The sequence below is a fragment of the Siniperca chuatsi genome, linkage group LG6 (assembly GCF_020085105.1).
Source record: "Siniperca chuatsi isolate FFG_IHB_CAS linkage group LG6, ASM2008510v1, whole genome shotgun sequence".
Classification (NCBI taxonomy): domain Eukaryota; kingdom Metazoa; phylum Chordata; class Actinopteri; order Centrarchiformes; family Sinipercidae; genus Siniperca; species Siniperca chuatsi.
The window spans coordinates 4844984-4917072 of record NC_058047.1 but is presented as its reverse complement, the minus strand read 5'-3'; the positions used below and the strand labels follow the sequence as shown (position 1 = coordinate 4917072).

The following is a 72089-nucleotide window of genomic DNA, read 5'->3' as shown; positions in this document are numbered from 1 at the left end:
CATTTCAGTCTTCTCCATTTTCAGCTCAATAGGCGTAGCCACAAGTAAATATTCAGGGACGAAAAGATGATGATGATGTCTGTACCATTCTCCAGTCCCTTCTCAAATGTTAATAGTCTCATTCTACCAGAATCCCTCTGTCTTCATTATTCCACTGTTGATAACACCATTAAATCAAGCTAGCAGGTCAAGGCGCTTGGCTCTCCAAAGCAGACATTACCGACGCCTTCAAAATCGTTCCCATTCACCTCTCTCAGTGACATCAAGTGGGATTCAGGATTAGCCCATGCATATTCAATTTAGTTTCTGAGGCGCTTTGCCGGATTCTGTTAAACAGTGTCAGGATTCCTTCCGTTCTTCATCTGCTGGACAATTTCCTCCAGATAGATGCCCCACATGACAGCTCAAGCCCCCCTTTCAAACTGAAACATTGTTTTTAGGCACTCGGTGTCCCCCTGTCAGATGAGAAAATATTAAGTTCAGACACGCACCTGGAGTTCCTCAGCATCACACTGGATTCTATCGAAATGAAAGCATCCCTCCCAGTTGATAAACTGAAAACATCACAAAACAACAGTTGCTTTCCTTCCTTGGCCATCTTAACTTAACTGTGTGTCATCCTTCAGGGGCGCTGATTCAACTCCCGATTACTAGACATGGCGTCTTCCATGCCAAATCTGCATGATCTCATCTCTCTAGATGAAGGGTGTCGATCTGACTTGCATTTCTGGTCTCATCTGTTTGATCACTGGAACATTCTTCTATGATGAGCTGGTGCATTCCTCTGATTCCTTGAAGTCTTTCAGGTATGGCACTCTATCTGTGGATTTTGTTGTTTCTTTTCAAGGTCAGTGGTTTGCAAGCCATTGGCCTACCTCCTCCCATCTCAATCAGTCTTCCGCGCTGTATGAGATTTACCCCCTCACTATAGCATGCAATGTCTGGGGCCAGCACTGGAAACGCAAACGCATCTCAGTGCTATGTGATAATAAAGCAATTGTCGGCATCATCAGTAGAGGGTGCTCCTCATCAAAAGACATCATGCCTATCATGAGAAGCATCACATGGTCATCCATCACTCACAACTTCATCATCATGGCCTGGCACGTGCCTGGTCATCACAAAACACTAGCTGATTCACTTTCCCGTTTTAATTTCCCGACCTTCCGGAGCATCTGTCCAGAGGCCAGCCCAGTAGCAATACAATTTCCCCCTTTCCAACTTCTAGTCCTAAATCAATGCTCCATGCATAAATACTTGGAGTCGGATAGGATTTACATCAGGAAGGGTCTAGCAGCTTCCACTTTGAAAACCTATGATTTAGCTTGGAGCACTTTTGCAATGTTATGTTTCTATTTCTATGCCACTTAAACCAATTTCCATAAATGCATGCTTTCCATAAATACTTGCTTTCATTTGCTACTGCATGGATGTTTGACATTTTAAACCTCAGTAAGGGGTTGGTTGCAGGGATTCAGTTCAACATTAGATCTTATGATCCTTCTTTTCCTAGTTTATTTTCTAATCCAGTTATATACTGTTTAAAGGCATCTATAAGGCTTCTTCTCCTGTCCCTGACCTCAGACGGCCTATCACATTTTTTCATCTGCATAGGATGATGTCAGTTCTCAGACATGGTATTTTCTCTCCCTACATTGACACTCTGCTTTACGCCCTATTCCTATTGGCTTTCCATGCATTCATCAGAGCTAGTGAATTTACTACATCCTGTTCATTTTCTGATTTGGTCTCTGAAGCCCTAATACCCCAGTGAGTCATGCTTATAACTGGTGGTGGTATCCTGTTTGTGGTTGTCACAACTGATATTGTGGTTTATTCACCATTGCTGGTCATGGCTGACCAAGCAATTGTATGCACCATCATACACTTTTAGAAGACATATAGGTCATAAAGGTTCCAACATCTATTGGTCATTCTGGCCATATTCAGGTTTAAGGTCAACGTGATCTCATTCACTCACCATGGTCAAACGGACCTCATCGAAAGGTCTTCGTGACCTTACTCATTGCATCACCATGGTCAATATGACCACATTATGTTGGTTTGTTGTTCCTTTCCTGTCTTCTGTTTTTTGGGGGGATATCCTATATTACTCACGGCTTCACTACCCCCTTTAAAATATGATAACATCACAATGGAGTCTAATCGCCAAAGACTGATCACATTTCTCATCTTCATAATGCACATGTCAAAAAAAAAAAAGTTCACTCATAATGAAGTCTGCAGATTGAAATAAAGCTCAGTGTAAGCTCAGGAAGACTATCTTTATGTCTCATTCATTCATTCATTCATTCATTCATTCATATCTCTCTCTCTCTCTTCCTGCTTCTTTTAATCAGCTGATATGGGCGTCTACTCTTTCAGTTAACCAACCATAATTTGCAACGATCTTTCATCAGCCAATCACATTGCTGCTATCAAGCAAACTGTTCTTCTCTCTGCTAGCTGTAAGCTGTCATTTCAGTATGGAATCATTAGTTAATTAATCGATTTAGTAGAGCCACATAAAATGAAAACACAATTTTGATAATTAATCTTTAAGTAATTCAAGGTATGTCAGAGAAAACAAGCAATTTTGGTTCTGTGAAAATGTGTTGGGCAAAATAGCTGAAAGATGAATTGATAATGAAAGTAATTGTCAGTTGTAAACAAAGACCCAAAACAATACACTAAAAGAGGCTGTATTTTGTTCAGAGTTTCCTTCTTTCCAAAGAAGGACTAATAGAACACATACGGTAAATGTCCAGAGTTGCACATAATCGAAAGACCTGTGAGATTTTGATATTACAAAACTGATTAGGTAAGAGGTAATAAAGAGGAAGCAGTTCGGTTTACACAATTAGAGGGAAAGTGTTTATGTTAGCTGATTCATTGGCTCTTAATGACATCATACACTGACTGGTGGCAACAACACACATGCACAAATAACAGCCTGGAAAGATAAAGAGGCCATAGATTGCTGTCCCTTCCTGTCCTGTCCTCCCTCAGCCTTGGGCCTGAGCGATGGCTCTCAGTAACTTATGTGACGGTGAAGTTATCGCCATGATTGATGGAGCCCCAAAGGAATCAATAGGATGCATGTCTTCGATGCAGGAAAATGCCTAGATATTTCATCGCCATTAACTGACCACAGTTACCATACTCAGGGCAATGTTTCTCAATTTGACCTGCCTCTTCATATCAGGAGGTAGGTTAGATATGAAAAATCAAAGAGTCAGATACAGAATGGAAAGGTGCATGTGTACTGTTTCTGCTCTCTGCTGAAAGCATTGGGGGCTGAGCAGGAGGGCTGCTGGTCTGTTTCTGGGGTCAAAGGAGATTTGTTAACAGCGTCTGCTAGATCTCTACTATCCCTTTTAAGTGATAGTGTTTACAGGCAGGCTAGATGATTTATGACCTTGCCTCCCACAATCGTATATCGCTCTCCATTTCTGAGATACCACATGTAAAGTCAATTAAATGATTGGGTGGCATGGTGTTTTATCAGAGGGGGCAACGTTGCAAATGGAAGCACTACCTTCGTCAGTCATTTGACCTTTAATTATCTTCCCTCAAAACTGGATTAGATAAAGCTTTGCACCCAATGGAAACATGTTGTTATCTATCCTTTTAATTACCCCAGTCCCTTGACGAAGGGGAAGAGGGATTACATTTGAAAGGTGGGAAAGAAAAGGCTAAAGCATGTTATTTTAAATGCAGTGATTATCTCATGTTTTGTCTCTAACTGATGTTTTCTGTATCCTAAAGTGCTTAATTTAATTGTCATGTTGTGTCCATTCTGTCAAAACAGTCTGTTTTAGGCCTTTACTTGCAGTCTCTGGATGTTCATATTCATGTAAAATTGTGCATTCTAACAGTTTCTTTTTTCTCTTTTTTTAACAACGTATTATATATCAATTTTGCTTCAATTCGTTTGTTACATCTAGTTGTTTCGTCAAGTGGCTCTTCGCTTCTCCTCATAGGTATAAATGTTTTCTTGCTGACTGTTGATTGCATAATGTGTCCTTTAACAAGGCTATGAGTCTATAGCCATGCTAGTGGCTCTGTGCAGCTGTACTTTGGCACAGCTGTGCTTTGAGATGTCAGCATGCTAACAATAACAATGTTAACATGTTTAGCAGGTATAATGTTTACCTTGGTCACCATCTTAGTTTAGCATGTTAGCATGGTAACATTTGCAAGTAGTTGTACTAAACACAGTACAGCTGAGGCTGATGGGAATGTCAATAGTTTTGCAAATATTTGGTCACAAGCCAAAGTACTGGACGAATTTTCTGCACCATCCTTTACCTCCATCATCTGAACCAGATGCTAAAGGAAGTGCAGGGATCACCAAAGTTATTACAGTTCATCCTGAGGGGGACATTAATCTAATCATCGAATAGTTGTTACTCAAAACCATAAAAGTCAATCTCATTGGTGATCCTCTGACTTTTCATCTAGCACCACAAAGTCTTTCATTCAGATTTCAGAAGGTTCATCCTCTGGGGACCACAAATGTCTGTTCAGAATTTTGTGCCAATCCATTTAGTAAATGATGAGATATTTCACACGATTAGTGAAACCGGAAGGTGGCAGTAGGCGATATGAAGGGGGATGCCACCCCAGTTGTTAGCAAAATGACCAAAATCTGTCCTCGTTAAACTGCTCAAAAGATGCTCTGTGCTTGGTGTTGTAGTGGTTGATATAAGAGTCTGTCCATTCTTGATTAAAAGCTCTTTTTCTGCTGTCTACTTTTCTCTTTTAAGAGCCCGCCATGTGAAATGATTTCTTAGACTCGTCTCTACTGTCCGAGTGTGTGTGTGTGTGTGTGTAATAGAGTTTAATAATTCTCAACAATTGATCGATATTCTCTACAGCAGATGGGGGAAAGAGAAAGTAGCAGCAGCATGACAGAGGCTGGGTCAGAAATTAACAGAGCTTGGAGCAAAAGTGCCCTTGAATGTTCATATTTTTTTTTTTTTTGCTGTTCTTATTTGTGCGGCAAATTGAGTGTTTACTACTGACTCCACTCAAGTGGTGGACTGAACAACTGACATGCCACCCCTAGAGCCATGTTGCTAGCGTGGCTAAAAATATGAGAATTAACTAATGTCATATGCTCTGATATGGAAACACATCAGCACATTTATCAGTTCATAAGTTATAAATGAAATTATCAAAATGATTGAGAAATAAGTTTTTTTCCAAATATACAACAGCAAAACAAACATCAGTGTTTTATGTTACTCTAAAATGCAAAGCTGTTGAAAATTGAGGCTTACAAATAGTTTGCGTGTTGTTTAAGGCACTTGTAAGTAAATAATATCACTTTAGACACTACTTTTATAGATTATCAGATCATTAGATTATTATTTGAAAAGTATTATATGACCAACAGCAGAGAATAAATACAGAAACTTGACACTAAGAAGTCTGAAATTTCCTGTCAAGAGAATAACTAACTAATTGGATTTCATTTGATAAAATTATTGATGAATCAGTGTTGAGTGAAAACTATCCACTTGTGTGGAAGCACTAACTTCCTTTCAGTTCTGACAGGACACGGATGCCCCAAGAGCCATGATACTGAAATTAATCACAGCATTTTTTGGAAAGCAATGGCTCCATAAACAAAATTAACAAAGCAGATGAGAGGGCCAATACGGTCATGTCCCATTGACACCAAAGCATTATTGTCACAATAGACACGTACAGAGCAGAATATTTCCTCCTTGGCATTTTATGTCTTTCTGAGGCCCAAGCAGCTGGGGTTCTATTAATTAACTTGGCATTAGCAACGTTTGGTTTTTGTTCAGCACCAAGTGCACAAGGGTGTTTTAGGACTGTAAAATTAGGGCTCGGGAACAGGGGAATGCTTGCACCAGATTCAGGGAAAATTACAGCCAGTAAAACCGCAAGGGAAGAAGCCTCTTCTGGAAGCTCTCTGTAATTTAACATGGCTGTCAATCACTGTTTCTAAAGGGCCCCTAAATCCCTTGTCTGACGTGGAGATAAAACAACAATGCCAGGGATTGGCGACAGCTCTATTTCTCAGTAAATATTCTCCAAACCCCGGAAAAACAGATGTCCAATATTCAAACTCTAAATAAATGTTGATGGGTGAAAGTTTGTCTTTAAAGCAAGCCAAATCACCACTGTTCAGTGTACCAACAAATACACATTTATGTGTGCAATGGAAATATCCCAATTATGATTTTAGGCAGGAGGTTATATTATGAAACTGACTTTGAGTTTGGACTTAATAGTTCAATGGTGCAATAAATGCTTCTGGCAATGACCTTTACTTATTTTCAGGTTGATGACCATGTAATTTTGAAATATTCTATTTTAGGTTCTAAGTACTCTGAGGATTTAATTGATAGTCAGTTCATTAAACTCTATGCATGTGAATGTTAAATCTTTCAGCAGCTGTAATAGTTATTCTTTCCAGTACAAGTGAGCATAACTGTAATATTTTCAGTGACTTTGACTACAGATTTTGTTTGTTGAAAATAAATTACTTGATTTATTGAGACACGTCATTATTATTTGCTTTAGGATGAGGCCCCCTGTATTACTGTTCACCCTCATTTAAAGTGGCTACAATCAATATTTTCATAAAAACAATATATAAATGATTACGGACCCCCGGATTGGCCATAGAGAGAAAAAATAATAATTTGTTCCGATGTTTTGATTAATTCGTGCGCACGAGATAAATGTATATCCCAGACGGTCCTCACCAGAAAAATGTCCATATAGGTCATCTGTGCAAGCAGCTTAGTATGACCCATGTTTACGTTTATTGTAGGAAGCAACCTCTAGTGGTTGTGATAATTATGATGGGAGCAAAAGAAGAAAGTCAGGAAACATAGTATAAAGTCTGCTTCAAACAAACATAGGACTTTCACCCAGGAGACCAGGGTTCGTGTCACGTGTGAAACCAAAAGTCAATGTTGACTTATTTAAAGTTTTAAATTATATAACAATATGTACGTGACTTACGTAACTTACATAACATACTTATGTTAATCACATCACTTATATAACGTAATTACTTTAACCCAATCCATGATCTTTTCCTAAGCCTAAGAAAGTAGTTTTGTTGCCTAAACCTAACCAAACTGTGACACTTTCACAATATTAACCATGTGTTTAACGTGATTTACGTAACGTATGCTTACAGTCCGTCCTCTACTGCCACTGGTAGGGGCGCTAATTTAGGAAACCCTCCTGTTGGTCGTATTAGAGGATAGGAACCAACAACCTATGTGGTCGTATGGGTTGGAGAACTTGTTGGTATATACAGAGAGCGAGCACAACAGACCAGCCTTGTTTATCAGAGTGTTGAGTAATGGGAAACGTTAATTTTGAAGGACTATGAGTTAACAGTTTGAGTCAAGCATAGAGGCTGTATTATATACAGTGGTGTGAAAAAGTGTTAGCCACCGTCCTGATTTCTTATTTTTTGCATGTTTGTCACACTTAAATGTTTCAGATCGTCAAACAAATTTAAATATTAGTCAAAGATAACACAAGTAAACATAAAATGCAGCTTTTAAATGAAGGTTGTTGTTGTTATTATTAAGGGAAAACAAAATCCAAACCTACATGGCCCTGTGTGAAAAAGTGATTGCCCCACCTGTTAAAACATACCTTAACTGTGGTTTATTAATTCAATTCAATTTTATTTATATAGCGCCAATACATAACAGAAGTTATCTTGTTGCACTTTTCCTATAGAGCGGGTCCAGACTGTATCTTTATGATATTAATTACAGAGACCCAACAAATCCCACCATGAGCAAGCATTTGGCGACAGTGGCAAGAAAAAACTTTGTTTAAGAGGCAGAAACCTTGGACAGAACCAGACTCAATGGTGGGCTGCCATGTTAGGTTTTGAGAGAGAGAGAGAAAGACAGAGAGAACGGGGGGGGGGGGACACAATGCAAATACCACGTAGATTATTTTTTTTTTAATCACACCTGAGTTCAATTTCTTTAGCCACACCCAGGCCTGTTTACTGCCACACCTGTCCTCAATCAAGAAATCACTTAAATAGGACCTGCCTGACAAAGCTAGACATCATGCCGAGATCCAAAGAAATTCAGGAACAAATGAGAAAAAAAGTCATTGAGATCTATCAGTCTGGAAAAGGTTATAAAGCCATTTCTAAAGCTTTGGGACTCCAGCGAACCACAGTGAGATCCATCATCCACAAATGGTGAAAACATGGAACAGTGGTGAACCTTCCTAGGAGTGGCCGGCCGACCAAAATTACCCCAAGAGTGCAGCAACGACTCATCCAAGAGGTCACAAAAGACCCCACAACAACATCCAAAGAACTGCAGGCCTCACTTGCCTCAGTTAAGGTCAGTGTTCATGACTCCACCATAAGAAAGAGACTGGGCAAAAATGGCAGAGTTCCAAGACGAAAACCACTGCTGAGCAAAATGAACATTAAGTCTCATCTCATTTTTGCCAGAAAACATCTTGATGATCCCCAAGACTTTTGGGGAAATACTCTGTGGACAAAAGTTGAACTTTTTGGAAGGCGTGTGTCCCATTACATCTGGTGTAAAAGTAACACCGCAATTTCAGAAAAAGAACATCATACCAACAGTAAAATATGGTGGTGGTAGTGTCATGGTCTGGGGCTGTTTTGCTGCTTCAGGACCTGGAAGACTTGCTGTGATAAATAGAACCATGCATTCTGCTGTCTACCAAAAACTCCTGAAGAAGAATGTCCGGCCATCTGTTCGTGACCTCAAGCTGAAGCGAACTTGGGTTCTGCAGCACGACAATGATCCAAAACACACCAGCAAGTCCACCTCTGAATGGCTGAAGAAGAACAAAATGAAGACTTTGGAGTGGCTTAGTCAAAGTCCTGCCCTGAATCCTATTGAGATGCTGTGGCATAATCCTTAAAAAGGCAGTTCATGCTCGAAAACCCTCCAATGCGGCTGAATTACAACAATTCTGCAAAGATGAGTGGGCCAAAATTTCTCCACAGCTCTGTAAAAGACTCAATGCAAGTTATCGCAAACGCTTGATTGCAGTTGTTGCTGCTAAGGGTGACCCAACCAGTTATTAGGTTTAGGGGGCGATCACTATTTCACACAGGATCATTTAGGTTTGGATTTTGTTTGTTTCCCTTAATAATAACAACCTTCATTTAAAAACGGCATTTTGTGTTTACTTGTGTTATCTTTGACTAATATTTAAATTTGTTTGATGATCTGAAATATTTAAGTGTGACAAACATGCAAAAAAATAAGAACTCAGGAAGGGGGCAAACACTTTTTCACACCACTGTCGATATTTACTGTCATTGTGCTCTATTGTTATTATTTGTAGCTCTGGTTGTGTCTGTGTTTTGTAAAATAAACAGCCAGCGGCTGTGCACTGTACCCACTGTACACTACTTGCTCAGCACCAAACAGCAGACAGACATGGTTAGTGACTTGCTATTAGACATAGTGGAAAAGCTAAAGAGGGATATTTCCCTCAGGAGTTAGTGGAGACCAAAAAGAGAAGTGAGAGTGAATGTTAGATTTACATTTGCCAGGTGGCCAGAAACACAACTCCAAATGAATGATAATGTTGTTAAGTAACTGCTGGATGTGTATATAAGCAGCTGGTTGCTAACAAGTTCACCATATCAACTTAAAAGATGACAATATGTCAATGTTGTGTTCACAACTTAAAAAATACGTTATTGCAGGTTTAAATAAATATTTAGAAAACCAACTTTATTCCAATATTCAGTCAGGGAGAATTATATGAATTTCAATGGAAAGGAAAGTAACTCTAAAGTCAGATAGAAACAGACATTCTCTTTTCTGAAAAAAATCTGTATCCAAATGGGATAAATTTATATCTTATTCTTTTTTGGATTCATGACATCGCTCCTTATCTGTGTGCATATTCTACCAATCAAATAGCCATTCGCTGTCCTATAATTGGCTGATGGTGACACAACACAAAAAGAGTGTTGTGTTATGGGAACTTGTGTGCCATAAATGCTACATGTGTAATGCACTTACAGAATTATGTTGCAAGGCAACCAGAATATTGTGATTGTTGAATGTTCAGGAGATGATCAGGTTAATATTGGACACAGTGTATTCATTTGACTACAGAGAACAATGCAGCAGGAGATGTTTGGAGAATTTTATGGTATGACTTGACTGTTAAGTGTACCTACAGTACACATGTCATTGATGTCCATACTGAAAATATTGAGCTAGCTTCTTCTTATAGCTAGCTGAAGACCCATAGGTGGTGGTGTGTGATGTAGTGCCATAAAGCGTTACGCACTTCGCACGGGAGATCGTGCCTGCTCAACCAAAGTTACATAGTTCAAGAACAGGCGTTCGGGGCCGGAGTGAGAATGAAAGAGGTGCCATTCTCCCTATTACAAGTCAGTGTACCATCAAAATAATTTTGAAACTGTTTTTTTAAGGTAAAATAGTTGCATAATATTGCTTTAATGAGATAAAAGACTAAAAATAAGCTTTAAAGCACAGTAAACCCTAATTGTGGAAGTGGTGTTTTTGTCATCAGGTATCAATGAGTGAATGATAGTCAATATAGGAGTGACTGGCTTTTGCACTACGGACAAAAAATGCTAATTCATTCTGCTAAGCTCCACTGTAATTCAAGTAATTAATTTGAGCAGATATAAGGGTATTATGGTATTGCTAAAAAAAAATCTATTTCTCTGCATAATATTGGAAGCGCTGGTTTTAGTAATACTTCAATGGGAAAAGCCAGGTTTTAGTTCTGCTTTTAATTTGTGTGTTTAATCAGGGTTCATAGTCCACAGAAGAAATTCATCAGTTCTATTCATAGTTTTGTGCACACATTGAGATCACGCAGCCTCCTGTGGGCCCTTCAGGTTTTGGATATTTAAAACATTCACTTTTCTAGAATAATAAATGCTCTTTATCGCAAAGTGGTATAACTCAGGAATAATTCAGTTCATACTTAGACCTAGTGTCCAGCAGAGACCCAGTCTCACTCAGCCTTTTCCAGAGAGAAATCATCTGCACATGTTGGTACCTGCCACACTGACAAATTAAAACCCCGCCTTAACCATAACTGTTGACGCTGTTACGACTTCACACAGAAACAATAAGTACCTAACAAGCAGCGGTACATTATGATATTGATTATTCAAATCAGTACACATATAAATATCTTATATGACATGCATTAGCAAGCACGTTCATGGGATCGTCTCCTTTAGCTTTACTGATAAAGTGAAAGCACGGGATTTTGACATCTTTAATGACGAGGAAGATTCAACAGCGGACTGGGCAGACAGTGCACCAGCCAACTCATCCTTGATAAATTAACTGTGGACAACACAGTGCCAAACCCATCACTGCTTCGACAGCTTAAGTAGTGGTAGGTGTAATAAATGATTCAGTAGTCCCGAGAAGTAGGGTGTCAATTTGTAATGTCCTCCAAATGCCCAACCACCTCTGCCTACAGCCACAGAGCTTACAGATTTGTCTGAAACCAGCTGTAAATTTAATTTTAATGGTGCGACACCTTTCGCTGAGTCATGCACTTTCCCCCCTTCTCTGCCTTTCCCCACTCCTCTCTGCCTTTCCCAATGCTGTCACAAAACAGTCTTTCTCTCTGCCTTGTATTATCTCTGTCAGCAGAGGGCCCATGGATCTATCAGGCCAAGCTGGAAAATACAGATAGTGACAGGGGTAATGTGGACTGGGTCACTTCACATGCCTTAACTTGTCCCTTCTTCCATCGTCTGCAAACCACAGGTTGAGAATTTATCTCTACGACTTCCACTCAGCTTTGTGTCATTTGTTTACTATCTTTCAGCCGAAGCAAAAGGTTGGATAAGAAGAATACACAGTGAAAAAAAAGACAAGAATACCATTCAATTTTCGAACACTACTCTTTGCAGTAAGAAAGCTTTTTCATGTAAAAACCCACCTCCCCAACCTAAATCATAAAGTGGTTCTGCGATAAGGTGCCATAGATTTATTTTATTTGCCAAATGACATTCTGATGTCAGTTATGGTCACAAGCCCTCAGAAACTGACAAAACAGAAACATGAGATCTTATTCTTCTATTATTTCCAAGGCTGGCCCAAGGCTTTTTTGGAGACCTAAGCAGAACTAGATCCCAACAATCCAAACACTAAAAGTAGGGATGTCTGGGCAAGTAAAAACATTGATAACTGAGCAGCTAATGGTAATGAAAAGCTCTAATCCCTGGTACATGAGGTTTGGTCATGGATTCCAACAAAGAAGTCAGAAGTCTTCAAAGGTGGGAAGCCAGTGAGGGATCCTGTCCTTATTGCTGCAAAAATGACTTCTAATGTTTGGACACAGCATTTAATTGCACAAAGGATGGTTCAATCTGGAGGCATAGTATGCATTTCTGCATTACTAATACCTGATGAAGCCTCTTGCTAGCAAGTGAAAAGAACCATATGTATCAAAGCAGGCATGTTTACACCCCAACTCTGTCTTAAATTGTTTATACTAATATGTTTTCCCAATTGCTGTATGTAGTGATGATAAACACAATTGCTGCCTGGATAATGTTTACAAGCAATGTTTTTTTCACGTAAAGGAAGTGCTGCATTTGTGTACTTCATAGGGAGTTGGTCAGGGTGGATGTGTAGGGTGGACTTTGATACCAGGGACCGGTGTTTGCATTCTGAGTACTGCGTGCGGTTAGGCAACAACTTAAGTTTAGTTTAGAAGTAAACACGTCCTGTCCATATGGAATTACAAAACATGCTATTGACTGTTGTGTCCAAACTTCAGGGACACTCCTCCCCCCGGGCAGAGGAGCCTGACCCTGAAGACTGGATAAATAACTGATGCTTCTTTCCCTCTGTACTCATTCAGAGCAGATTATACTGATGTATGTTTTGCTGCTGTAAGTCTGTCTGCAGACATTTGAAGTAAACCTACAGAAAGACAAGTGGTTGCCTTGAGTGTTTCTTTATTCCGCAGAATTACCACTACAATTGGAAACCCTTAAATGAGACATGTGACATAGGCTATATTTCCTTAATGCATAGGCATTAACAAAATATTTAAACATATATAAATTGGCTCATTAACTGTGATGCAGGCATTATGCAATACAAGCTGTGCTACAATATGCGAGAAAATGTAAACATTGTGCTGACCTCTATCAGCAGACACTCAATATTACAGAACTTAAGTCAGGACTGTGGGCTAAAAACTTGATTGGAACATCCCTACATAATAGGCATGTTATTGCCAGGATGTTATGCAAAGTTATTGCTGAGGGAAAAATTATCATCTCTTTGGTAAACCGTGTTTATAGACTGACTTAGGTTGATAATGTGGCAGTTTACTGATGGCACTGATTCCTCGGCACTAAAGTACTCATAATAAAGTCTGTCCTGTGCTGCTGGTGCCACAAGTGCAAAGTTAAACACTGCTTGGGACAGATTTTCTTAGTCTCGGGGCCATCAAACATTTACATTAAAACACAAAATACAGGTTCAGCTGTAGTCTATTTATTACCGTCAATGTGAAATAAAACCAGGTGCTATTTGAACAAGTGAGTACAGGCTAGTGAAGACACACATCAGCTGCACGCTGTGAGAATAGCCTTTTGACTTCACCTTCAAGCACTGATGTCGAGGAGGGGGACTTTCCATCCCATGTCTGGAGACAAATTGTGTGTTTGTTCTTTTCTGTCAGTGCACACACACCACCCCCAAGTAATAGTGTTGATATGAGTTCCCTTGTACAGAGACAAGCTCTGGCTGTTGTATTGAAAAGAGGGGGCTGTGTATGCTGGGATGGCCATGGGGGAGTTTTCGCTTTCATCAACGAGGTCAGCCTCTCAGCAAGAGCTTGTTGCTGCCTAGTAGTTTATCTGCAATACATCATCGGTGATGGATGGGTAATGGAGAAGCCATAGCCTTCTCATTCACAGCACTATATCATTTCTGATAAATCTCCAAGCTATCTGTTCATTGGGTTTCAATGATAGGCTTCCTCTATAGCACCATACTCTAGGAATAAAGGCGCACTGGTCTATCCATATCTGGCCTCTCAATTCCCAACTTTCTTCTGGAAGAGAACTAACTGATAATGTGTCACTACAAAGACAGATACCAGCTGTGCTGCAGATCATAATTATTTTTTTTTAAATAATTTTAATGTTTTAAACGTTTATACTAAGCATGTTTAAAAAAGAATACATTAGAGCAACAACAAGAAAATGGTTGCAGTGGGAATTCTTTGTCAAATGTTTATTACAGCTCTGTTTTGTTCGCCAATGAACATCTTAACAGGGGTAGTTGTAAGTTCAGTGCCTAACCTAAGGGCACTTTGACTGTAGTTGATGTTCAACTATTTCTTCTTCTTTTTTTTTTGAGCTTGTCCAGGGATTTGTGCTAACAACTTTTTTTTGTCATGAGTTTACATCTCTAACCGCAGAAAGAAAATACAATTTGCATTTCCAGTTATAACTCAAAACTTTACTAAAGCACTCTAACACCGCAGTTCTTATGGCATCATATGAACGGGTGAATGTTTGTTCAGAAGAATAGCACATTGTGAATGTGATCTGTGTTTACTGAAGGGTAGACAAAGCAGCTTACCTTCCTCATCCCCCTCCACAGTTTTATCAATCCTACAATCCCATTGAATTAGCGGCCACACTGTTAAGCACTGAAGCTGCCATACCGTGATAAATATCTTGAATTGAAACACTGATTACTATCGCAGTATTACTGTTGTTGCTTCTAGCTGAAAACAAGGTTATCTCACCTTTATAACACAGCCTCTGGTATCAACTTAATTCCTCTTCTCATCAGGGTCATCATTAAGCCTCGTATTGGCTATTACACAAAGTGTTGTTTGTGGTTATAATAAGTACAACAGTAGAGTGCATTTGGGAACTGCTTATGATATTATGAGAAGTTCGGGTAGATTAAAACATTAACCCTGAATAGTCTCATTAAGTCTTTTTCAGCACCCACAAAGGAGAAGTGCCAATGGGGTTGTTATTGAGATTTTGCTGTGTTCAATAAGGGGTAAATAATGATGATTGCTATTCAGCTTCTTAAAAAGTCATAAGGGGCAGCAGCAGAATTTGTTTTGTGATGAGACAAAAAGTTGAATATTCCATCTGAGCAGTTAAAAAGTTCCTTATGTTCATGGACCTTTTGTCCTGGGTATGCAGTGATAAGCATATACCATAATAAACAGGGTATGATACTGCTGGCACTGCCTTATATTCTAATACTGAATCTGTAGTGCAGCAATAGATAGAAGGTAACACAAGATAGCATGAGGTAATCTGTATGAAGTATGAGGTATATTCATCCCCTGCACCAAATAATCCTAGCTGTTTTAAATATAGAATAGATAACTGCTGGTCTGATGGTATTCTGGGGAAGTGATAGACGGTGAAATGGAGCCAAAATGAATGGGCCCTTAGTTGAACAGACCTAAATTCATTTCACAGGCCCAGTGGAATGGAGTTATCTGAATCAACTGTCCTCCATGGCTGCCTGAGGGATATTAGAGACGGCTAAGGTCAAATTATAAGGAGGTTCAGCTTGTGTGTGACTGTGGAGGAATTGCCTTTGGAATTCACAGGAGCTTGACAGTCAACCAGTCTATCTACTAAGACGGACCACAGAATGGGGAGAAAACACAAATCCTGTTGTGTATTAAAGTTGCTATTGTCAAAAATGTAAAATCAAACAAGCATGCAAGCGAAACCAAACAGCCCCCCAAAAAAGGTTATATCTCTGATCCAGGAATGACTCATCGCTGACATGGACGTGAACTCCTTTTTGAACAGAACGCTGGCATTAGAAAATGAAGAATGACAGTGAAAAAGGCCAACTATTACACGTGACACCCCTCTCCCTATTGGAGGAAGATTTTCTGCACCCGTCCAGACAGTCGCAGAGCTAAAACCAATGTGATGCTCTCCAGACACTCCCAGGTCCTCTAATGAGACTGTGCTTAAGGTGTAAATTAGTTACACAGCCTTGCTCATCACAGACACTGGAGCAGCAAATCCACTGGGTTGCTCCAGTTCCACTAGACATGATGGAGATCCTTTTCATGAACATCACTCATTAATATGGTAATGGAGGTCATTAATGGTTGATAGCGAATTTAATGGAATTACAGTACTTAGCGGGTCATGGCCAAAAAGAAAGTGACATTGTTTCCAACAAAGAGCCATTTTGAGAAAAAAACCCCAACATGTAGTTGTGGTGAAATGTTAAGTGTTTTTGTCATACAAAACACCAATCACATGAAGTGGTTATTAATTATTATGTTTTGTTTGCTGTTATGTAAGGAGAGCACTCTTGGTAAGGATTTGCTAATATAAATACGCTGAATCACTCATCCAATCAAGAATTTAAGTAGTTTTTAATCTAAAAGTTAAACTTTGATGATCCCACAGGCTCCAAACAGTGTGAAGCTGGTTATTCAGCACCATGGACAGCGCCACATCCATAAGCTTATCATCAACAACAACAACCACAGAACTGGAAAGGTCTAATATGAATGATAAATGGACTGGGATGGGAACAACACTGTCATTTTTCTAATATAGCACACAGATGGATGGATACACTTAAGGAAATGGTTAAATTAATGACATTTTTCTAACAAGTTGTCACTTTTTGAGGCACCATCCTGATCAGAATTGACATTTAGGAATATAAAACAGAGTCTGTGTCACACCGAATCTGGCACAAATCTCTACTGGGACACGACATAAATCAACCTCAGAACCACGGACAGCTACAGCACAGCACAGCATACTAAATGGACACGGAAACACATGGGGAACTGGGTTAATTAGCACCACATTGAGGCTGCTGTGCCTGTAGAATTCCAAGACCTGATTGCTTTCACAGATTAATTTCTGCTGTTTCTGGGTAGATTTAGTTTCTGTTCTTTAGCCCTAGCAGAATCATGAGTTAACAAATGACCCAATGACACCACCCGCACTGGATTGTATATGATACAGCGTGTCTCAGTGTTTATCAGGATTGATAACATGCTCATGTCACATTAAAACACTAATTGTATCTTGCATTTCAATATTTGACATTTACTGTTCATAAAATTTAGAATTCACTAAAGCCATCATGGCCATCAAACCTATTTACCCAGTAGAGTGTCCACATCACTGAGTGATTCATATTGTATTTCAGACTTAAGTCAGACAAAATACCCTCTTTTTCTCACTGCATATTAATTATTCCTGCAGAGCAGCAATAGCCAATAAAAGAAATAATCTGCCTTCCTGACCAGTTCAAATCCTACACGCTCTGGCGCTGGTTTTGATCAGTGCAATCTGAAATGAAATCAGGTGCCTGGGCATACAGTTTAACAGCGCTGATCCCTGTTGCTATAATGTGTGCTGTCATAGTCATTATGAAAATGCCAGCATCTATTCTTCACTCAGTGGCTATAGTCTCTGCTGCATGGTGATTTTAGCAGAGCTGCCTTTGCAGTGCCACTTAATGACTCATGGTTCATGCATAGGCATGCTCCACAAGACAAAACCAAAGAGGATTAGACATTATGCTACAACACCTTCGCTCTCCTCTGACTAATGTGACAGCTCAGACAGATAAGGACTTAAATGTTGACGTCCTCTCTGGAGGCGCTTTTTGGAGTGGACCTGCCAAGCAGTTATGGGGGATATTCAATTACTTCCATTGCCCCATGTCTTAATAAATAACTGCAGCATTAAAATAACTATTTTAGGGCATAACGTTAATGACAAGAGTGTCATTTCGTTTAGTGCACAGTGAGAAGGAGACTGTTAACAAAACGCTTGTTATAATTCTCGCCACGTCGCTTACCTTATTCTACCCTCCTTTGGCAGCTATTACAGAGGGCTACTTGTGTCTTAAACATGTGACTAAGGGAGAGAGGGGGACAGGGGAGAGCTGAGGCGCCCATGCCTGTTATCTGCTGCTGGGCGCCAACCTACAGTTTCAACAGGATCTGGCTCCTCCGCTCCAGCACACAGCGATGCGGAGTAGGCGGGTCAAGTAGAAAAAACGGCACTGGGGTGGAATTCACAACGGGATATTTAACCATCTTCGTGGGCCGGTTGTCCGCGTCCCGGTAGCCGCATTCCGTCGCATCTGTCCGACGCTGGACCCCGCCGATTTCTGGCTGAAACAAATGCGCAAACGCGTCTTTTTAATCTTCTAATCGACAGCCCCTTTGCGCTCCTGGAGTCTCTTTCCTCCTCCTCCTCTCTCCTCTCTCTCCTCTATTCGTCTCTCCTCTTGACTACATCTCCAGCTGGATGATTTCATTTTGTAAAGTCATTATCCCCAGAAAGGTCAAAGCCTCTGCTTCTAAACGTTGAATTACACTGGGATAAGCCGACTTTTCGCCCTCAAAGTTTCTCACTGAACCGTGCGACGGATTGGTCCGGAGCAGCCTTCCTCGCCGATCACTTTTACCTCTTTTCGGATCCCTGAGTGTGTACTAGTGTTTTTTGAGTGCTGTTTTTCTCCGTGGAGTTGCTATTGAACCCTGGCAAACTGTGAAATGAGTTTCTCTACAATTTCGGCAGATGAGAGCCACCGAGATTCAGCAAGAGAATGGGAAATACTGAGTTAAACTTTATCGGCTGTTCCAAACCGCGGTGAGTTCTTGTAATTATGCATTTCTTGTCGAATTTGGATGTGTGAATATAGAGTACAAATTCCAAACATCTAAACAAACCGACCTGTGGACATTTTAAAAATAACTACATACCAGCAGTGTACTTGACCAGGATAGCACTCTAAAATCTGCTGTGCTGGGACATGTGTGAAATGCTTTCTGAGGCTTGACCACAATGCAAGCAGAAACAGCCACAAAAAACATACACACACACACACACACACACACACACACATCTGCACATGCATACAAACACACTCACAAACTATCTACTGCTACTTTCAGGAAAGCATACACACAATATTGCTTTACATGCTTTGTCAGTATACACATGAGCACAATCAGACTCATCTCCTACCTTTCTCACTGCCTGCCTCCTTTCCACCTCCCCCTTATCCACACTGCCACCCTCTATCTGCCTTTCCAACAAGCATCTCTAATCTATATTCTTTAGGGTGTATTGGCATTCTCGCCTGTAGAGGATCAGATCTCTAACACTGATGTGTGCACAGAGCATGGTTTGCCAGGCACCAGCGAGGCAGAAAACCCAGCTCGCTCTCAGCCCGGGAAAAAAAAAATAGAAAAAGAAAAAAAAAAAAAGTCCCTCTGATTTCATAATTATACATTTCACCCTCAAGCGTCACCCTCAAAGGATGCACATGAGTCAGGGCAGCCTTATGGGATCGTCAGTGGAGGCTGTGATAATGAGCCAAATGCCCTCGAAGAACACAAATAACATTTTAAATGCAATCATACTGGCCCAAGGGCAGACTGGCATAGGTGTTATTTGTAGTATTTTAAATTTAACTTTATATTATCTTAGAGTGATTAACCCACTCCAGTGGCAGGAAGCTAGTTTTGTAGATGAGCTTTATGGGGGAAAAGCAGTGAATCACTGCTGTAATTCTCATTGCCACTTGCCAGTGTTGGGCAGAAGTGTCAAAGCCTCAGACTTTTTATAGGGCCACAACAGGGCCACTGTTCAGCGGTGTTCTCATCTATCCTGGGAGACTTGTGAACCCGACCGTGTCAAGGCCAGAACGCCACACTGTCTCTTCTTATGAAAAGAGAGATTTCCCTCCTTGTATCGTTCACCTGCCCCACAAAAAGAATGAAGTTAACAGCTCAACACATTTCTACATTTTTTCACTGTTAGGATGTCCAGCCAGGCTAAATGTTTGTGTCTACTTTTATGCTTGTGAGTGTGGATTAGCTTGTTTGTCAAGATGCTGATGGTAAGACCAGCTGCCTGTGATGGACATATACTTGAGAGGAGACAAATTGAGCTTGAAAAACACTTTTACATGGCGACTGTGACTGAGCAGGGAGCCATCTACAGGCTTCTAGACTAATGCCAACAGGAGGAATTACATGCCTGAGAGGGCGCCTTGTTCTTACAGTTTAGCGTTGGGTGCCTGATAGGACTGGATGAGGCATCATTCGTAGGTGTGATGGCTGAGGAGAGAATGGGAGAGGAGGGAGGAAACGAACCCTGCCACCCCCCTCCCACAGCTACTGTAAACACACCACTAGGGAATGAAAAGACTGGAGTAAATGCAGTTTTAGTTTGATGCAAAATTGTTCTCTACCGCTTAGCTTTCAGTGGGGGGGGGGGTAGAATGCTAACAAGTGTTCGGCTTAATGAACGAGGGCCCTTGCTGTGTGAAATACCACTGCGGTATATTTGATCATAACAGCTATTTGCTGGGAAGTGGGAGTTGGAAGAGGGATGTAAAAATGTCTGAACGTCTGAAATAAGAAGATAAGGGATAGAAAGCACGGAAGGAAGAAGGAAAAAGGAATAAGAATGAAAAGAAGAAAAAGATTGACTGTGCAGGTTTTGGTGGTATTTTGGGGTCAAGTTTTGCCAGCCACAGCCCATTATTTTATGATAATGAGCAAATCTTCAAGTTTGACTTCAATCTAAAATGATGGAGAAGAGCGGTTGGAGGGACAGAAGGGAAAAGAAGAGGAAATGAGAAGATGAGAATAAAGCAAAATACGAGAAAATCATAAGAGGAAAAAAATGTCTCATTGAGGGATTTGAGACTGACTAGGGCGTTAAAATAGAATCTCACAGATTAAGTGCGACTGGGGCATTAAACCAAAATCTCCCTTTGAGGCAACTGGTAATTGAATGTTGAGTCTGAATATATTCTGTAAAAGCACACACATAGTAACGGACAGACACGAGACTGCGCTTACAGCAAATTTGCAGTCAGTCACAAAAAGCAATGTGCTCAATTGCATGACCATACACCAAGCATGACAAAAATGACTAACCATATAGTTATACATCAAGTAACTCATCCCTAATATTAACCAAAATATAGTTACAACAAATTATAATTAAAGCTGCCTTCAAAAGGAACTTGTGAGGTTCTATTTTCGACATGGGATATTGAGGATCAAGTGGTTTAAGTTGCGAGAACACGCTTGCTATGTGACTGATAATAAAAACAGATGAGTCCTGGTTCCCTTTCAAAAAATTGTTTAGAATTTTGTGTTTTGTGTTTTTAAGGAACATGCCAAGAAGAAGAGAAGGATAATGAATTGGAAAAAAAAAAAACTCCACAGGCTTAAATAAAAAAAAAAAAACCATCAGCACAGTCACAGCTCCTGAACTCTGATCTTTTAGAAAATTTCTGCTGATGAAGTTGTAAATATTACATCTGTAGATCAGGTTCAGATGGCGTCTTCTCATGAACAAGGTATACACAGCTCCACTTAAAGGCATCATAAGTTACAGACAATTTGAAAATTGGTGTACAAGACCACTGTATTATATCCCACAAAAACTGCTAAAAGTTGAGCTTCAAACAAGGTGACATGAAAACTACTGTTTGAATACATTGCATGCTTTCTACATTTCCTACCTCTTCTATATTGGAAGGAAGTGAAGTGAGTTGAAAATAATTTGTTCCATTTGTGGGTATTCAAGAAGCCAGTTTAGCAGTAGAAGACACAAACCAAATAAAGAAAGAAAAAGCCAGAGAAAAAAGTCCCTTTAATTTAAGAGCAACCTTTGTCCCTGTTTGTACAAGGCCACCAGCAGAAGAGGTCCATTTGTGTTTTACTGAGATTTATAGAAGCTTCACTCTGTATGTTCTTGGCCACTCAGTGATATGCAGCCATATAAAAGCGTGCAAGTGAGAAGTTTACAGTCTGGGTAGCTCTCATTAAGGTGACTTTTCCCCTGTTTGCTTTCAACTTGAGTTTTTTATGTACAATAGCTTCAAATGATTTACTACTACAACCTTGCAGATTAAAAATTGCACACTTAGCTTTAACTTGCTAAAAGCTACACATGTACACACATATAGACACTGATAGAGACCACCAGCTGAGTAATGGATTGAATCTGCCTAAATAATTAATCCCCTATTGCTGCCACAGACATCAAGGAGAACATACACACACACACACACACACACACACACACACACACACACACACATTGCATACAGTCTGACAAACCACACACACACTCCCTGCCTGTACTAGGATAGTTATATTGATTGTCAACACTCAAAAATCAAGGTTTGTTTAGAATTGATTTGGATGAGCATGAACAGACAAGAAGCAACTTTTTGGAAAATTTTTTTCATCTTTGCATAATGACGTGATTTTTTGATGGCAGTGTTTGAGGTGACTGGGCTCATTGCTATCAATCTTCCATAATGAATTGTCACTGTATTAAAAAAAGGAGGGTTTGCTGTGTTTGTTATCAGTTTATTGCTTCATCCAGCCAAATTTCCATCTTGCTTTTGTGAGAGGAAGGATTTGTTGGCCTGATCTGTTTCTGTGCTGGCCTAGAAGATGTCTGCTGTAGAGTTTCTCCGCCTTAATAAGCTACTGTCTTATTTTGTAAATGGTGGTAGCAAGATTAAATGGGATTTTATAAAGACAAAGTTTCTGATGTGATATATGCTAATGCTTGTTAAATAAAACTACAGTGCATTTGTGGCAGTAATTCTGGCCAGTTTATTGGTTTATCTGCTATCTGGCTCCCCTGTTGATCAGCTGGTTTCACCTCATATGGAGAAAACAGACATTTTGGACTGTTTGGAATTCTGTCCAACAGTAACAACCAAACGTAGAGCAATTTTATGAGAATTACTTATTCACATGATTTTAACATGATTTGGATGACTGACGACGTGTTTCAGAAGTCAGCTACAGTAAATAACTCCTGCTGGGGGTCTCAGACCCTCCAGCTGTAAAACAAGGTTAAATACAAGAGAATTCCATATGCTCTATATCTGTGATTGATGTTGACAGTACTTTTTACGCAGCACTATCTCTCTAAGTTCCAAATTAGTCTATTTGGATTTCTATTGTCTGAGTTTTATGTGTTCACAAGAGTTCTAACATGGAGTCCGACCTCAACTGACCCAAAACATTTCTTTGTCTGTGAATGACATTTGGCATATAATAGCCCATATAACATTAGAAACATGACATATTTGCTGTGATAACTTTATGGTCATTTCTGTATTTTATCAGCTTCTACCAGCAACATATTCTCTAAATTAAACAACAGAATATGTTGTTTGTCCATGCCCTCTAGAACGACACACAATAGAAGCATTTTCAGACACTCGCATTGGCAGAACAACATCATTTGTTTGTGCTTTCCTAAAGTGTTACAAATCACTGTTGCATTGAATCTGTTTTATGATGTGACAACACTGTGGTTAGGGTTTGGTTAGGTTTAGGCACAAAAATGACTTGGTTAGGTTTAGGGAAAGATCATGGTTTAGGTTAAAATAAATATTTTGTTAAGGCTAACCACCTCCCTGCACAGACTTTGTCACTGTATACCAACGTCAGCTAACTTCCTCCTTTGTTCCCATCATAATTACTACAGCCGCTAGAGGGTTTTGTCACTTGAATGTAAACATTCAAACAGCCCAGTTTGTGGCAAAGAGAAGGTTACCACTTCAATACATTGCTATATGTTATAGAATACGATATTGAAGAGCCACAAATTTGGTTGATTATGCAATAAAAATAATAACAATTATTATTATTATTATTATTATTATTTTATTTTATTTTACACATACAGCAGTGGGGTCTATGGGACTCCAAACAATGATGAAGTAAAGCAAACTTCAACAAAACACAAGTTTTAAGAAAGCTACAGTTTATGTTGTCTTCCTATTAAAATAGGTCTAAATATACAGTATCTCCATATACAGTAATCTACATCATTATAGCAGCAGCCCATGGAAATAACAAATGTAAATACATTTCTTTGTTGTGTGACTTCACTAAAACTAATTTACATACAAAGAGGATTATATGAGATAAAAAATATTGCATCCAAAATGCAACTCATCATAGTTAAAGTTAGTTTTTTAATAATTCCCTTTTTTTATCACTGCAAAGTCTGAGTTAATATACATGAAGTAATGGTTCATAGTGTCCACTTACTAAATAGGAATTTGAACATGACAACCACAGTGCAGAATATTTAAGAAATATGTCTTGGGGTTTTGTTTTTTTGAGAGCTGTCCATCACTAAATTAGATCCACAACATCTCCAGAAGGCTCAAAAGTAAATTTAGCAGTCCACGGAACAACACCTACACAACAGTTTGTGCAGAAAAACACACCCTCACACACCAACACTGCATACACACTTTCATTTGACCTTCCCCACAGCAACCTAGCGCTGCTGTTCATTTATTATTGCTTTGAGTCTTCATGTCAGATGCTTATATATGCATGTTTGTAGATCTGCATGTGTGTGTTCATGATAGTGTGTGTAAGCGCTTACATAGTGACATTTTTTGTCTTTGATGTCTTCTTCCCAGGCCATCAGGGGAGATCATCTTTGTATTTGTTTGTAAGACAGCCGGATGAGTGCAACTGGCAGTCATATATTAGAATTTCACAAAGGCTGTGTTTTACCCCTGGCACTGGTATGAGAGGTATTGTTGACAGTTGTAGGAGGGAAGATAACTGGGTTAATTAGGGCCAAAAACCTCATTAGTCAGCACGGAGGGGAAGATGTAAAGTTTATCAGTTCCTGTTTCCCTACTTTGAGGATGGTTTTGGGGTTGGCTCGCAGACAAGTTACAAAGTGGATCCTGTTGAAGAAATTTTAATGAAATGTTTTAATCAACTAACCCCCCCACCACCACCACCACCACCACCACCAGGCAAAATACATGCCTCCCCTCCATCTCTTTTTCTACCATTGTTTTCCTCAAATGTGTGAGAGTATCTCAGAGTGTGAGATATCACAAAAAGAGACTCATTTCAATTTGCATAATTGCAGTGCCAACAAAGAGGAGGATCTGCTGTGGTGAGTGGATATGGACACACACTGCAAGAAACTACACACACATGCATACATCTACACACACACACACACACAACACTCAGGTAGGTGACCGTTACAGCTCTGGCATCCTACAATAAGCGACCAGATGTTAAGGGGCTGAATGCTCTGTTTTGTCCCGGTCTCCAATGAAAACGGCTGCTGAAATTCTCAAGAAAGATTAGGCTTGGGAGTTCCCACATCTCATCAAGCTTACTGTATCCTCCAAAAGAACAGGGTGAGAGTCAAGATCCAACATTGCAGTCAGTATCCAGGCCTATATCTCTGGAGGAAACATGTAATTCTGGCAGTTTCACAAAGTTACAGGAAGTGCTGCCTGAAAGACGTGCTCCAAAATTTTGTGAAGACAGATAAATCTATTCATCACAAATAAAGCAAATTGGTAGGAAAGGCCAATAAATGAACTTGTTTCAGATGTTCTCTATAGCTAAATCAATTGAGATATTAACTCAAAGTGGCAACACTGGCAATTTAATTAATGTAGCTCAAGAAGTCTGTGAATCAGTCACATAATTTCACAACAAGTGCTCAATATGTTAAGAGTATCAGCAATCATGGCTTCTATGAAATTCTCTTTTACTGCATGAAACATTTGCAAATGTTTTATTTCTTTCCTGACAAGAATTCAACTGCAGTGTCAGCTGAGGACACAACGTTAACAAAATTAGTTGTCTTCTATTATCTTAATGCTTCCTTCTTGATCATTCAGAGGAAAAGTGGAAAACAAAGAGTTGTCATTTTACACAGAGGTTCCAAATAGCTGGAGGACTTGCCAGGCCCACACTGTTCATGTGTCATACCTTAATGTAACCCCCAGTAGTCCTTGTAATGAAAAATGCCTTTGACTCACTGTTTCATCAGTTCATTCATTTTTTTGACATCACGCCTCAGGGAGAACATTTTAAGATATGAGTAAGTTATGAGCATGTTTTCCTTTTTGCTTGACTGGTGGTCTTCCAACACGGACTCCCGTTTTTCATTCAGAACTTATGTTTCAAGAACTGCTTCCATTCCTTGAATGAACTTCTTGTGTGAAGTTGTCTTGTCCAAATCTCGTCTTTTGTAGACTTTATCGAGTCATACTGGGCCGACACGCAAATAGTTTGTCTTTTAGGTTTTTAAATCCCTCTCGTAGAACTTCATTTTAAAATCCTTTGACAAGTATACTATATGTTTTTGTTCACAAGTAAATGGAATGAGAAAAAACAGCAGGGCTACACAGCACTCTTTGCTCTGCTATTGATCTGCTGGGCCTTTTGGTCAAGTAATGACAAGACATTAAACCTTGCTTATGATGGGATTCATCACAGACCACTTGTTAAGTATTTTTGCAGCTGAAGTATTTGATATTCAGTGGTGCTTACTGAATATAGCCTGTCATTATGATGGGCAGTGGGCGTAAAAACGGTGTAGAGTTTGATCTACTGTTGGCTGTACTTTACTCGAATGACCATTTGTTTAACACCCTCCTTTCTCTATCGAACTGGCAGAACAAAAAAGACTTCCAAATGGATATTTCTTCCCCGCAGAGATAAACAGGACTTTGCCATAGGTGTCATTTAAAAGATAAATTGCAATCTCTGTGCTTCCTCTCTACTCAAAGAAACATTATATGTTTTGGACAAAGAAAAATTGTGCGTCACATGACAAGGCTGAGGTGATTGTGCATGGGAGCACATGCCGACTGTCAATTTCGCCAGGGAGCCATTTCTAAACCTTGAGGGCCCCATAACAGATGTTTTCAAAAGCAGGAAAAAGTGCTTCTGAAAGCTCATACCGTTTTTAATTTAACTTAAAATTATGATTACCTTGGTGCTCTGAGAGTATGTCTGGCAATGTTTTCATAATCTGGAAGAAGATTATGAAAACATTGTAAAACAAAACAGTCACTTGATAGCTAAAATCTACATGGATAATTGGTAAAGGGCTGTATTTGCTATTTGATGCTACATCTTGCCTTTCACCGATATTATTCTTGGCATTTGCCTATTCAGGGAAAGCATTACATTCATGTGTGGGAAAATCTATTCCCCCATCATTTGCACTCTGCTCACATTTCCACTGAGAGGACCTCACAGGAACAAACAGAGCTTTCATTTTATATTGAGGTTCCAAACAGCCCTGGGTTATTGCTGGCCCACGTTGTGCAATATCATTTTTGAGTGGATCCACTGGAACCCCAGTACATGCCTACTGCTTGAATTGCAAATTCCTTCTTGTTGTATCACCCAACATTTGATTTGTTGTTTCTAGATTATGTGAGGGCTTCCTGCCTCAAGGAGGAGCATTTTTAACATCGTTTGATGAAAAGCAGTATTTGCATAAGGTTGGAAATGTGACATAATGCCCTTGTAAAGTGAAAATGGCATGTATCTGATATCACCCAGGCAGCTGATAACAAAGGCTTAGTGGCTTTGTTTGGGCGATAATGTGATTATAAGGCTGGCGCAGACCTGTCTGAAAACAATGAATGTTTACAGACAGGACTGCCATTGCAAGTGTGTAAAAAAACATGGAGGATGAGAGTCAAAAGTGGGTTTTAGAGGTATTTGAGAATGCAGAGGAATAAGAGAGTGGGTTGTTTGAGGAAGGAGAGACAAAAGAAAAAGACAAAACAGTGTGAGAGGAAGGAAAAGAGAGCATGTAGGCAACAGGGAACAGAGAGAGCCCAGTGTTCTCCTGCATCAGCTTTTTGGACAACTGCCTATTGGATGATAGGATTAAAGAGTCTTTTAGTATGACCTCTGTGCTCTATTTTGATATTAACATGCCACGCACTCCCCTCTGAGATAGGTCACTCTATACACAACATACACCATGTAAAACAAGGCAGTGTATCACCTATAATATTTAGTCAAAGTGGAAGCTAAGGGTAGTTTTGGATTCAGCTAATAAAACATACACTTGTAGCTGTTTTGAGTCCAATTTTAGTGCAGCATACACACTTCTTCATATATTATCATATAGCGACTTATTCTCAAACCTGATACTATATGATAGTAAGCCACAACTTTAGTGTCAGATTTTGTCAAAACACACACAAATTGCGACTCTGCTCACTGTGTGGCCCTGCACGGCTGAAGGAATGGAGACAAAAAGTGTGAAGCTCGAGCTCAAACATGCCTGCAACATGACTGATTGGAACAAATTGGACTAAGTCCATCACAGTCTGGACCAGTTGGTGTTGACAGTTGGGATATAAAATGAATAATATATATTATATATTAATATAATATATTATATACTATATTATATATACTATATAAATAATATAGTTTAATTTTTATTATAATCATTGGCTTTACTCTCAGGTCTCTGGCCATTGTTCTCTGTAAGAGTATTACAAGTGTGATTTTTACAACTGGAATCAGGACCAAGGGAAAAAAGCAAGCAGAGCAAATGCAGTGGGGAGCTATGAGTGAGATTTTTTTTTAAATCCAGTTCATCAGGTGTCAGTGCGGAGCCACAGCCCAGATCAGTCCACCTCTCTCTCATGAAGCTCCATCTACTCCAGCTGTCTCTGCAGAGTCTGTGTTTCCCACATCTATCTGTTCAAATCTTATGTTTCTGTGCCTTTTCAGTGCAAACATGCAGCATAAATTAGCAAGACAAATCGTCGTTGGTGCATGTCCATTTCTGTTTTTGTACAAGAACAAGGGCATCGTAACTCTAATCATTTTATACCTGTTGTCCAGTGTGTTGTTCTCCTTTCTGCCTCTCAAGAACTAAAAAAATCTGTGTATGTTGGTGGGAAAAGTTGTAATGTGTGGGGTGTGTGGCAGACTGAAGTCACAAAAATGAGAATTTTAAACTTGACTTGGACTTGACTGTTCTGACATTTGACTTACTTGAGACTTAACTCCCATAAGACTTACTTTGGGACTTGATAGCCAACATCAGTTCAGTTTTGACCATGTAAAAACACTACAGAGCTTTAAAAGGGATTTGTTCAAATGCTATGAAAAACCAGAAAACCTTGGATTGTGACTTGCAATTTGTTAATTACATGTAACTTGACTTGGACATGCCCTGAATGGGGAACTCCAGCTGTCTGTTTACAGGTCTTAAAGTACTAATGTGAAAAGAAAGTTGTATAAAGCCTTTTGTGGCTCTAGAGGAAGCTGTGCGAACTCTGATAAAGTCACTTGAGGCAATTTATACTTTTAGAAGTTACCAGAGCTCTGTAGCCCACTCCTCATCTCTGCTTGAGGCTAGAGGTTTGAGGCTACATTAGTTGGTTCTTGTATAACACCCCAAAGTCCCATTATTTTTTTAATTAATAGCACACTAAAACATAAAGATATATGTATACACACATACAAATGCACACACACTCCCACACACATTGGGGTCAGGCGTGCAATGTCAGACTGAAATCAATTTCCAAATTGCTAGCTCATCTCATCTTATTAAAACTACTAAATTCAAATCCTCCTGCATGCTTAAACTTTTAATAACCAATCCTTATCTCTGTCTCTTTCTGTGGATGAATGTATAATAGTATTCAAAATTACAGTTGAAATCTGTTTCTGCTCTTTCTGTCCACTTCCAGCTGTTGTGCACTCTTCCCATTCTGTCTGCTGTGTTGTCTGAGAGTAATTTTTGAAACCCACACACATGTGCGCACACACCCACACACGGTCATATGGCTGAGTTAACTTGACAGATTGTCATCAGAATACTGTAATGGGACTCAACCCCCCCCCCCACACACACACACACACACACACACCCCAACACACACACACAGCAAAGGAGTGTCACTGCGGGGGAGATGATTGACGGGGCTGGAGATGGTGATGGAGACTAATGTGAAGACAACAGTCTGCACAGCATGTAGTCAGTCTGATAAAACACAGCAACCGAGACTTTTTATTTTAGCAACAAAAGTTGTCTTTGTGTGTGTGAGAGTGCATTTCTTCCTTGATTTGTATGTGAGTACAACTCTTAATAGATCTGTTGAAGTATGATGAGGAATTATTCGCTGAGTTAAAGGGATGAATTCACAATTAGAATCATAACTTCTACCACTTTAGAAGCAATTGTACTAGACAAGAGGCAAGAGATTCATGTTAGAATATCTCTGAAAATCACAGTCAGGCGGCAACAAAAATGTGTACTAATCAAGTCTGCAAAACTTTTCCCTTTTTACCCAAATTATGTTCTTGCTTTGTGTAGGAAAATCCAAACAAAAGTGAAATGCTGTGTTCTAAAAAAGGAGCTAAATTGTTCTCTCTCCAAAGGAAGATTGATTCAAAGAACATCACAGTGTGTTAAACCCACCAGCCCCTGAGAAACATAATTTTAGTTGTAAGGAGTGTAGGGCTGCAACTAATGATTACTTTTATTATTTATCAATCTTTCATTTATTTTTTACAAATCATCAATAAATCCTTAAGTATAGAAAATGTCTAAAATTAGTGAAACATGCCCATCACAATTTCCCAGAGTCCATTCAGTGTACATCTTGTAATTCCAACAGTCTAAAATTGCTTATTTTTCTCTTGTTTCACTTTACAGTTTAACCAAAGGTGTCATTCTTGTTTGGATTAGATTAAGCAGACAGTTGACAGTGGAGGACAGATATTAAAACGTATTGTTAGTCAACCTAATATTAGTAGTTTATATTGATTAGCATGTCTGATTATTTACATTGTTACTGAAGCTATTCTATTCTACATCATGTTCTACAATATAACTACTGTTTTCACACATCCACTATTGCCATAATTAGTTACTGCCAGTGACTGTGGTTAGATCGTGAGTGATGTTGTGTGCACAAATCGTGATGTTCTCTAACAAATATGTAAAAAACAGAAAAGCAGCAAATCCTCAGATCTGAGAAGCTGCAGCAAGTGAATGTTTATTATTTCTTTCTTGATAATTTATTTAAATGATCAATTCATTATCAACATTGTTGACTACTTATTTCCTGTCAATTATTTCCTGTCAATACACAATTGATTAATGGATGAATCATTTCGACATGAAAGGATTGTGTAGTTTTTATAGCTCATGTCAGGATTTCTGTGTAATGAAACCCCTTCAAACAATTGAAAATTCAAGCATCTATGTCTTGCTGGTACATGGAGCTGTTAAACTTTGACATATTGTAAGGTTTTTGTTTTTCTCTGTCTGTCTTTTATGCCGGATGTGGGTGTTTGTATGTATCCTTATCTGTGTGTTTGTGTTTTTCTTTAGGTGTTCGGGGGGCGTTGAGGTGATGCAGGTCCCCCGGTCATCCCAGTGGAGGAGCCAGCTAATGACGAGTGGCTTTGGCTGCTGAACACCCCCCCCACCATCATCACCGTCATCCCTCCTTCGCTCCCTCCATCTCTGATGGCTCTATGGGGCGTCATCAGCTTCAGCCTTCACTGCTGGGTGTGTCTACGGTCTGCAGTAACAGCAGCAGCAGCAACAGCCAGCCTCCCCAATGACAAGCCCGGGGGCCCCCTGGACTGGCTCCTGTCTGATAAAGGGCCCTTCCACCACTCCCCAGAGTACATCGACTTTGTGGAGAAGAACCGGCAAGGCTTCTCCACCAGATACAAGATATATAGGTGAGTCATGACTGCAGGGTGAAGAGGCACTTTACACTGTATTTACTACTGCAACATCACTACTCCTATTGTGTGCATTAAGGTTGGGCGATATCTACCGAATTGGCACATGACAATGTCCACTGTGAAACATTGGGGCGGGGTCGTTTTATGGGCTACTCCTCTATAATTTTTTATATACTTTCTTTTATACTTTTTATACAGATGTATATTAGATATTAATTCGTATTTCTCTTTTTTGCACATTTGAGCCCATTCACAATCCATCCTCACCTACTCACCCGGTCTTTCCTTAATTTTCCTCCCTATAGCCTATGCTTAAAGGGACAGTTCACCCCAAAATCAAAAATACATATTTTTCCTCTTACCTGTAGTGCTATTTATCCATCTAGATTGTTTTGGTGTGAGTTGGTGAGTTTTGGAGATATCAGCCACAGAGATGTCTGCCTTTTTTGAATATAATGGAACTAGATGGCACTCGGCTTGTGGTGCTCAAAGTGCCAAAAAGTACATTTGAAAAACTCAACATCACTTTCCAAAATTAATGACTACTCAAGATAATCCTCAGATTTGTTGTGAGCAGTTTCATGTGGGAACTATCATAGTTTGTGTTTCTGTCTGCGTGTGGTATGTGTGTGTGGCAGGATGCGCTCCAGTTAAATTATAAATCTACAGATTGAACAGCAAAGAAATGAGCCATGTCTATGAAAGGAATACTTCAGCATTTTGGGAAATACTACTAATTAGCTTTTTTGCTAAGAGTGAGCGATACCGTGTCTGCAAAGTAAATATGAAGCTACAGTACAGCCACCAGCCAGTTAGCTTAGCATAAACTGGACATGGGGAAACAAGCCTGGCCTGGCTCTGTCGAAAGCTAACAAAATCTGCTTATCCACCTCTAATTAATAGTCCGACAACCAACCCCCCCCACCCCCTGTAAAACCACAACTTGTCATTTTACACTTTTTTTGTATGAATTAAACTGCTTCATATTTACTATACATACATGACCGTGGCATACTTCCCAAAAGGTTGAATTATTCCTTTAAATGCAGTTAGCACAGCCATGACACCGTTAGCAGTTCACAACCACAGCTGCCCAAAGGCTGAAGACCCCCAATGCAGCTATCACTGCAATCACAGTCACGGCAGTAATTATCTGCTATAATTTCATTAGCATTCACTTTTATTGTGTGTATTTCTATATGTTGGTTTTGGGGTAAATATTCCATATGGATGATTTTACAGTATAAATTTAATGATTCAGCATCATTAATCATGTTTTCATTAATACTGGATATTTCCTGTAGGTACCAGTTAGCTGTTGCATATTTTGAGATGTGTATTCTGAGAAAAATAGAGATTTAGAGAGTCTCTCTAATTAATAATCTCAAAATTAATATGAACCATGTATTTCAACAACCTCAAGCCCACCCCAAATTTGTAGTCCTTACCTGACCCTTATTAAAGAAATTATATTGCATGCAATGAAATTCACTGCAGTTAAATCAGGTGAAGTTGAATTAAATGAGTAAGGGATGGGATGAGTAAGGAAGGGAGTGAACTTTCATCTGCCTTGGTTGAATTAACTAGAAAATGTACATATGTACATATGTTGTAATATGTTTGTTAAGGAACAAAAAAGTTGAGGACAAGGTCATTCCAAGGGCATTCATCCTACAACTGTGATAGGTTATCTGAACACTACTGTAGTATGACAGTAGTGTCCAGAGCTGCAGCTGCAAAGATTTTTATAGTGCTAAGTAGTATATTTGCTTTTCCCTGCTAACTTTTTTATTGTAACATCAAAATGATGTAAGGGAGAAAATGCAACACAAGTGCATATCACATATTAGTGCACACAGAGGACAATATGCTTTCATGAAAACCCTATTCATGGTTACTTAGTAGGCAGACTGCAATATTTGGCCTGTCGTGCAGAAAAGGTTTCTCACAGCCAACGTTCACAAGATATCTGGCAAATGCCCACATAGAATCATGTATTTCATGCAGGCATGTTGCTATCAGCTGGCTGTATATCACATTCTGCTGCCATCCAAACCCTCAGGGAGTCACCTGATCAGGAGGTCAACTGAAATATGTTGATTAGCACTGAGAAAAAATGATGATTTGTCATGACAGCAACACAGTCTGAGGTATCGGCATGCAACCAAATTAGTGGAGATTGTGTCATGAATCATATCCTTTGTCATTTAGGAGGATGTTGTCCAGGCTTCTGGAAATAGACAGACAGGGTTCCTGACATCTATGGATCGGTGCAAGGATGCTTTATAGCTTCGGTGATCGGTTGCCGCGTTAGAGCTTTTTATTATTTCCTTCTCTGGCAAAAGGCAGCGATCCGTTAGAGCTGAGCTGCATGGGCGGAAAGATTAATAGTCTTATCATGTGGCCCAGTGATTAGTGAGCTCTTAGTACTTATTACTCTGCATTATCACAGAATCCCCTGAGAGGCTTCTGTCAGCTGCAAGGTTGTGTTTGAGGCTCCCTAGATTACCACAATGTGGCACTGATTAATAGTGATGATATTAAAAGGAAAAACTAACCTAAAAAGTAAATAGCCTGTAAATCTTCCTAAATTGAAATTCACTTGGATTCAGTCCCATTCGATTTCAGAAAGAAATCTGACGAAGACAGGAGGGATACAGCTGTGGGTAAGCTTCTGTTTTTCTGTTTAGGGAAATAGTGTCTCTCTTTCAGTGCCTGTGTTGGTGGGGTGAAATGTGATGATGATCTTAGGAGCACACACCTGGAGGTGGCTCATAAAAAATTCAGTAGGGTTGTTTTATTAAAGAAAATGGGCCCACTGCAATATTTTCTCAAGGGGGCCGAACTTCATAGCTATGCTCCTGCTGTGTAAAATAGGTTCTTAAATTTCTAAATCAAGCTCTAACCCTCGTGTACAAACAAGAAAAGGAAGTGATTCTCTGTGGCAGTGATTCCCAACCTTTCTGTCTTGTCAAAGAAATATTGCCACTCCTCACCACAGGTTGAAACTGCATCTGAGGGTGAGCAGCGCAACCAAAGGCTGATGTTTCCTTTTCAGACTGTTTCATTTGAATAATAGCGACCTGAGGAGGTGATATTAATAAACGTTTTTTAAAATACCGTTACCTGAGTCTCAGCGCAGATATCAGAATGATACTTTTAGTTTAACAAAATATGCCGAACCTCTCAATGCATCAGTGTTTAAGTAGCCGTATAAGGCAAATTTTGCCTGAATAAAACAAAAAATTTAAAAAGTTTTCAGATTTAGATGAGAAACATCTGATTAAAGAATAAGTGAGCAAGACTAAGAATCTCACCAAGCATTTGATGCCATCTTTCAATGCTTGAAAGTTTTTGATATTTGATGCTACAGACACATCAACTATCGATGTGTACTTAGAAAAAGATTTGCGCTGCAATACCCAGCACTAGAAGAGGAAAAACAACCAGTTTAAAGAAAAGCCCAATGCCTCAGATTCATCATGATCCCTTTAGTTGTTTATGGGGAACTACTGCTCTGTGGAGCTGTAGCTCTGGTCAACCTGCAGCACCTGTATGTATCTTAATTACTTTTGATTACTCTAACCTCTATTCATTATTGGTTAGAAATTCATATTCCAGGCTAATCTAACATGAACCTTGCTGTACCTCTCCAGATTAAACAAGTTTTAGCTGTGTCAAGTCTCCTTGTGGATTTAATGACCTGACAGTTCATGTAAATTAGCTTTCAACTCTGTGATAATCAGCTGCCCAGAATTATTTTCTAGGTAGTTTCTATGTAAAATTGGAAAAGGAATCATTACCGTACTTTTCTTAAAGCAGATTATGTAGAATCTTTGTTTATGCAATACTGACTTTTTAAAGAAAAAAATGCTGCATTATTGTACTACATAAATAACTATTTGTATCCCATCACTATATTGGAATGGATTCAATGGATTTTGCAGCTGTTTGATGATCATGAAACTAATTTGCATGTAACAAGGCCTACGCAAGATTAAAATTGCTGCTAAACTTTTAAAATCTGAAGGAAACATATTGATAACAGCACAACTGTTTCTTCAAATAATTATTCAACTAAAGGTCAGCCATTATCAGATTTGATGGCATTTGTCAAAAACACAAGTTGCTTACTTTATCCCATACATACATATGTTTCCATTTTCTGTACAGCAAAGTGATACAATTAAAAGTTTGTAAAATAAAACGAGTAGAACATTGATTCAGGCAATCATTCCTGATAAAACCTCTGCAGCAAAGTTGCTGAATCTGCTGTCAACATAGATGTTAAAATCGTCAACAATGAGTAATTGCTTTATACTTAAAATGAAGGACACTCAGTTTGTTTAGAAAGGAGTAAATTACAGTAGATAGTGTCAGTGTGTCAGTGAACATCACTGTGCATCAAAACATAATGAATTAAAACAATGGGACTATAATAATTATCTGCAAGTTAATTCTGCAAACTGGACCACGTGGGACACCCCCACCCTTTGAATTTAACTTGATCAAAAAAAAAGCAGCTTACTGCTTGATATAAGAGCCACTTCAAGCACAATGAAGATTTCCTAAGCCACAGGGGAGTCTGCAGGTGCTCTGAAGAGGGTTGAGGTGAGTGTTTTAGAGCAGACTCCCTCAGCGCTGCTTCTCAACAACCCACTGCTACATTCTTACTGATGTTCTTTGTCTCGTCTCCTCTCCGGAAATTTCCTCAGAGGTTTTGACAACTCCAAGTTGCTCCTTGTGGTAAACAAGCTGGTGAAAGAATGCTAATAAATAATAGTTTTTTCCCCCTTTAAGGCACTGTTCCTATGCTGCTGTTTAAGATATCAGAAATTTTTTGGAAGTGATAAGAGACATAACATTCTACCCTGAATCAGCCTCATTAATTGCTCAGTTTTTACTTTAGTTCTCACTTTTATTCAATTTGTTAACGCTGCAGGCAAATGAAGTCGGCAATTTCTCTCAAGTTGAGCTGTCTCACTAAAGTTTGATTCAATAAAGATCATAAAAGTGTAAAAAGATGTGATGATTCCACTGTAAATGGAGGGAAGCCTCATTATGGTTTCCTTTTTATCCTCATTTCAGGTTTTTAGCCACACTAGCAGCATGGATGGATGGCAGTGTTAGTCTGTCGGTTGGTCAGCCCCCCCCCCATGAGTTGTAATTAGTGCTACTTAGCAATTGTTAGCATGCTAAACCACAAAACTTAGGTGGTGAACATGGCAAACATTATACCTGCTAAGCAGCTTTTTAACACTGTCCTTGCGGCCCCGTATCCAAAGCATGTAATAGACCCGCCAGTCCACTAGAGGATACCGTGTCACGTGTTGCCTCTCCTAGTTGTGAAAAGTACATGCGTGTATGAAGGTGCAGTACCAGCAGGGGGCGATTATGACGGGAGCAAAATATGAATGTAGTATAAAGACCGAGAAAGTATAGGGAGGTGCACAGGGTGGTTTGGAGGGTCAAACACAGGACTTTCATGCAGGAGACCAGGGTTTGTTTCCAAAAGTCAACATTCATTGTTTTAAGGAAATAGTTATTTTAACCCAAACCATGATCTTTTCCTAAACCTAACCAAGTAGTTTTTGTGCCTAAACCTAACCGAGTAGCTTTTTTTGGTGCCTTGGAGCTTTATTTTGAAAGTCTAACCGGATGGTGCATATTAATTATTGCTAACTTGATGCGGTATCACGCCAAAGCCAGGCCACCGTGTAGTAGTAGTGTAGTTTTGGCGTGATACCGGCGATCATACTAACATGCTTATGTTAGCATTTACAGCCTCACAGAGACTCTTAATGTTGCCTACTTAATGCAATGCCAAAAATTAAAAAAGGACCCTTTAGATTTACATTTTTAGTGAGCTGCTTTTGCTTATTCTAACTGCTAACAATATTCACACAGGCTGTGCCACATTATTGATATGGTTTATGATACGGTATGTAAGAAATGGTTGCATGAATGGTACAGTAGTGTTTAGAGTAGCTTTAGAGTCACAAAACCTAAACAGCTTTTCTAGCTTTAAGAGAGACACATTATATTATAAACTACAGTAATGCAGCCAAAAAAAGATACAAAGACAAAAACAAAGAAACTAGCACCTGCTACATCTCATTGTCTCAGCAGCTTCTGTACTGAATACTACACATTGTTTCTTTTAATGTGAGGAACTTACATCAATATGTGTCAGTGGCCATTGCTCAGATCTAACAATAGTAACTTGGACAGATAAAACTTAAGCTTGTGTTTGTTGTAAATTATCATTTTTGACAGTCCATTTGTGGTTGAGAGGTACATCAGTTAGTGCAGAAAAAAGGGCAGAGGTGATTGAAAGTGACACTATTATTTTCTGTTCTGGTCTTCCTCCTCTCTGCTAAATCCTAATAAATGCTCAAATACAGGAGAAGATAGATTACCAGAATCGGTGCTTCGAGTTACAGCTTTTGAGCTACCTCAGCAAATGATGGAATAATGGAGTCACACTATGTTATCCCTGTGCTCAATTTCCCGCCTCTTACAGATTGAATTTGAATGAATTTTTAACAAGTCCTCTGAAGGAAATGAAAGAGGGTTTATGTTTTTGTGGATGTGTGCGTGTGTGTCTGTGTGTATGTGTTTTGGCGATTCGCTGGAGAGCATACCCATTGCTTCCAATGCAAACACAATGTGGGCCTTCCGCCTTAGCCACCTGTCCACAGGAAATATTGCCAAGGGAAAGCTGCCATATTCACCAGGGTGAAGGCAGGAGTGTTGACATGTATTTGGCCGTGTTCTGAACATATTGCATTTGTATAATGTATATGATTATTTTTTATGGGATAAGATTACATTATAAATATCATTTCACTGTGGAAAATTCATTATGCTCATTAAATATGATTAAACTGCTTAAATATTAGGCTGCATGCCAGTGAATAAATGTGGATACAAGAAATATCAGAAGCACAGTGGCAAAATAAGTATTTATGTCCTTTACTTAAGTAAAAGTACCAGCATACCAATCTAAAAATACTCCATTCTAAAAAATTGAAAGTTCTGCATTCAAATTCCTACTTAAGTGTTATCTGCTAAATGTACTTAAAGTATCAAAAGTAAAAGTACTTTTTCTGCAGAAAAATAGCTCCTGTAAATGGCATATTATTAGATTGTTACTGATGCATCAATGCATAAGCAGCAGCTCAGTTAAACTACTTTTAACTACAGTTAGGTATTGTCCAGTGGTTCTCACCTAAGGGTTGGACCCCCTCCAAAGGTTCTCAAGATAAAACTGGGGGGTTGTGAGATAATTAATGGGGTAGGAAAGAAGGAGATTTCTGCTACACACATTTGTATTTATATTTTGAACTTGTCTAAAAGTTTTGCTTTTTTTGTAAAATACTGGATAATTTTACCTATTTGGACCTTACCAGTTATTTAAATGTAACCATCTGAGAAGGGGAAAAGCATTCTTAGGAATAATTAAAAACTCATAGACATCTGACATGTGACACATGTTCCCAACTAGACACTGCATTTTTGTGAGAGGTCACAAGCCAAAAAGGTTGAAACCACTAATTTAATATTTAACAATGCATTGTATTTTATAGGATCGACATATGTTGATTAGTAATAGCTGTCAAATGAATACAGTGAGGTAAAAAGTAAAAAAAAAATCCCTCTAATATGTAGTGCAGTAGAAGTATAAAGTAACATAAAATAGAAATACTCAATTTTGCGGTACTTGCACTTTACTTACGTACAGTACTTATATACTTCAATACTACCTAGTTACTTTCTACCACTGCAGATGCAGATATGTTTAACCAGCCAAGAAAAAAGGGGGCCTCTTTGAATTTGGAGAAAATTCAACAACTCAAACAACTTGGTTATAATAGCGTCCAAAGAGTTAAACTGATGAAACTGATGTACCTTGGCGAAAAGGAGCAATGAAATTGATAATAATAATGACTTAGCTGGTTGTAGGGAGGATTGCAGCCCCTAAAATCAACTCTGTGGTGAAACCCATTTCATTTCCTCCTTACCCTGCAGGACAAACCATTTGGCCTATTGGGGGTTTAAGATAAGACAGGGCTAGCTTATCACAGTCAACGATAACTGAAGAAACGAATGACAGCGGGGATTTGCGAATACTCTTTCTATACCTGTTCCCCCCCCCCCGTCTCGCGCTCCCTCCCTGTGTATTCCTCTTTTTCCACAGAATGTGCTGCAAAGTGGAACTCAGGAGACACAGTGTCCCATTTGAAGAGGTCATTTATTTGTATGGCATGAAATGAGGTGAAGATTAATAGCTACACTAGATATATCTGAGCAAGAGATTAGTCAAAGGCTTTGTCTAAATACTACAGTGTCAGCAAAAAGGTCAACGGGTGCCACATATCCATTTGACATCATTATGTTTACTTCACACACTCTGCCTACAGTTTCTGCTTAATATGGTGTGAATCAGTGTTGTGATTACATAACAGAAATTGATGTGTGTTGCAAATCTTTGCCACCAGCTTGTTCTAACTTTTTTGTGCAGCAGTTGGAATTCTAGAGGATTTAGACTTTGTATCATTCAAACATCTGGGTGTTCGAGCTTTCCTCATTACTCCTGGTTTAATGTGATATATACCCTTTCAAAAGGCCACACTCCCTCCATCCATCATCAGCAGCCAAGGTTGTTCAACCTGTTCTGATTACAGCAGTCAAGCTTTTATTCTGGAGAGAGAAAATTGCAACATTTGACTGATAGGACAGTGCAGTATACCTAAATACACTGAATGTTTATTTCCAGCCACACAGTGAAATCTGCCAAAAATAACCCCTCAGTCAAGACAATTAATCATGTTCATTTCTACATGGCTCCTTTGTGGGTTTGATGTTCACATGGAAAAGGTTATATTCATTGCTTTCTAAAAAGTATCAGGATGTAGCCCTTCAAAAAACTTTTAAAACAAACAGTGTGTTCTGTAAAAAGGCAAAAGGATCTTTGAGGAACATTTTTCCTGTTCCTTTCTTCTCATATAAGCACGATTATGTGAGTAAATTGGGGGCAGTGCCAGGTGGGTAGCAAAAATTGGCACCGCACTCCTGTAGCCTCCCCGTGAAATTTCAAAGTAATCACAACCGATCTGTTATAATTACAGCTGTGATATCTGTCTGTGACTTCATAACTGTCTCTTTATACATCCATTTCCATGCAGATTTGTGACGAAGGGAAAATGCTCGCAAAAATAAATAAATACAATCTCGCCCCTGGCCTGATATCAGAGTTGTACTTTTTTTAAACATCAAAGATAGTTGTGGTCTTCAAACAGTGTCTTAATTTTGAAAGTACATATTTCAGTCCTAGTTACTGATGCTTAAATAGGTTATTTCTCTGTAAGTGGGTTTTCTTATGTGTTTAGCTCATTTCCCTCTACATAAAGATTTAAATGAATACCAACCCACACATAAATAAACTGCCTTTATCTACATTTGTGTTATTTTTACTTTATCTGACAGTTGGTGAAACAGTGGAAGAGCCCTGCTGCTCTTCGGATAAGGTTCTTGAGGTATATGAGGGAACACTAACAAAAGATTTCATGTAGACATATCGAAAAGTCAACTTCTTTTTGGGAGTCAAATAAACTACAAATCATTATAGCAAAACATCCCATGGGTTTGTATGTCCTTTATGCCTCTAAAATGAAATGTCAAAGTGTTTTACACTACAAATACACAAACTCTATAAACTATGTAGGAAAGATACTGTATATACTGGTGCCTCTTCATAGCTAGCCATTTCAGTAGCTTAAAACAAGTTTGTTTCTGAAAACCAGAAAGTAAAAGATAAAGGACAAGACACAGATGTCATACTGTATGTGAGCAAACATTGTATTAGTTTCACTAACGTAGAGAAAATGAAAATAAAACAAAGCCGCTTCAACCGGTAACTATGGCTTCGGTTCAGCCGTCACGGTTCAGCTGTACATGTTCCAACAACCCGAACCAGCTTCAGGCTGGACCACAGTCGAGCTGTTTTCAGGCAGTTCAGGAGCAGAGTTTTCTGTGGGAGAGGGTAACTCCCATTGGGGTGGACTTTGGGCTTTTTCACTTTGCAAATCTATTATATGCACAAAAAAGATATATAACACGATAAAGGAAAGGGAAAAAGGCAAAAGTATAATATGACCACTTTAAGGACTTCTCGTCCATGTTGGCTTTAAAGTTGAAAATGAAATAGTACTGTAGTTGACAAAACAATCTCACCACAAGATGAAAAAAAAGCTTAAATGAAACTGACATCAGATTCAGATTTATATATTGTTAAAATCTGCTTTGGAGGTGGAAATACATGACATCACCTTTCATATGACATCATTGTATTTTAGGGCCTTTAAGCCTAAAGCAGAGGTATAGATTTGGAATGCCTGAGCTAAATGCTTACATTTGAGAGCATATTTTCTGTAAAGCAAGCTATTTTGACCTTGTATTTTTGATCTTGTGCTGATTTAGTCATATGGAGTTTGGCCGTTGGTTCTTTTATGCAATTTGTTATGACAGCAGGTTAGCAGTGGTCAGAGTACAACTTGTAGCCCCGCCTGCTCGGGGCAAATAGAAGCACTTTAATTGAAATTAGTTGAATTTTTCTTTGAGAGGTACTGAGCTAAACAACCTGGCATTGCAGCTTACTGGGTATACGTGCAGACAACTACTGGCAAGAGAGTGTGTGTGTGTGTGTGTTTGTGCGTGTGTTTGCTTGCATCCACAGACACATGGCTGGGATTAGCAAGCAGAGCCTTTACAAGGTGAATGACCATGTGCATATATCACAATACCTGAAAAACTGACCTTCCCATCAACCTCAGCTGTACTTTGTGTTAATTGCTAATTTGCAAATGGTAGCATAATAACATAACATAAACTAAATTAAGGTTGGTAACCGTGGCAAAAATTATACTTGTTAAACATTTCTCCCACAGCACTGCAGTGCCTAAATTCAGCCTCAGAGCTGCTAGAAAGCTGTAGACGCAGTCTTGTTTTACGGTTACCAATCTGTAGTATCTCAACATTTTATGTCAGAGCTCACAGCTCAGCCTCCATGAAGAAGTTGCTGATTTAGTTTTATCTTTTCTTTTGTTCCTTTTTGTGATTAACTTCACACTCATGAGGCTTCTTCAAAGCTTTACAGTCATTACTCTCTTGGATGAAAACTAAAATGATCAAATGAGTTACTTTCTGCTACTTACATTACTCATACTGGCTGCACTGAGAGGGTGCCGATGTACTTTGTATTCCAGTTCCGGCTGCCATAAATGTAACATTATGTTTACCAGAAATAAATAAATAGTGGTTGACCATTTAAATTTATCGTTTATCAATCTTGTTCTGAATCAAAACAACAAATAAGGCAGGGGATGTTTTTATTATTATTTCAGCAAACTAAAATGTATTATATTGAGATTCAAAAACAGTAATCCAGTTTATGTCTCTCAGATGACTTATTTGACTTTGCAGCACTATTCAGATGAAGGATGCCATGCACACCTCTTCTCTCTCTCTCTCTATATATATATATATATATATATATATATATATATATATATATATATATATATATATATATATTAATAATATTATAATAATATTCTCAGCCTAAAATTTGTTACTAAATTACTGTTTTGCCAAATGTCAGACAAACAAAACACACATGAGTCTAATTTAATTCATACCATGCTCTCTCTGTTAAGTTGAGTGAAGAACTGCAGGTCAAGGAATACACAAAATTATCTGTGGAGGACATTTCACATAGAAATCTTCCACTAAACACCTAGAACTTTTTGGTAGTAGAATAACTTTGTATGAGTCAAAGCACTGCCAAATGTAATATCAGTTCAAAGAGCTGTGCCTTGGGCAAATGTTCTACAAAAATACCAGAAAGAATCTATGCAGGGTGCCAGGTTGTTCTTTATTGATTGAACATCCATATCCTTTTGTTCCTTGAGTTTTGCTCTAGTTCAACTTACTGTGCTGCCTTTGACATATCTATTTATGCTTCTCATAATGTATGTGTTAGGTTTTTACATGAAAGTCACAGTAGCTTAAAAGCTGTAAGAGGGAGATAGGCGGAAAGAAAGTCTCGCCTTAACATTATACAAAGCTTTAATAAAATTCTGCTTCCTTCCTGCTGCCTGGACTAGCATCGTGTTATCATCTTAAAGCTGTCTGCTGTAATCAAATATGAACATATCCAGAGATATTATAATCAGTGAAGCATTATGAATACATGGTTGAGGTCAGACATATAATTGTCAGAGGGAAACAGAGTCTTTTGTTCATACTGCTTTCACCATTTGTATGACATTTTTTCTGCCACTTTTTTTTTTCTCTCTCATTACAGAATACATTCTCTATTTGAGCAATGGGGCTATTTCTTGTACCACCTTGTACTTTATTCATTTCGATGTATATCTCTGTCATGATGGGGCTATTAAGGAAAACATCTGTCAGCTGTGTAGTAGGAGCACATTTCCGTCCCAGGTGACAATCATGGTTTCAAATGATACCAGGTTTTTGTCTGGATGTTTTTTTCTTCTTCTGTCTTCTCACTAGCTTTCTCTTTTTCTCATTCTCTCTTTCTTTCTCTATCAATTCACTTTCACTTTAGTTCAGGCTGTGTCGGCATGGTCGAGGGATTCCTTACATTGCAAAAGCACAGAGTGACATAATGAATTAAATTTGCTACTCTCTCTCTGTTCTAATCACTTATTCCATTCACATACTCAGCTTTAGGTAAAGGATGTACCTATATGATGTTGCTATAAGAAGCCGGATCCAGTGAATGTGATGCATTTTTGACGAAGAAATTACTTAAACGTGATTATTAACAAGTAAAGTAATAAAGAATAAAACATTTTAACAGACTTAATAATTGACTTATTGTTTCAGTTCTCCTTACCACACTCTTAACCGAACTCCACTATTAATATAGTGTATACATATATTTGTTGTTCTCCTCTGATTTTTTCCAGGGAGTTTGGGAGATGGAAGGTGAACAACTTGGCGGTGGAAAGGAGAGATTTCTTGGAGTCTCCGTTACCTCTGACTCCTGAGTTCATCAGGAACATTCGACTCCTGGGCCGCAGGCCCACCACCCAGATGATCACTGACAATCTGATCAGGAAGTATGGGACTCACTTCCTGTTGTCGGCTACACTGGGAGGTAAACAAAAACAACGTTGTTTTACTGTATATAGGTTGGTTACATTGTTTAGATAGCTTTATAGTGGTATACATGAACCTTTATGCACTAACTAATTGAACCTTGGAATAAATTGGCCAACTGATTCCACCAACTAGTATTTTGTTTGTACACTAAGCCTTGGTCCTTGATTTCAGACAGATGTAGACAAAAGCAGTCTTCTCATTTTTCTCACTTTTGCTGGATGAAATGGTTACCATGGCTGGCAGGTTTTATCATCTGTAGCCAGTTAGATAATTAAAAGATTCATTCTGTGAGTTGGTTGAAAAGTCTTTCTTTGATTGATTTTTATTTTATTTATTTTTTGTTTCAACTGACTTGATTGAAAATGAGAACCCTGAAAAAAGGGCTACATAGATGATAATCATGCTAACTCAATACAGCAATAACGCAAAAAAGATTAAAGTCAACATTCTCAGCAACTGATGATTCTTATAGAAGACACAGAAATTAAGGAGAAGTATTTTTGTTGTATTCCAGCATAGAGCTAATTAGCCGAAGTATTATCGAACAGTAGTATGAGGACAAATGTGCTTTTAGGAATTACTTCTGTCCCAGATGATATAGGCTTTAGTAAAGAATACAGTTTGTGTTGATAAAAGCTTTTAGAATTTGCTCTCCCAGGCATTGCATATGGAAAACAGATGGACATGGCACAATAACTCAGTCACAGCAAAATAATATGCCACTGGCAGCACAGAAATTGCTCTTCAGAGATGTATGAATACATGTAAAAGCCTGTGTACTGTAACCCCGCCACTCCCACTCCCAGTCACAGTCACCCCATTTTTGGTTTTCTGCAGTGTGATGAATGGACAAGCATTAATGGTCCTCTGAGTGAGTAAAAAAGAAGAAAAAAAACTAATTTAAGATGCAAGAGAGGCCCAGGCAAGTCTTGCAAAGCAAATCTGCTTTTACAGAGCAACACTTGTCAATTACTTTAGACCTGACTCCTGGCTTAGAAAAAGTCGCTGTTGTGAGTGGCTGCATGTAATGCAACCCTACCAGCTGCCTGAGCTGATGCAGCCCCTCACTCTGGCTCTCAGCCAGCACTTAGTGGTATGAAGAGAGGAGAATGAGGAGTTTGTCTTGGATTGTTGCCAGAGATATGGCTCTGTGGTTCTGAATGGATTGCCTCTGTGTTCAGAAACATATGGACTTAATGAAATTAATAAATAGATTGTGATATCAAGAGGGTGCCCTTCAGCAGCTGAGGAAGAAAGGCAGTGGGCAGAAAAATGGCCCTGAAGTATTAACACTGCATTATGATGAGAAATATGATGTGCAGTGTCTTGGGGACTCTCAAGCAAAGAGAGTGTGCTGCACCATGGCCCCTAGACTTATGAAGTGCTGATTGCTATGATCAGTGGCTACTGATACAGGGTGACATGGCTTATCCTAATTGTGGTCAAGTGTCTTTGTGCTTCAGAGGCTCCTGTTTGGTTGCTCCTCTGCTCTTAACCACCCAGAATGTAGTGTATGCGTCTGTCCTGGAGCAGACCAGGTGGCAGGTTTTAAAATTATGGCAAAGTGTTAAATTGTAAATTAATTGGAATAATTCAAAACAAAAAAAGGGTATCATGAGCCATGTGCTGCCACGAAAAGAGTGCCAAATGCAGACACTCAAACTTCATTAACAGAAAATCCAAGTGAAAAGATCTGACACTAGTTGGCACTCTGTTTGATCGACAAGTGATTTGTGGCAAGTGCAATGCATAAACACCTCAGCATGAGTGCTTAGCACCAAAGATAGAGACAAACACCAAAAATCACTTAAACACTTAACATATTAACTCTTTGATTTTATGTCAGAGAAGTGCACCTTCCAGATTATTCTTGGAAACCCGCCCTTAATAGCAATAGATAGATGTGCACACGCTATCCCTTTCCAAAAATGTTCCACATTTTTTTAAACAATTAAATATTATGTTTTTGTGCAGGAGAAGAGGCCTTAACGATATTTGTGGACAAGAGGAAACTGAGTAAGAAAGCAGAGGTGAGCGATTACTCGGGTAACTCCTCCACTGTGACTCTGGAAGCTCTGCACCAGCTGGCTGCCTCCTACTTCATTGACAGGGAGAGCACCCTGCGCAAGCTGCACCACATCCAGATCGCCTCCACTGCCATCAAGGTAATGCCTTCGTATCTCTATTGTTGAGTTCTTGGGGCATATTCTCAAACTAGTGCATTGATTATCAAAGATTCCATCTTTATTCTTCCATCAGCCCAAAATCAATTCAAATTAAAACATCCTATATCTACAGTGACCACTGGAGACATATGGCCAACTGACTTTCAAAATAGCGGTCTGGTCACAATGCTCAAATAAGCAAAGTAGCTAAATTAGGCTAAATTGGGATGTAATAAAGCAGAGTATAATTGATCAAATTAACTTGTTCTGAGAAGCTGCCCAGAGAAGCTTCTTATGAAACCCTTCTTTGAATGAAGGCAAAGCACAATTACCACAGCTGGAAGTGATATGATACTGATATGATATTCTGTCCTGTACTAACTATATCCAATTTTCAATGAGAAACGTGCAAATGCATGCCTTTGGCAATAAATAGAAGAGTATGGAGAATAAGCATGGCACAGTAAATGCACCAAATTTTGTGTTTCACCACAGTCCACCAGGAGATATGACACTATTGAAATATTCAAGAGACCGTTATTGTTTTTGTCTCCAACAACAAAATTGCATGCAACTCCTTGATGAGTCATCAAGTGATTATAAAAATTTTCAATGTAACAGTTCAAAATATAAAATAACAAGAAAGAAAGCCAACAAATTAAAGAAGTATCAGTAAGATAAAAATCATTATAGAATACTGTACTAAATAAATATAGTGGGTCGTGAAATACATATTTCAGTGTAAAATTATGTAAACTCATTGCACACTTGACCTCTGTGTGCCAATTAATCTCTATGTAGCGTTCACACACTGTTCATTAGAAACAATCACAGATTCCAATTTTTATTTCAATTTCAAAGTTTAAAGTTGCCTCCAGGTGACATTTGCAAAGTAGAAAACTGCCTCTCTAAAAGACAAACATGTAGTTTTGTATGCTGGTTTTATTGTTAACGATTTCCTTGTTATAATATAACTATCAGCGATGAAAATAAAGTGGAATATTTTTATCAGCCTGCTTCTGATGAGATATGATCTTCAGCTGCCGTGAGCACATCAAGTCTGGAGGAAGCTCGGTGAGGAGCACATATGGTGAGAGGAAGAGAAATTAATCTTGTGAAACACAACTCGTGACAGGTTTCTGCCTCCGGTTGTCACCTTCAGGTAGCATGGGGTTAATAGGGCTTCGGAAGGGAGGATGACCCTCCATTCTGCCTTTTTTATTCCTTCGAACACAGTGGTAGTCGGCTTGTGAAGTGTGGCTTTCTCTGCTGGAGCAGAACATGAATCAGACTCCTTGTACTTATATCAAAGCTCTGTCCTCTCACTTCATTGTGTTTAGGGAGGGTTGGGTATTTCTTTTGCAGCTAAGGTGGGCACATCAGAAGTGCAGAGGCAGAAGCTTTTGTCTGTTTCATTTCTTGGGAATTAGGGTTTTTCTGTGGATACAGAGAGGAAGAGAAGAAGAGAGAGTGTGTCTTCATGCTCCAAAGGCAGTCATCTGGCGTAACTGACAGGTAGGAAGTGGAAAGAGGAGAGATTCACCTCCATCACTGGTAGAAAGTGAGTCAAAGGAGTAACAGATCCTTCCACACTTGTGCATCATTTCCACGGGCGTTGACCCACACAACTAAGCAATCCTCTGCATGAAATTGAAATCGAACAAGTTGAGGAATGAATGAGAGAGGGCTGGTGAGGCAAAGTCCCCCCTGCTGTCTCCATGCAAAGGGGAAATTGAAGCTCATTTTGGATGAAAAGCCTGTTACTATTGTGGTGTGCTGGGGATTGGCTGTGGAAATCTGGGGTCTCTTAAAGAAGTCACGGTGCAGAGCAGTCTGTGATCGGATCGGCTTGTTTGTACAATGAGTAATGAATCCACTTGATCGAGAGCATCGATGGCGATATCCCCACCTGACTGAGGCCATGTTTTCCAGTCTGTCTGCACACAGAAATGAATAAGGCGACAGACTAGGAAACAGCAGGAGCCTCTGGTTCCATATTTTCATCTCGTGGACAGCCTCTCAAAAATAAATGTTTGTTCCCTGTCTTATGACTCAATGTATCGCTGTCTGGACTATCACAGAGCAGATAGACTGCTAACTTGATCATCTATGATGACACTCAAACCAAACTTTATTTTTACAGCATATTTCTGGCATAAGGACTCTAAATAGAAAAATAAAAACGCAGTTTAAAAATGCCACAGCAATACATTTCAGACAGACAACTACAAAGACTTACTAAATCAAGCTTCCACATACTGACACACTCATAAACACATGGGTAGAGGCTAATAAAATAAAGGACTTATAGCTGTATTAAACATTGAATCAAATGACTATGTGAAGGGGGTCACTTGTAGTGAATATTACTCTGCAGCTTTTTAGCCTCATTTAGCTAATTTTATTGGTTTTGCAGCCCACAACTTTTCAGTTTGGCTCACTCTCATCACATCTGTTTCCAGCTGCACAAAGCACCCATTTCCACCAAACAAACTCTGATGAACACACTGTAAGCAACCTGACCAGCACCACACAGCAGACAGTAAAACTTTGTGGCTAGCTGGTGAAGAAAGTGTAAGATCTAAAGGAAGACCAAACCAGAACTATAAGGAGAGTAATTATTGGAATTACATTGAATTACACATGAAGCTTCATTTAATTTAGAGTAACTGGTAGCTTAGCTCACTACAATTTCCAAGTAGCTTGCCCAACACTGGTGCTAACTATAACGATTTTATAACATGATAATATGTCAGGCAGTGTGTTTACTGCCCTTTTAGTGGCCCATAATCATTTAATGCAGCTTTGAGAATAAAAGTGTTTGTCTTCCTTTAGAAGAGGTTAAAGTTGGAGCACAACTCTGGCAGACTATTTCAAGAACCAAGAAAATAAATACATACAATTTGTTTGCCAGTATGTGCTAAAGATTTGTTGTAATTGAGAACATTTCAGCCTGTTGAATTATTCATTCACTGTATGTTACAATGGTCAAAACCTTCTTCTTCCTGTGCTTCTCTTGCTCCCACTCTGCTGTTTGAATGAGTCAGTGAAATACTTTTAGCACTGTAGCACCTGGACTAAAAGTTCAAATCAGAAATAAATATACCAAAGAAAGACACACATCTTCTAAAGAGCTCCAGCCTCTGTTTCATTCCCTCATACAGCCATGTGCCAAGATACAGGTGGCTAATAATGTTCTATTAAGTATTTTTAATATACCAGAATGTATCTACAGTGAATAGCAGCTGCTATGCAAAGCGGAAATTGAATGCTCTGCTCATCAGTCAATGTGTTGCCATATGGCATATCATATGGTATATCAAATAATTCCTTTTGTGGATTCAATATTCATGTGGTCTGAAACCCAGGGTTGTATCTTATTTCCTCACATTCATATCAGCATTCAAATCCCTCATGAGGGAAACAAGGTATTTATAATGTGATATAAATATTATAGTCAAAGAATTGCACTCAAATTATCTTCATTTTCCTTTTCCCATTCACAAAGGATATTTATTCTTCCTCTCACAAACCCCTTTCTTCTGGATTAGGCTTTTGATTAAAGAGCCCCATACTGAGTTTTCACTTCCCTGCAGCACCAGCCTCATATGAGTTCCCAAGCCCTTCAGCCCTCTATGATTGTGTTACTGATCGACTGACCCTCATTGTCTCGCCTCATCCATCTGTCACTTTACACCAACTGTCCTCTGACAAGCCTGACCAGGACAAATCGCTGAACAAAATATGGTGTCCCAGAACCAAAAAGAGAGAAAAATGAGAATCAGTTAGATGCTCCCTGCTGTGTCACAGCAAGAAAAAGGAGAGTACTGAAATAAGATCTTTTCTTGCAAATGAAGTGAAAAAGGATGCTTTGCTGGAGCTGCTTTGTGGCAAAGGTCAGTCGAAAGGTCTTCAATCAGTGACTAGACAAAAAAGAAACGTGTAGCATTTTTGCAGAAAAATAAGTGCGGCGAAGTATTCTTACAGCAATTTAGAAGAATCTAAATGAGCTTACCCCAGTACAATCAATTATGTAGAAACTACTATTACTATTACTATGCTACTACTTATTTAAACAGAACAGAGAAAGCCATGTATGTTACACAAGGCAAATTTTCTTTGGCTCCTCTCACAAATTTTGTATCTGAAATTTAGAAGCACCCTTTATAATATGTTTGTGTTAAGAAATATAACTTTATTATTTATTTTAACATTTTAGAATAAGTGCATGGTTAATTTATAAATGAGCCTTTTATTTGTGGTTGCCCAGGTGACAGAGACCCGCACAGGTCCTCTTGGATGCAGTAACTATGACAACCTTGACTCTGTTAGCTCTGTGCTGGTTCAGAGCCCTGAAAATAAAGTCCAGCTGCAAGGTTTGTCTGATTTTTACCTCTTTTATTGTGATTGTCATGTGTTGTGTTTTTAAAGACCAAATATTCTTCTGAAAAGTATATGCACATGGGATAAACACAAGCAACAGCATACAAATATACAATTTATAGATTTTATTAAGTAAATTATGAGCTCAGCCAGCACTATCAGCCAGCCACTACACTTTCACTGCTGCCCCCAATTTACAGTTTGATGATGGTACTAAACCTAGCTTGGTTTTACAGGTTTGCAGGTGATCCTCCCAGACTACTTGAGAGAAAGTTTTGTGCAGGCTGCTCTTAGCTACATAGCCTGTAATGGAGAGGGCGAATTTGTCTGCAAGGACAGCGACTGCTGGTGCAGCTGTGACCCCAAGTTCCCAGAGTGCAACTGCCCTTATATGGACATCCAAGCCATGGAGGAGAGCCTGGAGAGGATCACAGAGACCTGGGGGATGCTCTATAAAGAGTTTGAGGAATCAGGTAAGAAAGTCCTCTGGAAAATGATGGATTCTTACTTCCTTTCACATTGCATGCCTCATCCTAAATGCAGGAAAATCAAACTTTTGGAATACAAATGATTCATATGAGAGGACGTGAGGATGAATTTAAGTTTTTTTTATCTGCACCGTTAAATCTGAGTAAGGATCTTATATGTATGTTCCTCCTTCTTCTATGATTTATAGGCGAATTATAATAGCTGGTTATGAATCCTGGGTCTTTGCACACTATCTGCATAAAGCAAATTAACAAGGCGACAGGACCGGATTAAAACAATCAACAGCTTTCGGCTCAGGTAGTTTACAATATGTCTGGAGCAGATTAATCAGCTATAAAGCCCATTTATTGCCAGTCCGGCTTTTCATATCGCTGGGGAAACAGAGTTTGAGTGGAAGCTCTTAGCATAATGTTTGGTTATTATTGCTGTGCTCGCTCACCCTGCCTTGGTAATTATTACTCAGGTGAAATCAAAATGGTTGTCTTTTTTCCCCCTCCTCAGATTTGGCTGAAATATGCCTAAGTGCAATTACTTTTAAAGTTTATGTTTTAATAGCTGGGTGTGAAGTGAGGGCAGGAGCGTGCCCAGAATTCAGACACCCGCAAGTGTCATAAATGTGTCCTTCAGCTCGCTGCTTTATCAGCAGAATATGCCAGGAAGTGGTCTAACCATTGAAACAGATGGAGATCAAATAGTTAGTCCTCCCTAGTACCAGTACTATTGTCACCAAATGGTGACAAAAAAAGGACATAATAGAATCATGATGCATTTCCCAGTTCACAGTTACCTATCGTTTTAGGCAGTAGTAGTAGTACTAGTAGTAGTAGTAGTACAGATTGTTGCAGTATTAATACTACATCAGGGATGCTATATTTGGCATTTTTAAACAATAATATATCATGTTGAAAATAATTATGATACCTTGGGATAGCTTACTCTGTCTCAAAAGACATTAAACATTTTGCTTTCTGCTTCAAAGTGGACCCTCTCTCATTTTTTGCCATCTTCAGTGTTCTTCTGGATTATTTTGGTTTCCTTTTTGCTTTACTGAATATGATCAAATTGTTAGCGGTACCTTTTCAAAGCCCCATCTACCACCTGGCAGATGCTGTGTCCCAATTCAGGTACTCCAAAGTCCCCATTTCTAGCCAAAATAGAACAGGCTGCCAAGGTCTGTCCAATTTCAAAGGTTCCTTCAAATGCAACTGAGACATACAGCCATCTTTTGCCTCAAACTGGAGGACACAACTGGTGCACCCTTTTATAGTATCCCACAATCCATTGTGCACTGGTCAATTGTTTAATGGAGCATTGAGGTGATCCTTGTCAAGTCATAAATATCACATATATGACCACATTGTATTTACAAGGTATTTGGTTTCAGGTGGTCATCATTGACTGGTAAATATACTGTATTATATGAAATTGACCCATAAAAGAGCCACTGCAGGATGTTAATAATGGAAGCCAAGCATAAACATAATTGTGTTCTTGTTAGCAGCCTAGACATGTTGTAAACACAGGACAGAAAAATCTAATTAAGGCTGCAAAGTGTACCTTGTTAACAGTAAATATATATATTTGCCAGTTGTGCATCATGTTTTGAAGTAAAATGTCACAACTCATACTATATAATCTGGTATCAATAGACCCATGAGTTATCCAGCAAAGTAGCACAATTACACACACATCGCATGTAGGTGCAAGGCCACTGGAAAAAAAAAAAAACATGATGAAAACACCTGCACGCTGACTCCAAACCACAGATGTATTTAAATAGACAATGTTTCAATCCCAGTTGGATCTCTATCAGGTCAAAGTGTTTTAAAAGTGGATTGTTAATCACATCTGTAATCATAGAGCTTATCAGCCTATTGATATAAATATGGGTGTGGTAACTGACATTTGTCATGGTAATACCTAATGTTGCATGCATTATAGAGGATAGTGGATGCTAACAATCCTTGTGGAAATAAACATGGCACTGCTGTACTGATGTTAAAATGATAAGACACATAAAAGGGGATGTCTTTTCTGTTGTTACAGATGAATTCAAGGCATTCTATGCGCGGCTGCCCCAGAATTATTTCATGAATGTGTCAAACATCCAACACTTGTGGTCGATGGACAACTTGTTCCAGTGGCGATATGAGCAGCTGGAGAACAGCATGCAGGTCCTCTCAAGACGAGCCCAGAGAGTCATCTTCAAGCTCTTCAGTCTCAGTAAAAGATGTCACCGACAGCCCCAAGTCCGCCTACCAAGAGAACGGTGAGCACAACTGCTGAAACAAACCTTTTCATTCTCTCCATGTGTATGTTAACTATGTACATCTGATACTTTTTGTAAAATTTGACAAAGCTTTAATATGTTTTAGTCAAGGGTAACTTTGATCCTGAGTAAACCTACTGCATCATTTCTCCAACATTTTGGAGAGTGTCTTTTAATGTATTTTTGGGTTGTTTTTTTTTTTTGTCCCTTTCTGTTTGATCAATACTCCCATAGGAGTTGCAAGGTTCTGGCATGTTTTGCCCCGAGCTATACATTGACAGCCTGCAGTTCTCAATATAGACTAATCCAGGGACGTAGGTGGAAGTAAACAAGCTGCCATTGCTGTGGTGGCATTTCACTTCCCCTCGCAATACCCATTTGGTGTTTGTAAAGGATTTAATTTTTATCTCTTTTGTACAGCTTTCGCAAAGAAATGTGTACATCCTGCTACATGCCTTACTTTGCTGTTATCAGCTGCTCCAACAGTAAACTTCAACTTTAAAAATCCACAGCTCTCTGTTTCATTAAATCTTTATTGAGCTTGATGAAATCTTCATGAAATCATGAAATCTTCATTGCATTTCGCTGGACTTCATCTCCATGAAATCCCCCTGAAACCAGATTCTCTGCATTGGTTTCATAACTGCAAAGAAGAAAATTCCACTTTTACAATTTTATATCTTTCTCAGCTTCAGAGGTTTATCAAATTCTGTATTTTGCCGTATTACAAAATCAGATGAAATTTTGAAATAGGGATTGAACATTTGTTGATTTACAGCCTAATTATATGTTAGCAAATTAAGTTAATTAAGGGCCTTTTCACACCTGAAAGTCCGGACCAAGGTTTGCATTTTTGTTACATTGTATATATTTAATCCGGTTAATTTTGGTTTCACATTGCAAATATGCAAGCGCAATTAAGAACTATACATGACAACCCTATGTCCTGTCGTCATCACCTATGTGAGCTGCATCTCCCTATACTTGCAATTGATTGGTTTGTAGATGGTATACTAATATAATATATTAGCTATAATAATATTATTATGGCATTAATACCAGACCAGTCAATTAAACATTTGGTCTTGTCCTTTCCCCATGTGCTACCTTGGCTTCGTTTCATTTTGTTGTGTTATTTTTCCTTTTTCCTTTTTCTGGTTCTGACGATAGCCTGCCAGAACTTGCTGTAATTGGTACGAAAGTCTGAACCATCCACATATGTTTTCACACTAGAAAGCCATAGTTCAATTTGATCTGAACAGAGACCGCCTCTCTTCATCGGACCATGGTCCAAACCGTGGTAGGTTTCACACCTGTAATTTTGGTTAGGATCAAACTCAAAATGGTTGTGTCTCATTGTTTTCCCAAATTACTCATATGACTGTTCCAAATATGTCAAGTATTTTCTGATCTGCAACATCTATGGTCAAGGTATAGTTTAGGCAACGAAAACTATTTGTTTAAGTAGGGAAAGATTGCCCTCAAAGTTAAGCAAAACCAATGTTGACTGTTGACTGAAAAAGAAAGAAAATCAGTCTCTGTTCTCAAAGTTGGCTGTTTTGTACAAGCTACTGTCCGCTTCGACCTTGTCCATGACTTCTCGTGATGTTCTGACAACATCATGCATTTGTTACTGAGAGAGGACAGTCATTATTTACATGCCAGCAAGAGGTCACTTGTCAGTAAAAAAAAGAATAGACATAGGTCATTTTCAATGTTTGACCAATGTTGTAATTTTTTCTCATCAGGGAAGTTACCGCATTTCAGACTAGTGTTTTAAGACTGAATAAAATTCACATTGACTTAGGCTACCTTCTTCCGTTAGAGGGGGTGATTGCCAAAAATGATGAATCCAACCATCACTGTCATCCACACAGCGTTCAGATCGACTGAGCTTTCTCAGTAATGTCAGCAATGCTAGAGAGCACAACACATGAATCAACCGGCAGATTACTCTATACAGCGCACTCTGTTCAGTGTCCAGTCTCTCTTTCGTTTCTTTTCTTCGTCTTTCTTTTCTCTGTCTCAGTGTACCCCCTTGTCTCATTCTCTCCACCACATTGCCAAAACATACATTAATCACTGATCTGTGCAGCTGATATTCCCACCCACTTGCCAGGAAAAGGAGTGGTAGTGTCATAGCCCTCATCCAGGCAGTGTTTATCTATGTTATTATTGCCACGTCAACTGTGAAGCGCTCCCTTTCTTTTCTCTTTTCACAGAAATCTCCATACTATAGTGGAAAGAGACTGAGAATGGGATGTTTGTCAGTTTGCCTGGGAGAGAAACGGAAGCTCTTGAAAAACCCCTCACTCTCCCTTTAACATCCTGTTTGAGGCACTTGAAATAGATCAGAGATATGTGATTGATTTGGCTTCCTGAGGGCTACTTTTCCTCTGCACTGACAATTATGAGCGAATAAGCCAGTCGAAGTAGCAGTCAGCTTGGCTTTTATTAGGCGGGTAATGATAAGACTGCACAGTACACTTTGTGCTCAAACTTTTGCCATTAGGCATAATGATGCACATTGTCATTCAAGTGATGTTTTCAGTACTTCTGCTTTAATCAGCTTAGAAAATGCCTTTCTTATGTGTAGCCTTCTCCCAAAAAAAGGTGCTGGATTTTTTCATGTACGCCAAGGTCTTGTCTGGAAGAGTCCATCTTTGTTTGACTACTAAAAGAGTGCAATTAAGATTTGACTCTAAAAATGTTGAATAGCTTTTTGATGAACTTGTCAAGGCATTCAGTAGATCAGACCAATTTCATCTTTACAGCCTCATGCTGTTTCAATGACATTAATTTGAACAGAGGGAAAATGGCCATAAGGTGCGATTATTGCATTGCATCATGAGACCGGTCTTTTCTTCCTTTCCATTCTTCCTATTGATTCCTTTTGCTTGCTTGCTTTAGTATTGATTGACTAATTGACTGGTTTGGCAAATTTCTATTAATAGCATATATGCAGTACCTCTGGAAGAAGATAAATATGAGTTCATAGGAAAGATTCTGGAAATAAGCACAATTGTGCTTCTTTGGAGAGCCTCTACTGCAGCTCTCACAATACAAATGTTAGAAGTAAAACTAGTATAAAACATTGCATGATGATGTAATGATTTAATTATTTAATGTGTATGTGTTAATGTATTTATTCTTTTTTTTGTGTACACCATCAAATGCACAAAACTAATTATAATAATATAAAATACAGTAAAGATTACAAGACAAAAGCAGGAAATGTGTAAAAATGTTATTAAAAATATAAAAACAAAGAAAAACAGGACAATACAATAATTACAAAGCAAGTTAGCAAGTTAATGTAGTGTACAGCTTGTTCATACCCTATATGGCCAAAACTATGTAGACACCCCTGTCCACATACTCGTGTACTTGGTTTGTGGCAGTTTTTTACAGTTTGCCCCAATTCCAATTAAGGGAAATCTCAATGCTACGGCATATAATGGTATTATAGACAACAATGTGCTTCCAACTTTGTGGCAACTGTTTGGGGAAGGGAATTTCCTGTTTCAAAATTACAATGCACAAAGCCAAGTCCACAAAAAATGGTTTTCCCAGTTTGGAGTGGAAGAACTTCACTGGCTTACAGAGAGCCCTGACCTCATCCTCCATCCAAAACCTTTGGGATGAACTGAGTGCAGGCTGGCACATTGACATTAATCTGCTGCTATGACAAGTTGAATCATCACATTTGGGTGTAATGTTTGGGTGTCCACATACTTTTAGCCATGTATTGTACATTACTTAAGTCAAAGCACTGCATACTGGTCTTGTGTTGGGGAATCCCAGGGTTTTATTTTTAAGTCCACCAATCTCCAGGAAGTCCATTTATCTTTTCCCTGATGTTTGAGATAAAAAAATATTATCTACAGAAACAGAGTTTGAGTATCCTTTTAATCACTGGCTGAGATTTTCCAAAAAACAGCAACTGTATATTTGTCTGATTTCATTTTCAAAATATAGTGTTGCCTGCTCCTTTTGAAGGATGCACAGAAGTTAGAAGACACTGTGATTTACAGCAGTGGTTTGGAGGGTAATGATAAGACTGCACAGTACACTTTGTGCTCAAACTTTTGCCATTAGGCATAATGATGCACATTGTCATTCAAGTGATGTTTTCAGTACTTCTGCTTTAATCAGCTTAGAAAATGCCTTTCTTATGTGTAGCCTTCTCCCAAAAAAAGGTGCTGGATTTTTTCATGTACGCCAAGGTCTTGTCTGGAAGAGTCCATCTTTGTTTGACTACTAAAAGAGTGCAATTAAGATTTGACTCTAAAAATGTTGAATAGCTTTTTGATGAACTTGTCAAGGCATTCAGTAGATCAGACCAATTTCATCTTTACAGCCTCATGCTGTTTCAATGACATTAATTTGAACAGAGGGAAAATGGCCATAAGGTGCGATTATTGCATTGCATCATGAGACCGGTCTTTTCTTCCTTTCCATTCTTCCTATTGATTCCTTTTGCTTGCTTGCTTTAGTATTGATTGACTAATTGACTGGTTTGGCAAATTTCTATTAATAGCATATATGCAGTACCTCTGGAAGAAGATAAATATGAGTTCATAGGAAAGATTCTGGAAATAAGCACAATTGTGCTTCTTTGGAGAGCCTCTACTGCAGCTCTCACAATACAAATGTTAGAAGTAAAACTAGTATAAAACATTGCATGATGATGTAATGATTTAATTATTTAATGTGTATGTGTTAATGTATTTATTCTTTTTTTTGTGTACACCATCAAATGCACAAAACTAATTATAATAATATAAAATACAGTAAAGATTACAAGACAAAAGCAGGAAATGTGTAAAAATGTTATTAAAAATATAAAAACAAAGAAAAACAGGACAATACAATAATTACAAAGCAAGTTAGCAAGTTAATGTAGTGTACAGCTTGTTCATACCCTATATGGCCAAAACTATGTAGACACCCCTGTCCACATACTCGTGTACTTGGTTTGTGGCAGTTTTTTTACAGTTTGCCCCAATTCCAATTAAGGGAAATCTCAATGCTACGGCATATAATGGTATTATAGACAACAATGTGCTTCCAACTTTGTGGCAACTGTTTGGGGAAGGGAATTTCCTGTTTCAAAATTACAATGCACAAAGCCAAGTCCACAAAAAATGGTTTTCCCAGTTTGGAGTGGAAGAACTTCACTGGCTTACAGAGAGCCCTGACCTCATCCTCCATCCAAAACCTTTGGGATGAACTGAGTGCAGGCTGGCACATTGACATTAATCTGCTGCTATGACAAGTTGAATCATCACATTTGGGTGTAATGTTTGGGTGTCCACATACTTTTAGCCATGTATTGTACATTACTTAAGTCAAAGCACTGCATACTGGTCTTGTGTTGGGGAATCCCAGGGTTTTATTTTTAAGTCCACCAATCTCCAGGAAGTCCATTTATCTTTTCCCTGATGTTTGAGATAAAAAAATATTATCTACAGAAACAGAGTTTGAGTATCCTTTTAATCACTGGCTGAGATTTTCCAAAAAACAGCAACTGTATATTTGTCTGATTTCATTTTCAAAATATAGTGTTGCCTGCTCCTTTTGAAGGATGCACAGAAGTTAGAAGACACTGTGATTTACAGCAGTGGTTTGGAGGAAGAGTTGCAGGGAGCAGGAAGGCTGTACATAATCACACCAGGGAACTAACAGTACAACTGCAGTCTTGTCTTGGCGACTGCTTTGCTCTGCTGAAGCTGTCGGAGGTGAAATACCTTGCCCACAGGTAGCGGGTGATGGAAAGGAAAAGCCCTTTCGGTTCATTTCCCATCACTGCTTTTTCCATTAGTTTTGATATTCAAATCAGTGATTTCTGAACTCAGACTTGCTTCCCACTGCCAAGCACACAATACGATTGGGATACAGAGGAAGGATGCCCCAAATGTAATCCAGCAAACATTTTCAGATTAGCATAAAGTTTACCACAATACACCCTCATCAAAGAAAAGCTTTTTTTTTTCTGAAAGGAAAGCCAGCGGTATGTACTGTGCATTTCTTCTCTTTAGCGAGCAAAGAGGATAAGAGGCATAAAGGGATCACAGTCGAGAAAGTGCTATAGACGGGAATCAAACTCCAGCCCACGTGGGGGAATTATATGTATGTCTGAGAGTTAGTTACCCTACGGCTACAGCGCACTTCTAATATTTATGTCACAAACAGATCAAAGACAACTTTCTCTCTCTCTACTGTCTCTTGCTTTCTCTTCCTTTTCAAACACCGATGTTTGTGCCCATATTCTTTGCATATGTAACCTACACTCATCTGGCACTTTAGGACAACAAAAACATGAAAACTGGTATACTTCACAGGAATCTCAGGCCAGTCTGACTCAATAACATCAAGGTATTTTTGCAAGCACTTCCATACAATCTTCAAATGATTATCCTGCTGAAAAATCCAACTGAAAAAAGGGAGACTGTGGATTCACTTGGTTCATTCATTCACAATAGTTTTTAGCTGTGACATTAGAATAAAACTAAACCTTGTAATTCCAATAACACCTAGGAGAGTTATTTTGAGATGCTGAAACCACTGTGTCTGGCAATAGCAATCCTACTACATTTGAAGTCATTTAAAACACACAATTTGCTAGTCAAGCAGTAACAGGTCACACTTACCATTGATTGGATGATTTTGTCAAAAAACATTTAAAATGTCAAAGTTAAAACTAAGCAAAATTTGAGCTTGAATGTGGACATTTTCTTTGACTTTCAAACACATCTAAAAATAAACTTTCACAGAAGTCTTTTGACCTGCAAATTACCTAAATCATGCTTACTTGAATCCTTTTGGGCCTTCGGGTCTGCATGCTTTACATTATGCTGATTATGCTTTTTATTTTTAACAAGCAAGCTGTCTGCACACCCAGACAGGTGTCCTGGACCTAATAAAACAGCTACCTATTAAACCAGCTCATCCTATAAGCCCTGTTCAATAACCACCCCCTCCCTGACTCTCTCTCTCCTCCTTCTTCTGTTTTTCTTCCTTTCCTGGTGCAGGCCTCAGTCCTACTGGCTGAGTCACTTCCAGTCTCTCCTGTATTGCTCAGAGAACAACCAGCTTGGTGCATTCTCTGAGGATCTCCACAGTTGCAGCTGCCGATACGAACACAGCCCCTGTCAGCTGCCACCCCCCTGCTCTGTTGGGGAAGGCTCAGCTTGCGCGGCATGCGCACCAGACAACCACACCCGCTGTGGGAGCTGCAACCCGGGCTTCGCCCTGACGCAGGGGGCCTGCAGGCCCATGGTTGCGGACTCTACAGAGAACTACCTGGGATTTGAGACGGACCTCCAGGATTTGGAGCTGGGCTACCTACTGCAGAGAGCTGACCGCAGGCTAGAGGTATTTTTCTTTTAGCCTTTGTTTAATCATGTCAGGCTGACCAAGAGCTGAGCTGTCTTTCACAGCAGTAGCCTGGGGAGGATATATTCACTCATGGGAGCCACTCAGCATTACAAACTCTTGCCCTTCTGGCTACTGAGGAAGTTCATAGTTTTCCTATGTTTTCCCTTGTATTTGTTGCACCACATTTTAGATGTTCTGTACATCTGAGGCAGTTTGTGATTTATCAATTAGAAAAGAGATAAATATTATACAAATCCAATTCAGATTTTGTAGTGGTTTGAGCTGTAGATGATGATATATGGTGAGCCAGTCACGGTCAAAAATAGACTTACTTTTGCTTTACATTATCCTGAACATGGCTACGTACTTACCAAAGGCAAGCAGACATTGTTTGACAAAACCTGGTCCAGCAGTGTTGCATACCAATTTTTTGCCTCAACATAATACTGGTTTATATAGATAGAAATAGTTGAGCTTGAAGGGTCATTCTTGACCTTGGAAACAGCAGCTTGATGCATCTTGTGGCTTTCCTTAGTGGGTGGAGTTACTCAAAACAAATCCATCTGGAAGGCCAAAGCTTGGAAAGCTTTGAAGCTTTTAGACTGTGTGTTGAGAAAAAATAGATAAAATGGAGTGAAGCAACCTAATGCCTATTTTTATGCCTTTTAAGTAGTTTTCCCCTTCTTCCATGCCTTGCTTTTTTTCCTTCAGTGAATGTTGGCTCTACAACATAATTGTACTGCCATTTTGGCCCATTAATGTATTAAGAGAACAGGATAACATGTTCTGAGATGGCACCCTAATCATTTCAATGAAAGTTGCTCACTGGGAAACAAAAATGTTCCTCATGCTTTTGCTTTTGGGCCCATAGCACAGAGCATTAAAATGTTTGTTGTGCTCAGAAAATCTTCTTCATTTTTTAACAGCTGTTTCTTTAAAAATATTTGTGTGTGGGAGAAAAATTCCTTTTTGACCCATGCATCTCACATGGCCTTCAATTTCGATTGCAGGTTGTTTAAGATACATACTGTACCTCATAACCACAATGTGCCTGTTTCGACTGGAGCTGGGTACCTTTGTTGCATGTAATCCCCTTCTGCAAAAATGCCAAAAACTACATCTCACAAAATGTATGAGTATTCCACAGCCAATGATTAAAACTCAAACAATGAATTGTGATCTTGTTTTTATGTCGATACAATAAAAACTTTTAACTGCATATATGCACTTACTGTGTTCATCAGTGTGGTACATCCATACTGTTTTCATTTCTGTGTGTCTGATAGGTCCATGCAATCTTCATCAGTAATGACATGCGACTCAACAGCTGGTTTGACCCATCGTGGAGAAAGAGGATGTTGCTGACTCTGAAGAGCAACAAATACAAATCCAACATGGTCCACATGCTGCTGGGAATATCCCTCCAGATCTGCCTTACAAAGAACAGCACCCTGGAGCCTGTCCTTACTCTCTACATCAACCCCTTTGGAGGGAGCCACTCAGAGAGCTGGTACATCCCTGTCAATGAGAACAATTTTCCAGACTGGCAGGCCACCAAACTGGACCTACCCTTCGAGTGCTATAACTGGACTCTGACGCTGGGCAACAAGTGGAAGACGTTCTTTGAAACCATTCATATCTACCTTCGGAGCAGGATAAAGACTCAAGATGGAGTGAATGATAGCATTTATTACGAGCCTTTAGAAATGACAGATCCTGCTCGGAACCTGGGCTACATGAAGATCAACAGCATCCAGGTCTTCGGCTACAGCATGCACTTTGACCCAGAGGCCATCCGTGACTTAATTCTGCAGCTGGACTACCCGTACACCCAAGGTTCCCAAGACACGGCCATGCTTCAGCTTTTGGAAATACGAGACCGGGTGAACCGGCTGTCCCCTCCGGGTCAACAGAGGTTGGACCTGTTTGCTTGTCTTCTCCGGCACCGGCTCAAACTGACTGCCAGTGAGGTGGTTCGCATTCATGCCTCCTTACAGGCCTTCAGCTCACGTCTGCCCAATTCGATGGATTACGAGACCACCAAGCTGTGCAGTTAACAGCTGCTTGAAGGAAGAGCTGGACAGTAAGTGGCCTCAAGGACAACTCCTGGACATGAGACTTGTGCCCATTGTGGTGCAGATGCTTACAGTTGTGCTTTGTCTTTATGGATTACCAAACAGTATGGTAAATCAGGAGTGAACCAGCTGTGGACAGCTGAAGAATGTACTCATCTGATTGTTTTGGTTTGTGTTTTGTGGCTACTACCTTCAGTGCTATATCATCAAGAATGAGGTGGATCAACAAGAAAATGCACAACTGTTTCACAAAAACAAACACTTCAACAAAATAATTCTACAGTAGAAATTCAGATATCGCTACATAAAAGTTGAACCATCCTGTTTCAATATGACTCTGCTCATTTATACTGTTAAATACCAATGCCAAATGAATGGACATTTTATGGTAAAAATGATAACTGTCTGTTTGTTTGTAATTTTTATATGTTCCTTTGCTTCAGTAACAGTGCACTTTCCATGAAGACCAGAATACAGTGGTGTCAGTCAAGATTTTGTAGATAAATTGATATTAAAACATCATGTTATAACAGATTCCAGCTGTTGGAATATTTTTCATGATACTGAGTGATTGTAACACCCACACAGTTATGTTCAGATTCATTTTTTTCTGCAATTACTTCCATGTGTCTCAACTTTTTCTGCTCACTTCACCCTTACATTGTGTTGCACATGCACAAACATACCAAAACTTAATGCGCAGCATGTCTGATTACACAAGCTCTCTTTTACTCCATTCGCACTAGCAGGTCAAACAGACAAGGTAAAAGGTGCAACTACTAGCTTTTTCAACCATCAGTCTATAAACTGCCTCTGATTTTGGGTATGGTTACTGTAAAAATGAGATTGTTTGACTGTCTTAACTGAAAGTTAAGACTACATTTCGTATGGACACTATTTGGTTCTATTACAAGGGAACCTATTTGTTCTCTTTAAGAACAAACAACAGCCCTTGTTTAAGTTAAACACTGTGTGTATGTAATCCAATGTGGCAAGTTAGTGTGAAATTTTAGCTATGCAGTTTGAATAGTAAAATTAAGTTGTGTATTATTCACAGTTGTACTTACTTACAGTTTTACTCACTAATGCTGTAAAGCCATGAAGTTCATTTTTTGCCCAATCAAATACAGTGGTGCCCAATACAAAATGCAGCATGGCAGTGAGTAAAGGGCAGAGGTTGGCTAGAGTACATGACTTGAGTCCAGGTTCCACGGTTGTTGAGTGCAGGTTTCAGGCCATATTTAAACATACAGGGCCTGTGCCTGGTTTAAGAATGTTTTGTTTGTAACAAATATTCTGTCTGCTGCTTTCAGTCTCTACCTTATAATTTCTCTCTCTGCAATGTATTTTGGAAGTAACATTCTATCTACATTGAATGTGTTCTAGCCACATTTTCCAGTCTTTCCAGTCTTCTTTGTGATGGAACAGATACATTGCATTTTAGCCAATGCAGCTGACTACACCAGCTGTGTAGTGGTTTGTGCCTCACTTACACAAACAGTTATGGGCTGTGAGCTCTGTCAAACATGTCTTGAGTGCACAGCAGTACTGGGGCTGAATAGATCCAGTGTAGACACTGACAGAGGACAGCAGCTGCTACTATTGTGCTGGTGACGTGCTGCTTCCGCTGCTTGGCCAGTTTAGACAAGGTAATGGGACCAAATACCAATTAAGCTCAGGCAGCACACAGCACTTTCTGTCCAACCCAAGTGCATAGCAGCTCAACAAACTATTGTTAAACTGTGCATGACAGCTTGTGTGTGGTTGTATTAGTGTGTTGAGTTCTGTGAAGAAGAGGAAGCAAACAGAGCTTTACTTTTAACATCAGAGGCCATCTTGTACTGATAGTGTATTGTTTTCTTTTCTGATATTTAAGCATGACCACAATCTTTCCCTAACCCATAGCCAATTGTTTTATTTGCCAGACCTTAACAACACGCTGACTATAGGCATTCAGAAGCATTATGTTTGATTCCACACAGTCGAATGCACAGACACGTCATCTTCCACTCTTGTCAATTCAAAAAGAATGGCGGTATACCAGTGTTTCCTGATGAGACACAACAAAGCACTACATTGGGTGCACTCCGGCCTGAACAGGTGATAGCTGTGAAATTAAAGAGGTGGATGTGTTTCATCCACCCTTGGTACCAAATCAGAACTTGTCAGAAGTTAAAGTTTCAGCCATGGGCAAACTCAGGCTTTTTCCTTTTTCTTTACATTAATTATATGTCTCCAGATTAATAATGATTTATTGATGTTAAAGAGATACACAAACATATGGACTTTTAGTTCAGTCACTGATTAAATGCTGTTGTGTCAGGTATAAGATGCCAGCATCTGTTAACCTGCATGTGCCTTAGTGACACTGCAGACCAAAGGGAAGTCAAACACCTGTGATGGTTAACAGTCATCACCTCAATTTGTCTGCTCCTGCTATCAACTCCAACCCATGTCAAAAGCTACGTTAGACAAGGGCTGTATATGGATGAGTAGTGTTTGATGAGATGTGTGAGTGGTGGGATGTATTACCAAATGTCAGCATGTATTTTCCTGGATACAGCCGTGTCAATTACATGGAGGAAATGAGTGCTTCACCGCAGCGTGAAAAGAGCAGGTCTGAAAGAATGAGACACAGCACCTCTGGTTGTGTTTGTGAGTCTGTGGTGACTTTGTTTCAACTTTGAGGTCACTAAATGTCCAAAAACGGTATCTCACAGCTGGTTAGCAAACCTTTATGTAGTCAAACCCTTTTATAACTCTGTGCACAGGAGGGAAAGAGATTACAAAACAGGAAACTGAGGGGAAAACGCTAATACATTTTACTCATCTTCACCAAAAAATTAATTAAACATCCGCGCAGTCTGAGCAATTAAGGATATGGATGGTGTTTTTCAAAGAAAAATTTAAATAGAGGACTGAAAAGTAATTCTGCCCTCCCTACAGTACGTGTTCCTCCTCCAGCAAAATAAAAATATCCTAAGGTAGCATACCCATAATTATAATGTTTAACAGCACTCTGCTCATTGTGCAATTACCAGACACGGTTCTAAAAACCCATCCTGCAGAGGCAGCTAGCCATAATACATTACAGTGAGCTTATAAATAGCTCAATTTTTTATTCCACCATGTTATGTCTCCATGTAGCCACCCTTATGACAATGTGAGTGGGTGGCAAGAGGCAAGCTTTGATTAGAGAAGCTTTGACCTTTAGTAGTCTGTCAATCAAAGGTGTCAGAAGCAAGAAAACCCATCTGAATCTCTGTAAATCTGCTTGATTAAATTCTCTGTTTGTGATTTACTGAAGATGATTTCTCTTACTTTGTTTTTTTATTCTGCTTTGACTTAACATGAAGATACATTTTAGAGGCAGAATATTTACTCAGATGACGACCTTGAAAAAAAAAAAATATTCTTTTAACTTTCATTTAAAGCTGGAAACCAGACAGGCAAGGCAAGTTCCTTGGTAGAACATTCCATACAACTGACTAAAAGAAAAAGTGAAGAAAATAAACTAGCATATGCTTTCAAACTCAGACCACCTCAAAGTTTGTTCTAGATTCGTTCAGCATTGCAGCTAAAAGCATCTTACCAAGACCAGAGAAAAAGCTCATTGCAGTGGTCCAATTAGTGTGGAGTATTTAACAAAAAACTTGTTTGAACATTCATTTTTAGATTCTTGCTATATATAGGCTGACTTTCTAATTGTCGATGTAATTTTAGGTTAATTTTGATCTGAATCCATAACAACACCTATGCTTTGGGTTTCACTGTTCATTTTAACAAAGAGCTAAGATGAGCACTAACTTTCAGGTTTTTATTTTTGGCACTAAAAACAACTCATTTAGTTTTAAAAGAAGGCACCAGACAAGAAATATCTTTCCTAAATAAAGTGACTACAAGGGACCAAGTGTGTGCATGAGATCAGGTTCCTTCTCAGTTAACAGAGTTGATTAGCTGATAATGTATTTCTATTGTTTTCTTACAATATCCACAATATTGTTGTGGATATCGATTGGCGTTTACAGTAGCCTATAGCGCTCAATGTGCGATATGCCCCCCCGCCATGCAGACTCTGTGCTGAGTGAATACGGCGGCGGGACTGACCGAGACCAAACATAGCCTCTGAGACAGACAGAGGCCAGTTTGACGACAGGGAATACAGTACCAAGGTGGTTTTCTTGCCAGGTTTGGCTCTTGGCACCCCGGTACATCCAATCATTGATTTGGTCAATGCATTTCCAATGCAATTCCAGGGGAATAAAGATTGAATGAGTGAAAATTAACTAATTTGGAAGTTATGTAATTTGAAGGCTTATTTAAAATGTCATCTTACAACAGGGAGCAGGAGCTGTTCAAAATGTATTTAGGGTGAATGCTCCCTTTATAATTACAGTTACAGATTGGACAGTGGCACTTTGTACTATTGGTGTTAGTGCAAGTGATATCTAGCTAAGTCAGGTTGCTTCTGCTCTCACGTCTGCCACTTTGTTTCCTGCATTAATTCCTGCTCACAATTACACAATTATGGATGCTCACATACAACTCAAGGAGATCATTTCTCAGAGTGGAGATTAGTACTAGACCTGTTCTGTCATTTGACATTTGAGTCAGAAAATCAACAAACATATTTACATGATGATAAGCCCCAGTTCTAACACCCATTACAGAAAAAAATCTACTTGTCTAGATATATACCTTTTGCATTGTCTTTTAACAGGGACTTGAATCTCAGTGTCAGTATGGATGTGCATTGTACTGAAGCAAAGTGTTGGGCTTCAGTTTCCATACAGACCAAACTTTTCCTCCCCAGGGACCCGACAGTAGAACGAAACAGAGAGGAGAAGGAGGAGGCAAAAGGTAACTGTCGCCCGCCAATAAATCAATATGCTCCTTTATTACTTCAGAGAACAAAAGGCTCTGCACCAAGATCGATTGCACCGCTGAGGAGCCTCCAATAAGAAAAAAATATAAATAAATAAAATTCTCCTGGCATTTGGCTGCTCTGTCCCCACGACCAGATCAGCATCAATTTATTACCGATGTGATGGTTTCCGCCTGATGTGTTTTTGTATAAGCACAAATCAATCCTGAGTTTATTAGCCGCTATGATGCATTGTAAAATGACATTACTCAGTGTGCCAGATGAATGCCATTCATTAGGAAGTAAGGCTGCATCGACTGTGGATATGTAGAGAATGAGAACAAGAGAGTGAAATATGTATTGAAAGAAAACAGTTTTGGTATTTCGGGTGAACTTACGTTAAATTGATTTATATTTTTTTCAGTATTAATTATAAGGTAGATTACTAGATATAGCAATTATGGTATAACTGTACAATTCATAAGTACAATATGCTGCTATGATACAAAGTTGTACATCGTAATACATTTTAACTATTATTTTTTGTTAAAAATTAGCCTGCTTGTTCATGTTGCAAACATGGTAGATACAGCAAAGGGAAATAACTTATTTTTGACTATAAGTAGCCTGCTTATTAAACATTAGTCAAGTACTTTAATTTTAGAAGTTTAGCCTGTGTGTAAAACCACACTGTAAGACAAGCAAAAGTCCGGCATTCAATAGTATTATAAGAAAACTACTTAAGTACTGATAGAATGTTACTACTTAAGAAGTAAAAGTCCTCATAATGGACAATGGCCCTTTTAAAAATGTTTTGTGATTATATATGTTGTATTATTGGACTACCTCTAGATGTGTTTTAGAAAACACCAGAATAAAGTGTTCTTGTAAGCCAAACCTCACAGAGTGGAGGAAAAAGCATGGCATCATCAGCATGGAGGCTGAGAGACTCGAACATTGCTTCCACTTTCATTATTGAAATATTCTTTCAAACATCACACACAATGCCATAGTAATAACACTGTTCAGACACCCCAGCAGGACACAAATCACCATGCTTGAGTAGAAATGTCACTCACAAGGCATCAAAAACACATGTAAGCTAATTTTAGAGCATTATCATAATTGTCAGATTACTACAGCAATGTTCTATACAGCGCTGCATGCAAGGACCACTGAGTTTAGTACTGGTGGACAGCTGCATGTTAATCTAACACAATAATATAGTCATAATGTATTATACAAGCTACATTATGTTTAATGTTGCACAGTATGCACATTTTCGGCATTCAATGCCTATACAGTAATACTCATGCAGTGGCTCAGATTATACTGAAGTGCTATGAGAAATTATAAGGTTGCATTCACAAACAGAAATATTTCTGTTCTTTTCTGTGTCTGTTACGAGGAGGGGGAATCAACCGAGCACACATTTGATTAGACTTGATGAACCCTGTTGGATTGAGGAGTAAATGGAACACAAGGACATTTGCATTGAGTCCCCAGAGTCCACATGGCAGTGAATACAGAAAATAAAACCAGGAAGATGAGACAGAAGGGGAAAGGGAGAGAACAAGAGAAGAATGTTTCTGGCATATTCATTCCCATGAATTATAGATTGCATTCAATACTCCAGAATAAACTCCAGCAGCTTGTCTGTGTTTGTTTTTACCGCTGTTCATCAATGCAAGTGATAGTCAATGATCAGACTTTAATATTAATATGCAGACCCTTCTGGTCTGCAAACACGCATTTAGAGATGAGATGAGAGACACACGACAGGACACACAAGAATGCGATCGAGCTTAATGGGATAATTGGATGGGAAACTGTCATTCCACCTGGTGAGTGACTGTTTGTTAGAGGCGAGCGGCTAGACAGCAACAAAAAACCAACCCTAATCAGCCTGGCCCACTGAGAGCCATTTTATGCTGCAACATCAATTACAAAAGAATTGCTTTAGGGATCCTCTGGCCAGGCTTTCCAATGCATCACTTATTAGACAATTCTTTGCTGTGACATGTACTCATCAGAGGATTGAGGCACCAGCGCTAGACAAGGTCAGTTATTTATTTATATATATTTGTGATTTATTTGGATTTGTGTCACATTTTTACAAATACGCTGCTCCAAAGTCAATGTCTGAATCTGTCTGTGTGTTAGGGAAGTGGAGTGTGAAATCAGCACTATTTCTTCTCTGGATAACTGAGGCCCTAAAGTGCTGCAATGCTTGAATAAAGTATTACTTACCGTAATCAAACATCAGACTTGCCCTTAGATAATGGTAATTCTGTTCAAAAGGGATGATTTAAATTGGGCTCATTATGTAATATTTCATGAAGGGAATGTAAATGGATCAGAATACCAACATAAACTGTGTTAAAGGTATAATATGTAACTTTTATGCATTAAAATGTCAAAAAAAGACTACACCTATGTTATATATGTTGTTGAGTTGTGTATTTACATTATCCCAAATGTTTCCAACAACTTTCAAACCTAGAGAAATTTTAATCAAGGTAAGGGTGTGCTTCAATGCCTGTCAATGACATCATATCCCCTTTGCGCATGCATCAGCGTTGTGGTTGTCTACCAGAAGCTGTCATATGTTGACTCCATTATCCAGTTTTAGGCCACATTTTTACCATACACTTTTTTAGATTTTTAACTATATATTTTAACCATATGCAGGAGTTTAGTCATCTGACATCTGGATGATAAAAGCTGAGCAAGCGTTAGCGGCAGCTCGCCACTCAGTCACTCTGCGACGTCCCGTGTCTGCTGAACAGCGTCGGAGAAACTCTGATTTTTAACGTGAAACTGCTTTATTCAGTGTTTTTACCGGTTTTATTCACTTGGTCCTTTTCTTTTGGAGAGGAGGAGACCGCTGTGGTCTCCCACAGAGGTAATTTGTCTCCCAGTTAAAACCTCCTAAACGATGAACACTGAAGGAATCCGAACTGGGAGAAGCTGACTGCAATGAAGGCAATGGTGGTGAAGACAACTCCCATGATCCCACGCTACTTCACAACATCACCAAACTATTTCTTTTGTTATTGTTTTGATGTGAGAGACCCCTTGCAGCAGAAATACATACTGTGCATTTAAAGGGGAAATCAGCCGTGAAAAGAGTTTGATGAAAATGAAATGGCTATTCATTTTTCAAACTATTGGTAGGTGTGTTCTGTAACGCAGTTATTACACCATTCCTGATGTCACAGATGTTACTGTATTATGGGGGTCATTTTCTTACTTACACAAAAATAGGAATACCAGAGGCGGATTAACCAGCTAGCAAAAATTAGCTGTAGGCCCATATTAAACCTTCCCACCCCTTCTTACCAATATAAGCAAAAGCCAGTATGACACAAAAAAAAACATTCAAACATTTTCTTAGGTAAAGGTACATGAGTATTATAAAATGTACATATCAAAAGTAAAAGTACTCACAATGGGGAATGGCTCATTTCAGAGTGTTTAATTGTTACGTATATTACATTATTGGACTATTGTTGATAAGCAGCCTTTTAATGGCAAGTTGAGGTGGAGCTAATTCTAACATGTATATATTGTTAAGTTGTTTAATATATTATAATTCATATTTATGATTTGCCAAAACAAAATCACAATAAAAACACAATTTCCATTTT

General features: G+C 39.0%; 1 protein-coding gene across 1 annotated transcript; it reads left to right on the top strand.

Annotated features, from left to right (window-relative positions):
• Nucleotides 1-17963: 17963 nt before the first annotated feature.
• On the top strand, nt 17964-64109 carry brinp3a.2 (bone morphogenetic protein/retinoic acid inducible neural-specific 3a, tandem duplicate 2). Its single transcript, XM_044200188.1, has 9 exons — nt 17964-18682; nt 31256-31614; nt 44619-44809; nt 46789-46979; nt 51250-51355; nt 51599-51835; nt 53898-54120; nt 61155-61497; nt 62787-64109. Exons 2-9 carry the CDS (start codon nt 31394-31396, stop codon nt 63555-63557), a joined length of 2283 nt encoding a protein of 760 aa, XP_044056123.1. The 5' UTR covers nt 17964-18682; nt 31256-31393; the 3' UTR covers nt 63558-64109.
• The last annotated feature ends 7980 nt before the right edge of the window (nt 64110-72089 follow it).

What these genes read in the sequence shown, in the direction of transcription:
- brinp3a.2 (XM_044200188.1), top strand. Translation starts at nt 31,394, where the DNA reads ATGGCTCTATGGGGCGTCATCAGCTTCAGCCTTCACTGCTGGGTGTGT. An exon ending in ACCAGATACAAGATATATAG is followed by an intron (nt 31,615 to 44,618) that starts GTGAGTCATGAC and finishes GATTTTTTCCAG; the next exon opens with GGAGTTTGGGAGATGGAAGG. An exon ending in TAAAGAGTTTGAGGAATCAG is followed by an intron (nt 51,836 to 53,897) that starts GTAAGAAAGTCC and finishes CTGTTGTTACAG; the next exon opens with ATGAATTCAAGGCATTCTAT.